The sequence below is a fragment of the Ursus arctos genome, unplaced genomic scaffold, assembly GCF_023065955.2.
Source record: "Ursus arctos isolate Adak ecotype North America unplaced genomic scaffold, UrsArc2.0 scaffold_7, whole genome shotgun sequence".
In the NCBI taxonomy this organism is placed as follows: Eukaryota; Metazoa; Chordata; class Mammalia; order Carnivora; family Ursidae; genus Ursus; species Ursus arctos.
In genome coordinates, this window is record NW_026623089.1 from 37213134 (window position 1) to 37283261 (window position 70128).

The 70128-nt window shown below is 51.9% G+C and overlaps 1 protein-coding gene and 1 long non-coding RNA gene across 3 annotated transcripts; one reads left to right on the forward strand and one right to left on the reverse strand.

The window, feature by feature from the left end:
- Window positions 1-20571: 20571 nt before the first annotated feature.
- Window positions 20572-35691, reverse strand: CXCL12 (C-X-C motif chemokine ligand 12). 2 transcript variants are annotated; one of them, XM_026481591.4, is made up of 4 exons: window positions 35513-35691; window positions 31296-31413; window positions 29116-29202; window positions 20572-23789 (listed from the first exon to the last, which is right to left on the reverse strand). In XM_026481591.4, exons 1-4 carry the CDS (start codon window positions 35571-35573, stop codon window positions 23774-23776), a joined length of 282 nt encoding a protein of 93 aa, XP_026337376.1. In that variant the 5' UTR covers window positions 35574-35691; the 3' UTR covers window positions 20572-23773. The 2 variants fall into 2 exon arrangements, with proteins under 2 accessions (XP_026337376.1, XP_026337375.1); XM_026481590.4 differs by having other exon boundaries at window positions 20572-26486; window positions 35513-35658.
- Window positions 32255-56168, forward strand: LOC123000192 (uncharacterized). The gene is made up of 3 exons (XR_006408016.3): window positions 32255-34676; window positions 54149-54249; window positions 55826-56168. It is a non-coding gene; the product is annotated as an uncharacterized LOC123000192 (long non-coding RNA).
- The last annotated feature ends 13960 nt before the right edge of the window (window positions 56169-70128 follow it).

Below are 70128 nucleotides of genomic sequence, written 5' to 3' on the forward strand. Positions count from 1 at the left end.
ATACTTGCCAACTGCAGACACTCTGATCAAGACTGTGAGTGCACAAAGGAATGGGAAGAATTTCAAATGCCTTGGGTGACAGAACCACAATCCCCAAATTAACTTGGCCAACCCAGAAAAACAGGAGAAATTTAGCAAAATGAAAATGCAGAGAGGATACCTTGGCATTGAACACGGCTCCCAGGCCCTCCTGCAAAGACCAGAGAGAACTTGAAAGCCATAGGCATCTAGCAACCGTGCCTCTGAGGGATGCATGGAAGGTTCTGGGATCCTGGGGTAGGTATGTCCACTGCAGTCCTCCCAGTGCATGTGAATTCTCCTCTGCACTGCTCAGGGACAAGCACTTTCCTGCCCACAGGGACTGTAGGTCCCAGTAGCAGTGGACAGGGTGGCCATGAGCCCGTGGGCAGTCAAGAGTCCCTCCGTGTAGGGTGCCAACCCGGCGTGCATCCAGGCGTAGGAGCTGTCCAGACCGAGCTTCCCAGCCAGACCTACCATCTCTCCTGTCTTAGTTACTAGCGCACCTTCAGGGCATAACTTCTTTTTTTTTTTTCATTTAACTTTCTGCACTTTCTTTCCTTCAAGGTAGGACTCAGTAGCACCAAACTAACACAGATTCCTCTGAATTTCCTACACATTGTTAAGGGGGCTCTTTTGGGGAAGAATCCTAAGGGATTTTTTTGGAGGGGATGGGGCACTCTCAATGGTTAAAAAAAATACACATCCTACACTTTTTAAAAATCGATCAGTTGTTCTTAGAGTCAGATGCATACCACATACCTTCTGGGTTGCAAAAGTGGCTTTTTTAACACAGGGTCACCTGGAAGCTGACCGAACAGGACTTGCTTTCAAATTTCAATAAACTGGGGAAGGAGGGAACTTGGATTTCAGGGACTTAAAGGAAATGGCAGGCACCTGCCTGTGAACTCTGAATTGTTGTATTGAACGTTGAAACTCACGATTATTTTTAATGAGCTAGGATAATGGATGCAAGGTTTTAAAATACCAAAATTACTTAACTGGGAATAGAGTCGTAGTGCACATTTGAAGGGCAATTATTGATTTCTGCTCTGGGTTTCTTATGGAAGGTCTTGGACGTGCTGATCTCGGGGCAGGGGCTGGTGAGGCCGGGCTCTCCTCCCTCGAGACCCTTCTCCTTTAAGGAAGGTTCACAGTGGGGTCTGAGGATGACTTGCCTTTTAGCGATTGATCTGGATGCCAGGGAGAAGGCAGTGGGGACAGCGGGGGGCGGGGGTCTGAAGAGGGCGGTCTCCTGCGGTTTGATCACAGGAGGGCGGATATTCCTCTCTGCCCCCCCAGGGGCCTGGCCAAGGCACCGTGGTTCAGCCAGACGGGCTCTCCAGAAAGCTGCTGTCCGGGCAAGGGAGAAGTACTGGGTGCCCGGTAAAGGCACACGGAGGTGTTATCAAAAAGAGGTTTCAAGTATTACATGACCCGGGCCCTCAACCATGGGTGGGACTTGAACGCGTAGACAGATCACTCCTCAGAGGGGGAAGAGCAAAGGGGAGCCTGTGCGGCAGGCCCCCGCAAGAGTCGAACCGGAAGGCAAGGGGGGGATCCGCCTGGAGAGGGGGCTGCGCACAGACTGGGAAGGTCCTGGAATTCGGATTGAAGGACCCGTTACTATGTTTTCCGGTTTGGGGAGCAGTTAATAGTGTTTGGGTGAGAGCGCAAACTAACAGCGCAACGATTGGCTGTGGCGGGGGCCCCTGCTCCCGCGCCGGTGATCTGTGCCACCTCTCAGCTCCCTGTAGTCCGCTTAGTGGGCTGCAGCATGGGGTGGGGGGAGCATGGTGGGGCGGGGGGAGAAGAGCACCTGCCTCACGTGGTGACCTGGAACAGCATGTGAGCTGATGTACGTGAGGTGTATGTAAGGGTGTTTTGGAGGGGGTGGGGGCACCCTCAGTGCCTCAGTGGGGCACTCGCACGTGAGCACAGGGCCGGGCACACACAGTAGGACGTGTGTGTACATGTCAAATAATAGAAAACCTTGTTTTGAGAAGGATTTAAAGGCGGGGGGGGGGGGCTGAAAAGAAACACCGAAGAGGGGGACGATAAAGATATTACTGCAGACGTGGTCCGAAGAAGGCGACACTGAGTTAGGGCGGCAGAGAGAGCAGGAGGACGGCAGGCCTGGGGCTCCCGGCTTCACACCGGCGTGATGGCCCGCGGCTGGGTGGTGGTGTCCGTGGTCGATTCATTCTGTCGGTGAGCAACCACTTAGCGCCTCCTGCATGCAAAGAACCAAGTGATGTGTAGGGAGACGGGAATATCGCAGAAACAAAACAGGGCAATTTTCCTCTTGGTTCTTAGCTTTGACGTATTCCTCTCAACCTCTGTATATCGCTTGGTGAACAAAGGCCAGACTTTAGTAAGTTGGAGGTGTCAGGGGGCATCGGCTGGAGGTGGCAATAGAAAATATGAGACTGAATTTTGGAAGTGAAGTGGGGACAGAGTGTAGATTTAAGTGGACCGATTGGAATAGCTGAGCTCTGCAAGGTGGAGGTGGAGGGAGGAGGGAGAGGAGGGCTGAGGACTCAACTTTTGTTCTCTTCCCCAGCTTCACGCGCAGCTCTGTGAAGGGACAGGACAGCACACTGCCCCACGTGCCGGCAGCCGGCGCTCGGGTGCCCCAGTGGGCTGAACAGGCCCTCCTGGGAGGATCTCCTTTGCAAACACCCTCAGTCTCAGGAGCTCTAAGCTGTCCATCCCGCCATGGCCCACACACGTTTCCCCGCTTGGCAGCCGCCAAAGTAATTTTCTTAATTATTTTAATTAAATAATTTTCTTAATTTTTAAACAAAACACACCTGTGTGTTTAAATGCATGTAATCTCCAGCGTATATACTGGTTGACTTAGAAATTTCTGTTATCCATGTTCAAAGTCATTCAGGACTCAGATACCAACTAGAAATGTGTCTCCTCCATCCTCACCCCTCTCCATCCCGCTCAGGCAACAGGGACACTTACCCCAGCTGTTTCTGTCAGATGTATAGATGAAAAGAGCAATGGAGATTCAGCTCAGGACGAAAAAACAAAAAGTAGAACAAGGGGGTCAGCAACCCCCAGCTTTCTCTTCTAGATACTAGCAGCACCAGAAGGAGCCCCATCCCATTATATTTTCTGTCCTTGCCCCTCTGCACTTGAAGGTCGCATCTCCCACAGGGCACAGCTTGGGAAGCAAGCCCTCAATTCCCAGACGCCCCACCCCAGTAAAGATGCACGGGTGGGATCAGGGAAGGAGAGAGGAAAATTCTGCAAAATGGAGTCTCTGTGCTCTTAGGAAGGGGGAAAGGATGCTGGGATATCTGAAAACAGCAATATTCACTGAGGATATCCAAGGAGCTCTTCACAGGCACCCAGAACCCTGGGCAGAGTCAAGGACCAAAGGCCCTCACTGGCCCACGCACAGAGGCCTCCAGGAAGGCCTGAAGCAGCCCGAATTTCTGGGAAGCAGTATGTGGTCCTCCCAGAGAGCCCACGGGGAAAGCTGTGCTCCTGGAGGCAGACACTATAGAGCAGATCTTTTAAATTCACCGAGGGATGATTTGACAAATGCCATGGCCTCATTCACTGGCTCTTTCTAATTCCCTCCTTACAGAAACCCCAGGCTCTGTTGACCTCTGAGTCATTCTTTTTTTTTTTTTTTAAAGGTTTGATTTATTTATTTGACAGACAAAGAGAGAGAGAGCCAGCGAGAGAGGGAACACAAGCAGGGGGAGTGGGAGAGGAAGAAGCAGGCTCCCAGCGGAGCAGGGAGCCCTATGCGGGGCTCGATCCTAGGACCCTGGGATCATGACCTGAGCCCAAGGCAGACGCTTAACGACTGAACCACCCAGGCGCCCCTCGACCTCTGAGTCATTCTGAGAGACCAAGTCAGTCATGAAAATGCAGTGTAGAGATTTGTATTGCTCTCCCCCAAGAGCTGGTGGCTCTGGGTGGGCTGCTAAGACCTGGGACTTCACCGGGGCACTCTGGGAACTCTGGGAACTGGGGAGAGGGGAAGAGAGAGTCACAGAGCTGGGACACAGGCCCTGCAGCCTCTGACCCCAAGTAGAGGAGGGTTTCTGTGGTCTCCTCAGGAAGCCTGGCTGGGTGGCAAGTACCCCACCACCCGGATGCCTCACCTGAGGGGCTCTGCATCACAGCTGAGTGAGTGACAGCTCTCAGCTTACCCGAGGAAGAAGCCGCTGGGCTATTTTCCTGATCCATGGCAAATGTAACCAGCTTTCTTTTAGGGCCTGTGGAAAGGGAAGTTTGCTTTGGCAAACATGATTGTTGGGGCTGGCAAGTCCAAAATTTACAAGATGGGCTGGCCGACTGGAAATTCCCACAGGCGTTGATGTTGCAGTCTTGAGTCCAAAGGCAGCCTGGAGACAGACACTTTCCTCTTCAGAGGACCTCAATCTTCTCTTAAGTTCTTCAACTGATTAGATGAGACCCACCCTCATTCTGGAGGATGACGTATTCAGTCTACTGATTTAAACGTTAATCACTCCCGGAAAATACCTTCATGGCAACATCTAGATTAGTGTTTGACCAAACAACTGGGCACCATAGCCTAGTCAAGTTAACACCTAAATTTAATCATCACAGTTTCCATTTCCTTGTCTATGAAAGGGACTAATTGTATCACCTTCTTACAGTTGTTGGGACAATGGAAAGGGCTACTCGGTAAAGTGCTGAGACAAGTGCTGGCACAGGTTTGTACTGGGTAAGCACGGGCTGGCTTCGCCTGTTCCCATCATCCTCGTGGAGATCCAATACACTGGATTACATCTGTGCACACGCTGATGTGGGCTCATCGGAGTGGTCCCTGAAGTCAGGTAGAGGGAGATACTTCAGTGTACATCTTGGCCTGTTTCCCCAGCACCACCTTTTATGAACCGTACCTCTGCCACGTCAAATTCCCTGTCTCTTCCGAAAGGAGCCCGTGTTTTCCCTCCCATGCTCCTTGCACTGCTCTCCCCCAAGGGCCAAGCCCCCATGGGGCTGTCCCATGGCAAGGACGGTTGTGCAGGTTGGGCACTGTGCTCTTCTCCCACTCCCACAGCTTCATTGCACAACATCTTGCTCATTCTCATGTCTGTTTTCTACCCATTCCCCAAGGTCCTCAAAGTCAAGGACATGTCCTTATTGCGAGGTTGCTTTGCATGGTGGTTATGGGCAAAGGCTGGGGCATCAGCAGATGCTGGTGGGCTCTGCCACCTAATGACTAAACGGCCTTTGGACTTGATTCAACCTCAGTGAGTCTCAGGTGCTCCATCTGTAAAATGGGAACAACACCCACCATGCAGGACCGTGGGAAGAATAAAGGAGATAGATGCTAAAGCAAGGGGTGGGTGATCAATGGTGTTATTACTCATCCCAGCAGCACCTGCACCAGCAAGTGCCTCGCGTACGCTCGACAAATTCGTTTTGAAAAACTGGAAGATCCATCTTTGCCCTGTGCTGGGGGCTCGGAACAAGTAGAAAGTCTGTGCAGGGAGCACACAGGTTTTCCTGGGCCTACTGGCCACGTGACCTTACCCACCTGCCTCCTCGGAAGTGCCAGGAAAAGAAGACAACTGTGCCGTCTGATTTCCCTGTGGGCGCGTGCATTCTGCTCACAGCTAACTTGCACTTGTCTTGCTCCTCTTGACTTTGTCAATAACGCTGAGAGGTTGGTACTCTCATTCTTCCCATTTTACAGATGAAAAAACTGGGGTTTAAAATACTGAAGGCCCTTCTGGACACCACGCAGCTAGCCACCAGCAGCGTGGTCTGACCTCTGCTCTTTAACACCACCTTCCCTCGGAGAACAGCGTCGCCAGGACCCATGCGAAAGCCAGCATGACCAGCCCAGTGTGCCAGAAACTCCCAACCTGATCTCTGTGTTCTGAGGGCCCAGGGTAGGCTGCTGTGGGTGTCCAGACGGCCACGTGTTGGTTCCTGGGGGACGAGGAACACGACACCCTCTGCCTGCCCTCCCCCAGCCCCAGGCTCTGGCCGCTTTCCTGAGGAGGACAGCACATGCTAGAAGAGGGAATTTCTGATGAGACCTGTTTCATCAGAAGGAGAGTGTTTCTGACTTGGGTGTTTTGCAAGCAAGGAGTGCTCAAAATTTCTAAACTATGAAATTTTATAGGTTAGTGCCTTCAAAATACCTCTAGCTTTCCAAAGTTCCGTTTTTTCATAGTTGGTTGACTTTAGAGAAATTCTATAATCACTCAATTCTTTCTTTGCTGCTTCTTCCGTGTCTCACCTCTCCTTCCCTTCCCTCTCCTTCTTTCTTTCCACTTCTTACCTTTTTCTCTCTTGTATTCCTGTCTGCCCCCCCAACCCCACCTTCCTTCTCTGTCTCTGTCTCTCTCTCTTCCCCCTCCCCCCTCCTGCATGGTGATGAGTCAGGAAGGAGACAAGTGTGAAATTCGTTTTCCTGTATCAGAGCTGAGACCTCAAACCAGTAGAGAAAACCTTTGGGACAAAGAGACCTACAAGGACTTAGGGCTAATCAAAGGCAGAGGGCTTCCTGTTTATACAGCTCTCCTTCCAGCCTGGCCAGCTGTGGCCTGGGCAAGCCGCCTAGCTCCAAAGCCCAGGATCCCACCAGTTGGTGTCAAGCCCAGCCTCTTCTCCTTGGTCCCAGGCCTGCTGGGATCCCCAGTGACCGTGCCTCCGCCGTGCTCCCCACACCTGAGTGTCTGCGTCTGAGCATGCGCTGCTCTCAGACCCCAGTCTCCTTCATCGTGGCACCAGGGCCTGCGCTCGACAGGAGGATGAGTGGGCATTTCCGCCTCCACGAGCCCTGTCGTGCAGTGGGTCCACAGGGCAGCATGGCGGCCTGTCTTTCTCCTAGCTCCTCTGTCCCGGAGCTGGGACCCCATGTCTCTACACTGGGGAATCATTCAGCCATCCAGGCCTCGTATATTCATGAATACCTACTATGTGCTCGCACTGGTGTTCTAGAGCCCCGGTGACACCAATGGAAACCGATAAGGCTCTGTCCTTATACACTGACATCCACAGACAGACAATGAACAAAAAAGCAAATTATCAAGGAAAGACCTTTGCACCCTAATTGACTAAATGCTGTGGGACGAGGGGCTGATGTAGACAGGATGGTCTGCCTGGTGTGATCAGGGGAGGCCTCTCTAAGGGGGTTTCTGTAAGTTGAGGGTGAAGAGGGGGGCAGCTGTGGGAAGATGGAGGGGACAGTGTTCTAGGCGAAGGAAACAGTCAGTGCAAATGTCCTGAGGCAGGAGTGAGCTGGGCTTGGCCAAGGGACACAGAAGCTGCTGGGGAGGCTGGATGGCAGGAAATGGGGAGCGGGTGGTTTGGGTGAACACTGCAAGGTAACCAGAGGCAGAGCTCCTTCCGCTTGTGGGCTCTGGGGAGGCATTTGGATTTTATTTAAAGACACACACACACATTGGAGAATTTCATGTGGGGAGACGGGTTTAGAATTTATGTTTTGAAGATCAAACTAGCTGGCAGGAGCTGTTGAACACCCGACAGAGGTGGGTGGACGATGTGGTCCCGTAGGGAACCCCCTGTTCACTATGCATCAGGTAGCTACAGCCAGGGCGATATGATGGAGAACTCGGAACTGAGCCCTGAGCTACACAGATGTTGCAAATGTGATCTTGATTTTCCTGTGGACTTGGACCGCACATGAGCAGAAGGGAGGGGACAGGTGCAAGAGCGAGGCAGAGTCTGTGGCACTCCCGCTGTCCCTCGAGTGTCATCCTGAAAGCGTCCGGGGCACCGTTCGCTCCTGGCCCGTCTGGGATGGACGACGCGTGTGTTCAGTCTTTCAGGCTGGGACACACATAGCTTCAGCCCCACTTTCCTACCTTCACATCTGCTGGTACCCTTACCGTGGGCACCCGCCTCACTGCGCTGGCTCACGAAGGCTTTGGTAGAGCCCCCAGTGGTGGGCGGAGGGTGGACAGCAAGGACAAGGTACTGTTACAGGGGCATTGTCCTTGGAGGGGCCCGATGGGGGGACTCAGCCTGAATCTCGTTTAGGAAAAGACTCATCCTGAATAGCAAACAGTTAGAAGGGTCCCAACGCCACCCTGAGCCAGTCACAGAGCCTTTAGGTGACCTACAGCAAGACGCTTGTCCCAAAGGGACTACCCAGGCTGGCACCGGGTGCCCTTGGGACCCAGTAAGGGATCTTTCTTCCTCAGACATCACGTGGTAATGTCTCTGCATTCGGAGCGAATTTCGACTGCAGACGCACAGACTGCGGATTTTCTGTGAACAGTGACAAGGACCCGGGTAGGAGGCCTTCGCCACCCCGAGGCTACCCCTCCCTTCGCTGCCCAGGGCCTGGGGCAGGCTGGGCCACCCAGGAGAGGATGGACAGAATAAAGCCTGAAGCTCGCGAGTAGACCCGGGACACATATGGCCCCCTTGCCGCACTCGCCCTGTGAAAAAGGAACTAGAAGTGGGTATTCCAGAGCGCCCTCGCTGGGCTCATCACTCTCTCTATAGAGCAGCGTTCATAATTACGATGAAAAGTGTCTCCATGTTTTGAGCTCTTCCTGGGTGCTTATTATGCTAAACATTTTAAATACATTATCTCATTTATTTCTCCCCACAGGCAATACTCTGCCAATGACAAGGCTGGGGCACAGAGAGTTTAGGCAACTTGTCTGAAGTCACACAGGCTAAGCCTGACGGGAGCCTTGGGCCGCCCAGGTCTGACTGTGGAAGTAACGCAGACTCAAGTTAGAACATCTCACTCTAGAGTGGAAGTTGGGTCGTGCTCAGCAAATCCTTTTGGTGTCGTCCTCACTACTGAGATAGAATCCACCCCTGGGTATTTTTATGCACAGATGCAGGGGCTGGGTCAGCCATGTGTCCCCGTTGGGGTTGAAACTTGGGCCCAGAGTGAGCCAGCTCAGAGAGCAGCCCCCTGACCACGCAGCGCCCTGAATGCTGCCTTCCCTTGTTCTTGATCTTTGCTGTTGACTTTTACTAAGAAGTAACGTGGGCTTGTTATACGAAACGCAGACCTCATGGGAAAATAGAATCTGAAAATGGGAAAGCGAGTGTAGCGATCAGGGTCCCAGCAGAAACCAGACGGCACACTCACGTCTGGGTCATTTCAGAAGAGCTCAATAAGGAGACTCCTTACAAAGGTACAGGCAAGACACAGGGTCGCCACGCCCCGACGGGGGAGAGGGAGCAGTCACTAGATGCAAGTTTGGGGGGACCCCGGACAGAGCTGCAGGCTTCCAACTGCGCAAACCAGGATGGACCTGGTCCGAAAGTTCTGGGGAATAAACAGCCTGACCCCCACCTCTCCCGCTCTTCACCTCCTGCTGGTGATGCCAATAGCAGAGCCGGCCGAGCGAGGGACCCTGGGGCAGATGTCAGGCCTGAGATAGGGGGATTGGGTCTGGAGGGTGACAGCAGCTACTCCACACATTCCCCCAAAATCCCATCCCATAAAGCAATGTCTCTGCACATGAGGCCCCAGGACACGCACTAAACCCCGATTGTCCCTTCAGACTGAAGCCCCTGCTGCTGGCTGCCCTCAGGCCTGTGGGGAATGGAGTCGAATGAAGTGTGCTGCACCACTCAGGGAGTCCCATGAATTGAATGAGCGCAATGGAGACAGGAAGGAGGGGTGAGAGGAGAGCAACACGGAGGCTGGGGCCACAGCCTGGAAGTGGCAGATGGGCGGGTTGCTCCGGATGCTCCCCACCCCTCCCAGCTCGTTCCCCGTTCCCCGGTATTGCTGGGTGCGGCCAGGTGAGGCGACAGGTGAGGGCAGGTGCGAGCAGGTGTGGAGGCTGAGGGCTATGGGAAGCTCTGAGAGGGTCTGAGTTCGAGTTGGCTTTTTAACAAGCCCTCTGGCTTTGCTGATGGGCTGGGTGGAGGCGAGGGTGGGTGGGTGGGGCTGCTGCTGAGGAATCACAGGTGACTCTGGGTTTTTGGGGGACACCATGTGGCTTACCGAGGTTGAAGAACTGAGAGGGGAATTACTTGACCAGGGTAAGGCCGGTATGAGAATGAGGACTTCAGTTTTGTCTCTGCAAAGTTTGGGATGCCTTTGATGTGTGAGCAAGTGATTGAATCTAGGAGTTTGCAGCTTAGCTGGAAGATAAGGTTGTGGGATTCTCAGCATCTTGACATCAGCATTTGGACCTCAGCACTGCTCAGGCCTGAGGATTTTAGTGGCTGGGGCTCGGGTAGATTCACCTTCTTCCTCAGTGGGTGGAATCATTCCCTAACTATTATCTATCTATCTATCTATCTATCTATCTATCTATCTATCTATCATCTATCTATCTATCTATCTATCTATTATCTATCTATCTATCTATCTATCATCTCATTTTCAGGTCCCAAGGCAGGTGGAATGGGAAGCCTGGGAGGGGAGAACACACCAAATGGGTCCAGGATGCTTAATTTCTGGGCATTTGGGGTGAGTGCTCACTGCCTAGCCCCAGGAAGGGCAGTCAGGACCAGGACCCCTCATCAGAGCCTCTCAGTCCAGCCTTGAGAAAAGTGCAGGGTCAGCCCTGCCCAGCCCCACAAAGCCTTTTATTCCACGAGGTGAGAGAGAAGATGCTTCAAGGGGCCAGTGGATCCCAAATCGAGGGAGCTTTCCTTTAGCAGTAGAGCCCCTACCTCAGATTCTGGCCACAAAGACTTTTGGTGGTCACTGGAGCTCAGGGATCTGGAGGGGCTTTTTTAGGGTCTCACAGCTAGTGACAGGAATGGGATCAAATTTCACATGCCCTCTGGTGCCCAAGTTCGCATGACCCTTCCTCCCCTTCCCACCCATCCTGTTTGATTTCGTGGAGGGCTAGTTAGACGTGCAGTGAGAGCATCACAGGGACTTCCCTCCTTAGGGATAAAAACAGAGTTCAAGGAAAAACAGATGAACACAGGGGAAGGGAAGGAAAAATAAAATAAGAAAACAGAGAGGGAGGCAAACCATGAGATTCTTAAATATAGAGAACAAACTGAGGGCTGCTAGAGGGGAGCAAGGGGAAGGGGATGGGATAACTGGGTGATGGGCATAAAGGAGGGCACTTGCTGGGTGAGCACTGGGGGTTTATGTAAATGATGAAGCCAATACTACACTGTATGTTAACTAACTTGTATTTGAATGAAACAACCAGAGTGCAAGGAGATGAGGCACTGGGGTGTGAGCAGGCTCAGCTCTGGAAACATTGGAGCATGCAGACGGGGGCTGGCATGGGCCGGGAGCCAGGGCCGGGCACTGCACCCCATCCAAAGAGGTACAGGGAGATTCTTGAATCGGAAATCAAGATGATAGCTCCCCTGGTCTTCACACCACCTGGATGATCCAGCCTTGACTCCCAGGTGTGCTGAGTCAACGAATCGAAGATACAGTACAAAAAACTCAGCTCCATTTAAGGGACAATTTCACAATAATCAAATCTGGAAGAAATGTCCTAGACTCCCCTAGAAGACAGGGAGCTCCCTGTGCCAGAGGGGAAGGGGTGAATACGGAGGGAGAGACCAAGAGGAACGATTAACATCCAGAGGATATGTGTGTCTTTCAATCTTGAAATCTCACCGTTCTCTAGCCCTACCGCTCCCGGAAGAGTACACGGTCACTGCCCTCACATCACCCGGTACTTTGAACTTTTTAGGCTGAATGCCCCAAGCTCCGGAGCACAGGCTCCCTCTCGCCCTGTGGTCTTGGACCTGCAGCATCTTATCATTGGAGACCTGTTAGAGATGCGCCTGCTTAGGCCCCACCCAGCCTGCAGAATCTGGAGCTCTGGGGGTACAGAAGTTCTCAGGCAATTCTTTTAATCCCTTAAACTTGAGAACCACGGGTCCAGCGCAGTGGTTTCCCAGCATGAGATTATCCAAGGAACAAAAAAGGATGCCGCTGCGTGCCTCCCACTCCCAAGACTGATTTCTCTGGTCACAGCCTGGGAATCAGGGTCCTACCCTGCAGCTCAGGCTGAGAGCCCCTGGCCCAGGCCTCCCCCCCCCGGGGGGGGGGGGGGCTCTGAGCCTCCCCACTTGCTTCTCACGCTTGCTTTTCTCTATTTCTTTTACTAAATCCCCTTCTTGGATTTGCCTTCTTCTCTTTTCTTTCATGTACTCACTGAAAACATGCTAAGGCAATAATCTCCTTTCCAAACATTTATGGGGAAGAAAGTGCCAAACAAGATAGAAGCTTGTGAGCCAGTCCTTTGGGGGTTTGCACAAGCATGCTGAAAATAGTATATTCCAGTTTTCCTAATGCTTCAGTCTATAATCCTGGGGAGTCACAGTGTTCTGTCTTAAACTTGCTAAACTAAATTGTTTTCTTTTTAAATAAAATGAATACTATATTTTATGTTTAATATATGAACATACATTGCAAATGCAACCACGTGAAAGTGTTCAGAGAAATATGAGCTTGCCACATTACTCAAATGATAATTCGACCAGTGAAAAATCCTCAGGGAATATGGGCCATAGTAACAAAGAAAACAGGGGCTGCTTTGTAACCAGTTAGCGGGTGACAGCTTTGCTGCCTTGCTGCTTGGGGCAGGGAGTTAGGTTTCCACCAGAGAGAAGGTAGACAAACTTAGACCTGGCTGCGCGCTGGGAGAGGACTTTCTGAGAAGCGAGACTGTGGAGTGGCCCGCTGCCCTCAGAGGGTGTCCTAGTGGGAGGGCTGGGCGCGGTGTGGAGGGAGGTGTCTGCCTCACAGGTATGCAGAGGCCCGTGGGGTGTGAAGGAAAACGGGTGAGGCAGGAATGGTTATCAGGGAGGCTTCTGGGGGAAGAGAGGGTCCAGCTGAAGGATAAGTGGCATGGTGGGGCGGAGGGTCTGGGAAAAGGCCTTGGACAAAGGAAAGGTGCACTTGAGGACCCTGGAGGAGGCAAGAGGGAGCCCACCCATGTGGTCGAAGATGGGGAAGGGAAATAGGGGTGGAGAGGGGTGCCCTGGGAAGTTCTTGGAGGGTTTCAAATAAAGGAGTGGTGAGATGCGTGCAGAACATTTTTATTTAGTGCCTACGAAAAGCTCGCTCTTTACTGGGCACGGTGGGGGTACGCCGAAGCAAGGGGAGGCTGAAGATTTTGCTCCAGAATCTAACATGTTGCTTTCCTGGAGGTGATTTTCACCCTTCTGTGAGGAAGGCAGTCGACTGACTCCAAAATCCTAAGTAGTTGAAGGCCATTATAAAGGCCCTTCTCAGATTTTTTTAAATCACGTGTTTGATATTATTGTATAAATTCTGTTTTCCATTCATTTCTTTTGTTTGTTTTTTTCTTCCAGACTCTCACGAAATCTCTGCCTATCTTTTCTCACCCACGGGCCACGTCCGGAGCGTCAGTTCGACTCTGTTTCCATTTCTGGGTTCTGGGAAATGCCGGGGTCTACGAACCTGACCTTCATTGCACCAAGCATGGGGGACATACCCAGAGAGTCACAAATGAAGGCTGGAGCTGCTCCCAAAGGCCGACAGGAGCCCCCTTGGCTAATCGAGTATTGGGGTTTGGCTAAGTCTCTAAGATGAGATTTCTTAGAAATGTCTTCAGTTCCTGCCACAATTCCAAGCCCAAACCTGCCCAAGATGTCCTTTTCTGTTTTGTTTTGTTTCACGTTGGTGCTGAAGGGTGTGAACATGTGAACAAAAACCTTGGGGAAGACGCATCGTAGTGCTGGGAACCTCACAAATTTGTCCCACTTTGATCTGATTTTGGTAAAACAGCTCCTGGTGTGTGTGTGGTGGGAGAAGGGGAGAAGAGGAAATAGAAATCATTTCCAAGCTGCATTGGACATTTCTTGTACATGGTTGGAAACAACCTCTGGGAGGGGACCGGGCTGAAGAGTGGGTGTGCGGGACCCTAGCAGAGGGTGCTGTCTGTCCTATTTTACTTGGAAACCTTATGTATGTATGTATGTATGTATTTATTTGTGGGTAGGGGGCCATCTGGCTGCTCTGAGAAGGCACCCGTCTTTGCCGTACTGGCACCACTGACGCTGGGGTCCCCTGGCAGGACAGCTGGTGGAATGAATTTGCTGAGGTTGGACCTACTGGGAAGGAAGGATGATGGGGAAGCTGAACTGCCAAGGACACACTTGTTCAAGACTGTGGAGGTCCGTGGTTTGTGAACCATCATCAGCAAAATTAAGAAACAGTGAAATCCAGACATAAGATTTTCAGTTCACAGGTAAAGGAGCAAAAATGATTTTCAAACCATGTTCTGGGCAGCAGACTTAGAATCAGATGTGCCCTGTGGGCCAAAACCACGTAGGGCTGGGCAGCACTAAGGAGCCCCTGGGTCCTGCCCCGAGACGTGGCTGTCTCAACCCTTCTGAAGCCGCAGGTCTGGGAGCTGTAGCACATGGCGATGATATGACCACAGCCATTTCTTCCAATAGGCTGGTCAACAAGTAATTAAAACTTCTTGCATTGAATGAGGCGTGGCCTCAGGATGGAGACTTCGGAGTTGGACATTTCCATGAAATTGGGCGGAGCTGGCGACTCTTGCTGGTGGACCCTGGGCCAAGGGGAATAGGGCCCAAAGCCCTGGATGAGTGGGGCATCTTGTGGGAAGGCTGAGCTCAGAGCTAGGGGGACCCCAGAAGAGGGCAAAGGGAAGGGAGGCAGCAGGCTGAGCCCAGGGCGGGTGGACTGTGGGCCTGTGTGCCCTGAGGCCAAGACCAGACCCCGAAGCACAGGAATTTGGAGTAATTTCTGAACACTGACTTCATGACGACGTGCTGCTCTCGAGCACTTGGACACCCCAGCAGGAGCACAATGGGAGATGGGTCTGGGGAAAAGCTGCAGTGAGGGGACTGAGATCCTTTATCCCAGCTTGGCCTCCAGCAAAAGAATGACCTCAACACAGACAGCTGAAGGGAAGAACGTCGCCAGGAGCACCTGGCACTTCATGAAGTGAAGGAAAACTTCAGTATCAATACAGAGGCACCGAGCGGGAGACTCACTACCGGGCAGTGATTATGGCCATGCTGGTTTGGTTCTGAAATATCACCGGGGTGCCTGGGTCCTCAGTTGGTTGGGCAACTGCCTTCGGCTCAGGTTGTGATCCCGGGGTCCTGGGATGGAGCCCTGAGTCAGGCTCCCTGCTCGGCGGGGGACCTGTTTCTCCCTCTCCCTCTGCCTGCCCCGTGCACTCTCTCTCTTTCTCTCTGTGTCAAATAATAAATAAATAATCTTTGAAATATCTCATTTACTTGTAAAGCCTACAGCTGTTTAGGAAAGAAAAAAGTGCCAGTAGAGGTCTATGGCAGCTGTAAAATACACGTTGATTTTAGAAACATTCACATTTTTTAAAAACTCTTATTAAATCAAAGAAATCTAGTGTCCTTTCCTAACTTCTTTTCTTCTACTCCGGGAGGCAAGCCATGTTCATCGTCAGGTTTTCTGTGCATAAGAGCAACACATTTTATGAGGATAGTCCACAAGAAAAATTGCATTTGACATTATAGGACACACATGTGCACACACACACGTGTGCAAATTGTTCTAGTAGGTGTGACGTATGCCAATGTTTTCCATACTGGTCTCTTCTTTCTTTATTATTTGCTGCTATTTCACTTTTTAAAAAATTGCTGCTTCTGACAGTTTATACTGATTTCATAGCCTGAGCTTGCTGAGCGTTTCCTCCAGACAGACTCTCATTTAAGCTCCGGACATACCCTTGAACCATACAGGGCAGACCCCAACCTGAGCCCAGCAGCCCCCACCTCTGCCTGGGGAGCTTTGCAAACTGCAGGAAGGGGTTGCCAGGTCCACTGGATCCAAAGAGCCCAGGATCAGTCCAGCCTTCGACGTCCCAGCCTTGAGATGTGGGGATCCCACGGCCGCTCTGGACTTCCGTCTCTGTGTCCATCACACGGGAGAGGGCTGTTATCTCGTGGGATTGTGGGGAACACGGAAGAAGGAGGCAACTGAAAAACACCTCTGTAGACTGGAGGCTACAGAGGCTGCTCCTGAAATGTCAGCTGGATGGAAAGCACCTGACCAAGGTGTGTGTTTGTCCTCCCTGGGAGCTCTGTCCTGCATGCTTAAGGAGAAGCCCAGTGAATGCATTAGCCTCCAGTTCCCCTTGGCTGCCTGAGCATAGGGCAGGCCCACACAGAGGGAGAACTGGAAAGAGCTGGTCCCTGGCAGGCCTCATTCCCAGGTGCCAAGGTTTGGACATGGCGCTTGAGGGTTCCCACAGCGGCTGGATGGAGAGCCGCCTCCCCCGGAGCTCAGGAATGCCCCCAAATGATTGTTTCCTCACGGCCTACAAGCCCATGTGACCTGGGCTGATGTTCAGGGAAATGCCTGGAAGAGGCCAGGACAAGGTGAGCCTGTGGCTGCATCTGGGGCCTTCCAGACTGACCAAGACTGGTCACTCCTCCTCCTGAACAACGTCCCCAGCTGGGTTGCAGAGTCGGGCTGCTGTCTGAGGGAGTGGAACACTGCCTTGCTGTCACCAGCCTTTCCTGAGTCCTCGGCTCTTTCCCTGACCTCCTCCCCAGGGGGCTGGCCCTCCACCCACTGACCTAAATCAGGCCTGGGATGAAGCCCTCGCAGGAGAGGTCCCGTCCCTGGACACTGGACCAGTGGTAGCTGCCCTCCTCCTGGGCCCTGGCTGCAAAGCCCAGGCCTGATGGACACCAGGCGAGGGCTGACACCCCTACAGTCTGCACAGGAAATGTGTGCAAGTCCCCACAGGAGAGAGGAGCCCTCAAAAGGAGGTGCCCCTGGGGACAGGGATGATTCTTCAATCTTGGTCACAGGAAATGAACCACTATGGTTTTTCGTGCTCTGGGGACTTCGGGGGGAAGGCTCAGGCACAGGGGACTCTAGACAAGAGGCAAGGTGTGTGTGTGACCACCCATATGTGCACAGTGGAGTGAGGTGAATTTGGTGCTAAATGATGACTTCACGGTGTGCCCTTGAGTGTGGAAATGAACACGTGACCTTGTGAGGTGAGTCATGCTATCTTCATTTCAGAGATGTGGGAAGGAAGATTCCAATGCGTTAACCTCTGTTGATTTATCAGGCAGTCATTCCAAAAATATTTCTTTAGCATCTTCTAGGTACCAGCCACGAAGTGAGCAAAACAGACCAAGCCCCTCTCTTCCCATGTGGGATGAACCTTCTCATGTGAAGCAGGTAGGGTACAGGTAACGGGCAGAAGGGGCTGTGCCTGGGGTGGGGGGCCAAGAGGGATAAGGGGGCCGCACATCGGGGAAGGGCCGTAGGCTGGGGGAGTCTGCAACAGCTCTCCTGACAAGGTGATGGTCAACAGAGACTGAATGAAGGGAGGGAGGGAGCCATGTGGTATCTGGGCAGAGGCTACCCAGCACAAATGTCCCCGGCCAGGGGCAGTCTTGGCCTGTTCAAGGGCGAGGGAGCCACTTGTGGCTGGAGCAGAGAGAGGGGTGAGGTCAGAGAGGTGACAGGTACCAGTGGGTATAAACCTCCATCAGTTAAAAACTGGAGGGTCTGAGTAGGGGCGGCATGGCCAGATGGCTCAGCAGGCCACTCTTGCTGCTTCAAGAGGACACTGCAGTGGGGTTTAGACCAAGATGGCAGCAGTGAGAAGTGATTGGATTCTGGGTATATTTTGAAGGTTAACTAATTGGGTTTCTTAATGGTGTAGCTCAGGGTTGTGAGGGAATAAAATAAATCAAAGATGGCTATATGTTTTGGCCTGAGCAACTGGAAGGAATGGAGTTGTTATTTACAGAAATGGGGATGAGCAGGTTGGGGGAAATATAGAAAACAGAAGTTCCCTTTTGCAAATGACCACTTTCAGAGGAGGAGGGGGTGTCCAAGCCCGGAGCCCAGGAGAGAGATGGGTCTGGGTTCCTCAGCCTTTGCACGGTGTCCAAGGCCAGGGGAGTGAATGAGGTCACCTGGTATGAACACAGAACATCGGAGGACTGACTGAGGGGTATCCTCGTGTTTAGATGTCTGGAGGATGAGGACGACACTGAAAAAAAAAATGAGAAGGTATGAAGTTGAAGAAACAATGAGGAATGGTCTCCTGAGAGCCAGCCAGAGGGCATGTTTCAAGGATGGCGACCAGTGTTTTCAAGTTTGCCGAGACACCAAGGAAGCTGAGAATTGGTAACTGATCACTGCATGTCCCGACGGCTCAGTGACAACATTGACAAAGAGCAGGTCTCACGGAGTGAGTGGTAGGGTCAAAATTCTAGCTCGGAGTGGGTTTCTCAAGGAACAGAAGAGAGACAGGAGGAGAGAAAGTGGACACGGGAAACACAGACCACCCTAGTGAGGACTTGCGTGTGACGAGAAGCAGAGTAGTGCAGACGCCGCACAGGACAAAGGGCTGGGAGAATACCACGTCGGGGTTGGTTTTATTTTCGCTTCATTTCATTTCTGGTGGGAGATATAAGAGCACGTTGGTGTGTGGAGGTAGAGTGAAAGACTGATGGTGCAGGTGAGGGGGGTCAGGAGAGGCGTCCTTGGGCAGGTGAGAAGCTGGGCTCCGGGGCCAGGTGTAGGACGGCAAGGGAACAGGTGCTTCCTGCCCGGCGAGAGCGGTGGCGGTGGACTAGTGGTGGAGCTCAGGAATTCCTTGTCTTATCGTTGCCTTTCCTTCTGTCTTAGAAGCCAGACCATCCGCGGGGTGCGGAGGGGAGGATGAAACGTTAAAGGGAGAGAAGGAAGTATCGAATAGCACTCTGCTTGGTTTCTGTTTGGTTTCCTGCGCCAAGAGGTAGCTGCAACTCATCTGTTCTAAAATGAGTGTTGGCTCCTGAAAACTTAGCAGAGCAACCTGCTTGAAACCGAGAGTAGCTCCAGGCCCAGGTTGGAATGCCGGGGTGGGGGGGGTGGCTTGTGGCGTGGCCGGAGGCTGCCAACCTCACCGCCGGCTCACACGTCAGATGTCTGCTAAACACCCACCAGGACGAGACCTTTTTGAGGCACTGGGAACACGGCTCCCCGAACCCCCACCAGGACTCCATACGGCCCCTCCCCCGGAACTCCGTTTTCCCAGGTTGTCCTCCGGGGAGCTCTCCACAGGCTGGTGGTCACCTCACCACAAGGGATGCAGGCAAGTTGGGTTGGTGCTGGTGCGTGCCTCAAGGATGGACAAGAGCCTAGGCCCTGAACAGAATCTGGGCACCTTTTGTGGGAGGGGCTTAGGGGATGCCTCTGGGTCCTTTGTCAATCCCAATATGGCAGCAAGCACAAGCTTAAATGGTCCTTCCTTGGAGTGCCACTGAAGCCCCATTTACCAAAGGCTCATGTAGTCGCAAATCAGTCCCTCGGACTGCAGGTTCCAGGAACTCAGGGAGCAGGCCGTCCTGCTCCCCACAGCATCCAAACTGCCTACTCCGGGGCCTGGTGCAGCTGTTGTCGGCCGACTGCACGGAGCCAGCAGCCCTGTGAAGCATGGGAGGCCATGGCCTTTTTCTTTTTTTTTTTTTACGCCACATTTTTCTTAAGAGTCAACATCATTCTGAATACTTGGTACTTAACAGAGGGTGTTGGTTCCTGGTGCCACAAGTGGTGGGGTGTGCTGGAACCAGCACGCACAGGTGCTCAGGGAACCTACAAGACCAACCAAGAGGCTTCTCCCTACCTGCTCGCCTTTCAAGATCACCTCTAGCTCCAGGTATCTGAACACTGCTGAGGCCTAAGGAGAGGCAGGTGGACCCCAGGAAACAGCAGGTGGGGAGAGGGAGTGAAACATATCTTCAGCATCCTGGGGATGCTAACCTTCTGGGTTACAGCTGCGGAGGCTGGGACTCAGGGCAAGTGGTGTGTCTCGAGTCATCGAGTGAGCAGAGAGAGGACCAAGATCCGAGCACTGCTTTGCTAATGTGCACACCTGTGCTCACCCCAGGGCACTGTGCTGTCTCTTGCCATGTTCAGAGCACAGGGGTAATGTGGTCATGTGTGGGCCAATGGGCAAGAGGGTCTGGAGGACAGAGCAATCTGGACTCGGACATTTGGGGCTTCTGTACTGGCCCCTCCTTTCCAGTGCGGTTGACTATGGACCAGAAAGAATGCAAGAGAAAGTGTGACAGGCTGACCTCTATGAGGACAGAACCCTATCGGGCTCACCACCTGGTCAAGTATCCAGGGCAGTGCTGGTGGGCAGCTGTTGAGAGATTTAGCAAGTTTCCAGAAGGCCCCAACACAGGACAGAAAATACGCTCACCGTGCTGGGTCCTTGACCGCGCCTTCAGGGACGGGCTGCTGTTGTCTTCCACTACGCCGGGGAAGTACCAAATGGAGGCTTCCTTCCCCACAGCTGACAGGCAACTATGTGGGCCCTTGCACAAAACCACCCCTTCTGGAGTAGAGGACTGGCTTGCCTTTAAGAAGGGATTCCAGCAAAACCAAGGACATTCAGAGAAAAGAGAGTGCTTTTCCCGCTGCTACGGATCAGTTGACTAGGAAAGGCAAGCATGCCCCCAGATTTCTCCCTGAAGATTAGCGTGATTGCAAGGGCCTGTTTTCCACTAACCAGAGCAGCTAGGATTACGCGACCCCTGGGTTGGGTTGGAGGAAGAAAAACCAAGCTTGGAAAATTCCGAGTGGCAACACTGATTTCAAACTTTTGGCTGTTACATTTGAATACATGTCTTTATTAGGAAAATTGTAAGTGCATACACATCTTTTCATTGATATGACTTCAAAGGAGAAATGGTTGCTTCTCAAAAGGAGTTATTTGTTAAAAAAAAAAAAAGAAAAAAAAAGCACACCGCATACAGGAAGCTGCCTTCTCCTGGACCATTTTCACATTATCTGGGAGATGTATTTAAACAACACAAAATACAGTATTCATCACATTTAACACTGAACCCATCACTGCCCAGAGACTGAGAAGCCAGCGAGGTTACTGACACACAAGTAGCCTGGGAGGTTTTTTCAACTTGGCCAAGTCAGTGGTCTGCTCAGGGGACTTGACGGTTTCTAGACAGCATTTCCCAGGGATGGGGGTCCCTCGGAATGGGTCAGGAAGGATGCATACAGGGACCCCACAGTTCTCACCTGGCTGCAGAAAGGTGCGCTGCCTGGGGTGGGGGTGATAAACTTCCTGTGGGGGGAGCCCATGGCCATAACATCAGGCAGTGGTCAGAAAAGGAAGGTCAAATCGGATCCAGTGAAGAAGCTTAGAAGTTCTCTGGACTTCACAAAGCTGGCGGGGGGTGGGGGTGGGGGCGGGGACTGTAACCTTTTGCTATTCAGGCCCCTCTGCTCCAAGCTGAACCTCCTTTCTCTGGAGGACAGGCCCACACGCAGAGGGTCCCCCTCCTGAGCCTCCTCGCTGGGGTCTCAGCACCTGGCCAGCGCTGGACAAAGAACAGTACACACAACACTTGGCGCAGATTCGGATACAAACACGCAGCGCTCCCGCAAGTCCCCGGCCCACCCCGGCCCCACAGCGGCCTGGGTCCTGATGCAAAGGCTGGCAGGGGAGCACTGCCCTGGAAGTTACAAGGAGCCCAAGGGAAGGTCAGGGGCAGCAGCACTGGACAAGAAGGAGCAGCGGGGTGACCCCTAATCAGCGGATGCACTTGACTTGTATTTTTAAAGCAAAAAGGGGCCGGGAAAGCCTTTTCCTTTGCAAATAGACTATTTAAATGCATATTCCCTTTCGCCAGGCAGTCTCTGGTAGAAGCAGATTGTGAGTAGGACAATTGTTAGGCAGATAACTTTCCCCGCAGTTTCTACTCTTATCTATTTTTCCCTCTATTGGGGAGAAAGGAATGATTCTTTATTTGACTATAGTCAAGATTTAGGGCCATGTTTTTCTGGAAGTAACAGATTTAATAATGGTTCTGGTTCACGGATTCCCAGGGAGAAGGGGTCCAAATTTTCCATGAGCGTTTTAAATATCTTGGATTACTTAGAAAATGCCCGTCCCACTGAAAATTTGATCATTTCACGTATAATATAGTTCAGGAGACCTGCAGTGACAGGTTAATTTCAAAAGAGGGTCCTGAGACCAGTTCCGTATTCCTTATAACTAATAAAGGCCCCTGTATTCTATTTTATTCAATATAACATAGCTGATTTGAAGATACAAATTTTTGTTCGGCTGATGGATTAGCTTTCTACCATGAAGATCGTATAAAGTGAATCTTTATGGAAATGCTTAATGTTACTGATAACCCAAAGATTATTACATCTAAAACCACCTACAATTCAAGATTATTTTACTATAATATACTTTCTGCATGTTATTTACAGTGTCCTGTCAGTGGATACATCTTCTAGTTTTGCCCTTCTTTTTTTTTCAGCTTTCTTAATTTAAAATTTTTTCCTGGGCTATTTAACCAAAGGGGCAAAGTATTAGTGAGACAACATGTAAAACAGAGCACAAGCAGCAAAACCCCATCAAGTGTTTACCTGTTCAAAAAGGGATATTTTTAAATTGTTGAATGCAACTCTACATGTCAGGGTTTTAACCTACTTTCCTAAACATCCCCTTTTTTAAGAGGAATGCCCTGCTGGACTTCTGGAAGCCAAGTCCAGAGGCCACTGTACAAGGTAGCAGATGATGGGATTGCCAAGTGGGGAAAAAGATGAGGTTAGAGTTTAACTGGGAAAGAATCTTCACATCCAGGACTCATTATTTTGTGGATCAGGTTTTCAAAAACCAAAAAAGAATGGAGGATTCTTTCCATGTGATTGCCAAAACAATCACGCGCTGGCAAGGGAGACAAAACTCTCCATGCTTCTGAGATATTGACAACTGTGGAAGCATGAAGGGCTGGCGTCCTCACGGGTCAACACTGCTGCAAACCGAATTCCCTTGGGCTCTGTGGATCCAACCTGGGTTTGTGATCAGTAGAGAAACCCAGGGTGTCCACCCAAGAGGCTCACAGCCCCCACCAGAAACCTGGTCAAAAGACAGCTTCCGACTCTGAGCCTTTGCATACGAGGAGCTGACAGTGCACGCATGGAGGACATTGGCTTTGAACAAGAACACAGGATTGGACAACAGACAATATTTCGAACAAGACACAGATGTGCACAGTGTTTTCAGAACCGGGTAACACGAGACATTTTGATTTGCTTCTTGGTGCCCAGTTTAAATTAAAGCTTTGGTCTTGAGAGAGTCTTTTTCCGGGGTGATGGAGACAGTCTTGGATACACATGATGATGATGGATGAGAGAGAGAATGATGAGAAGAACGTGATGGGATGTAGAGAAGAGCTCAGGATGAGGGGCGCATCTCCCCCTACCCTGGCCTCGCACTCCTGCCTGCCTCAGCTCGGGGAAGCTCTGGGATTGTCACCGAAGGGGAAGACTCCAGCTCTCAGTCTGGGGAAGGGTGAGGCTCCTGCCTGGCCCTCTAAACCTAACCCTCCTCCCCCCCCTGCACGGGGAAGCCTTCACTAGGGTTTGCCCAGGCCGACTGGCTCTGATACCTCCAGGTGGCTCTCCATCCTGGGACAGGATGGTCGGGGGTCCCAGCCTGCACAGCTCAGGGAGATCCAACACTTAGGGACCTCTGGCCAGGCGAGCGGCTCCATGGGAAAGATATTATAAGAAAGCAAGTAAAATAACGGCCTTAGTCTAAGCTCCTATCTGTCACCAGTGACATTGGATAATCAAACTAAATGAAGAATAAACACCATATATTTTGCTACATAATCAAATGGTGAAAGTAAGACGAACTGTGCAAAACGAAGCCCTGGGAAATGCACTGGGCCCTGCCTGGGTGCAGGGGAGCCGCTGCCGGCTCTTCCTAGACTGCTTTCAGACCCGGGCTCCTACTGTAAGGCTTCCTCAGGCTTCTGACCCCACCTGCGCCTCTCACAGCTTGAACCTCCTGTTAACAAGAACAGAGGGAGACACCATTAAGGCGGGTTCCCACAGCGGCCAGGCCGCACGCCTGAGACGCCGAGCCCCGTGGCGGCAGGGCCCCCAACTCCTGACTTCCACGTCGTCGTCGGCGTATGCCTCCCTTCCGAGGCCCTGGGAAGGGGGAGGGTGGTGAGAGAGGCAGCGGGGGCTGAAGCGGAGGGATGGACGGAAGGTGGAAAGTGGAGAGGACAGACGGACACAGCCAGCACGGGGCACAGCAGATAAACGAGGGCACACGGACAGATAGGATGGCACAGGGGTCACACGACAGGGCAGGCGGGGCACCCCGCCGGAGCCCAGCACACAGGGAGGGCCACCAGCCCCCTGCCCGAGGGCGGCCCCGCTTCTCACCGAGCCCGGGGGAGGCTGCCTGCTCCCCGGAAGCCTTGGCACCACCAACCACCTCCGTCGACCCCCCGCCCTCCCGACTGGCCCCGGGGTCTCTTGGCCAGGAGGGCAGGGGTGGCCCCGGGCAGCGCCGGGACCCTGCACCGTTCACTTGGCGCGACTGAGGGAGCACTGCCTAGTTTCCACCTACAACGGAAGGGAGGCCGGCTCTTCACTCCTCCACGGCCACCCCGTCTTCAGCGGGGCTGGCACCGCACTGGCTTGTCCCATACAGTGAGGGCCCACAGGACTGGAGCTTGCTTGCTTTTCTTAATGTGGGGCCCACTGTCTCGGTCCCCGCAGCCCCAGCTCCCCCAGCTGGGGTGGGAGGCAGTGCTGCCCTGAGCACTGCAGAAAGCAGTCTGTCACCCCAGGGCTGCCATAGCTTGACCCACCGTTGCTAGATGGCCAGTAGCCCTCCATGGTGTCCAGAATGGACCTGCCACCCCTCTCTAGGCACAGAGATGTGCTGATGCTGCTGTACGAAGAATGGAGAGCATGGGGCCACAGGTCTGACCGGCTCTGGGGTGCTTTTTTAAGAGGAGGACTACCCCAGCCAAGGTCCCCCAGGCCGGGCCTGCTGCTGGCTTCCACAGAGGACTGCAGCCCTGGGCAGACCAGCAAACACCCCAGCGCCTTCGGAGGCGGGGAGGGTGGAGAGGGGTCGGGGCGGGGGGGGCAGGCCTGCTATCCCCGGCTGGCAAGGTGGGCGCAGGCCCAGAGTCAGCCAGATAAAAGGGACAGCGATGGGGACTAACAGGTTTGTGGCTGCAGCGCCCTAGCAGGACACTTCTCTAATGGAGAAAAGGAATGCCCACAATGCTCTACACCGCTGTCCCAGAGGAGGGCACTAAGGCATGAGGGAACACAGTGCTCCAGGTGAGTCTGACAGGCAGGGACCTTGGATTTTCTTCTCCTGATCCCACCTGTTCTGTCCTCCAACCACTTCATTTTTCTGAATCCACATACTGAATTTTGACCAGGGGCTCGGGGTGCAGGGTGAGTGTTTATGAGGGACAGGAGGATGGGGAGAATAGTCCAGATATTCCTTTTTCAAAGTACTGCTGAGATCAGGGCCTTGCTCTCCCACGTGATCCCCCTCCTTCTGGTCCAAATTAGAGAGACTTGGCAAGAAATCTTAGACATAAATCTGTGGGTGGTATGAGGAAAGTTCTAGAACTTTCTAGAACACCATGTTCACTTTAAGCAGATATTTCCCATGAGCGAGGAGGACTGAGGCAGCTATGTCCTGGAACCTAATCGCACAGGGTCACCGAGCCTCTCCCAGTAGAAGGTGGGTGGGGATAGGCCCTTCACACAGTTCCTCCATGTCAGGGACCCGTTTAAAGAATCTATAAAGTGAATTGCCCGGCCCAGAGGCTCCCTGAGAAGTATTTTCCACAGCTGCTTGCTGGGAATGTGGAGCTCCCACCCACTTTTCCCACCTGGTGTGCAGAAACCATCCCTGCTCGGAGGTAAAGTCACTCTCACAGCCTTGGGGGCCTAGGGAGGGGCTGCTGGGCAAGCCCCACCCCAGCCAGCAGAGGGGTGGAGGGCCAGGCAGCAGGCCCTTGGGAAAAAGAGTCGTTAGCACCTGCAAAAGGCATGGCCACAGCTGCCCCACGAAGGCAGTGACGGGTGGCACTGGCAGCGGTCAAGGGGAGGGCAGGAGGCGCGTGTCCCTTGCTGGCTGAGGCTCCCACTGCTGGGCTAGCGATGGCTCTGTGCAGGCCGGGCAGCCACAGCCTGGCCTCAGCAGGAAGGCAGACTGTGACTGTGTGGAGACTTGTGGGCTCCCGAGTGGTCACGGGCCCTTCACAGAGAGGGAGTGGAGGGTAGGGTGGGAGGCTCGGCAGCCCAGGGCAATGCTGGAGAGACCCTGGGCCACTCTAGACAGAGTCCAGAGTCCAGACTGGACAGAGTCCAGTCTCCTCGTCCCAGACCGCAACCCCAGTCTCTGCACAACTACTTTCTTCATAACTTAGCAGACCAGGGAGGGCCTGAAAATGCACATAAATACAGGAGCCAGTGTGGCCACAGGAGCACTGCCCCTCCACGGAGGTCTCAGCCCCTGCGCAGAAGGCAGGGGGTCTGCCCTGGAGGAGGGTTAGAGCAAATTTACAAAGCGCCGGGGGAGACAAGAGCAGCGTGCACTGCGGTCCATCTCGAAGTGGCAGATAACTAGTTTTTCCTTTTCTGGGCAGCCTTTCTCTTCTTCTGTCGCTTCTTTTTTCCTATCTTTTCTTTTTTCCCCATTTTTTCTTCTCTGCGCCCCCTTAGATAAAATTAGTAGAACCATTAATGATGTTGAAATACACAGGGGTCTGTTTCAGTCTGCACAATTTTTAACACTGGCCTGGGTATCTGTTTAACTCTGTTTAAAGTCTTAGGCCTAGAGGCCCCTGGGCAAAGCTCTATCCATCACTACTTCATCAAAATAAATCAGACATTTTCCCCAATTCAAAGAAAAATGTTAGCTGGCCTTCCAGAACATCTGGGAACTGGTTATAGCCACGGCCAATATGCCAGCCTGGCCCTGGGTCCAGCTATCGCCTAAGGCTTCCAACCCAGAACGGCATTCACATCTGAAAGGGTGTGAAGGCACGTCCAGGGCCAGGCTGCTCTTGGCCTTCTAACTCACCTCAATCCCATCTCCTTTTGCTTCCTTCCTTCTCAGTGCAGAGATGAACTCTGCTTTAGCTTAAAAAATACCTGCATTTCAAATCGAATCATGCTTTGCATTCAGGCAGCCATCCAGGAGAGGAGAAAGAAGGCAGGCCTGATCCCACCCTCTCCTTTCTGGATGCCTGGGGACACCCCTTGGGAATGACTGGGATTGTTCTGGAGAGCAAGGGAGAGAGCTGGTTAGCAGAATTTGATTAGAGCAACTGGCTCATGATTGTCACATTAAAATGATTCAAGCTGAATGGTATTTAATGATTTATGGGGTAAGGCCACCTGTTCCTGTGAAAGCTTGCTATTAACCATGGCCTGGAATTATGGGAGTTTTACATGGGAAAATGTGAAAGCTGGATATTATGAGAGTTGAGTCTCTGGAGATTACGTGGGGATGTTAGGAGAACCAAGGAAGAGGAGGAAGGGGAAGAGGAATTAGTGAGTCAAATATTATTCTTCAGAAAACTAGCACTGCTGTTTCCATTGGGTTAAAAAAAAAAGGCACAAGAACTTGGGTTGCAGCTCTAACCTGCTCCTGAGCAAGGCCCACGCTCACAAGTGAAGTCGGCAGGAGGGATCTAAGGCTCCTGACCAGCAGGCCACCTTACCTTCATCAACTCCACAACTGTATCTGAGCCCCAAGTCTAACGGCTGATGGATTTACTTCGGGTAAATAAATTCCCACATACGGTAGGGGGTTGATACCATGAAACAATTAGCATTTTATTGCTAGTGCATATAATGTCACATTTGATACAATTTTAGTACAAGTGAAAAAATACACTGTGGCTAACATTAAAAAGCTGTAATCACATTTAGAGATCATATATATTTCTTTACAAATTGCCAGTAGTTCAAGATAATAGAGAAATGTGACCTACTGACATTCATATGGCTCCACTTCAAATATATGAATTGTTCGACTATAAATATATTCTGAAATACATTTTTCTAAAGAAACATAAAAAAATGTGCACAAAAAATATATAAAAAATGCCTTGGAAAAAGTTACAAATACCACCAGGCCCATCTGTGGATCACATTTATGCGTGGAAATGTCACCTTGCCAACGTTTCTGATTGGAAACTGAAACCCTGCTGTGGTTTCAGGAGGAGGGGTTAGTGGCAAGAGGCTCATTTATTCATTTATTTTGTCCGCTTCTGATTTCAGAGACCTCAGAGTTTGCAGAGCCTCCGTGGCCTGTCTAAGCCTCAGAGGCAATCACAGAAACCGAATTCCTCAAAACAAGTCCTCAGATTGAAAATTGCATTTGATTCTGCAAAGACCGGCCTTTTGAGGGGAGGCGGAGACATATCATCTCCCACCCCCCAGGAGAGGGCCAGCTCCACTCTGGAGAAGGCCGGAGAAGATTCTCACAGAGGGCCTGAGCAGGAGAGGAGGGCAAAGGGAGGAGGAGGCTGCAGGGCAGTGCCCTGCCAATCACCCTTCTCCCCACTGAGCATGTACAGAAATGAGAAGCAGAAGCAAGAGGAAAGCATGCTATTGGAGGCAGGGAGAGGCCTGGGAATGGCCGGGAGAGGGTCTCTGAGCACAGTCCCCAGTGACAGTAGCTTCTACGTGGAGCCCACAGATCCAATCACCGAGCTCGAAAGAGGAGGTGGAGGCGGTGGCCATGGCCTAGCACTGGCCTGTATCTGAGTGGTGGAATCACACTGGCAGGTGTCATTCTAGGAGGGGCACCCCCTGCGGAGGCCGCCCACAGCCTTCCTCCAAGCCAGCAAGTCTGGAGGAAGGACACTTTTCTGAGCTCCATGCTTGGCCATCACCTGACTGTGCCCAGATGCCCCGGGGGCAAGGAAGAAAAGCTCCAAAACAAACCAAATACAGATCTTGAAGTAATCACGGATTTAAAAAAAGATAATGGGGAATGATGAGGATTGTGATGGTCGGGAGAGAGCTGGCAGTGGGAAATGCTGATGGGACAACAGGATTTCTTAGAAAAACCCCAGTTATAAAACAGCCAATGCACAAGGGTCTGGGCACGGGTGAATAGAAGCTGCAGGATCGTACCAGATGCTATAAACGCGGTTGTCTACATGCGGGGCAAACCTCAAGCCCGTTCCCAGGTCCGTGCGCTACCCCCCAGGCACACCTGGCCCTCCCCATCCGGGCCCTCCTCCCCCACGCCTCGCCCTTCCATCTGCCACACGGTGTTAGCTTTCCTCAAGTGGATCTAGCGGAAAGTCCTTTTTGGCTGTTGTGCTTACTTGTTTAAAGCTTTCTCCAGGTACTCCTGAATCCACTTCAACTTCGGGTCAATGCACACTTGTCTGTTGTTGCTCTTCAGCCTCGCCCTGCCAAAACAGAAGAGGCGACAGTGTGCAGCTGAACAGAAGGAGGCGCTGTCGTGGTCTGGGCACTGGCTCATGGGCCACGCCAGGGCCCTCGTGAGCACCAGGGCCCCACATGGCAGGCCCAGGTTCAGGAGGAACTCAAGGTGTGCCGGGGAAACCCAGTCCCACTGCAGAGATCCGGGGAGGGGACAGTGTCTTCACAGGGGAGGACAGGGACAGCGGACGCCAGGGAACATCTGAGTTGGCCTTTGACGGATGCGGAGGCCCTGGGCAAGTGGTGGGGGGGGGGGAGCAAGAGCAAAGGCATCAAAGGGGTAAGTGCCCTGAGGATGTGGAGGAAGGTGGGCTGCCTGAGAAGGAGGTGGCCAGATGTCAGGGCAGAAGAGTGGGACTTTCTCTGCACGATTATGGGGACTTATGCCGGAGAGGGACAAAGGCAGATTTTTATTTGGATGGATCATCTTGAAAGTACATGGGAGACAGACTTAAAAGCAAGCCTGGAAGTAGGAGATTCAAAAAGAGGTACTGCGAAAGTCTGGGGAAGAGAGGTGACAGGGTGTGAGGGAGGGACCGTGCAGGTAATTTGCCAGAAAGTGGTTTCCAGGGAGATTTTACAAGTTCACTGAATGTTCCATGGTTGCATTTGTTTTTCAAAAAATCACACGGCACCTTCCTCCCACTTCTCGGCTCCACTCACACCTCCCCACCCGACACCTCCTGGCGGCAGACTGGACTTATCTCCGGGTCCCCCTCCATAAAGTCCTGGGTACCAGTAACCTCCAGCAGCCTGAGGACTCCCAGCCCAGCCACTCATGGGTGTGTGAGGACAACTCAGGCCGGCACAGTGGCTTGGGGACACCCACGGGAGGCTGCCTGCAAAGTGACTGACATGCACAGAGGGAGGGTGTGATTCTGTGTCTGCCCAGACCCACAAATTACATCTGGCTTCCTTCACTTCAAGGGCATTCCTCGCAAGGGCCCCAGCATAATCTTTGCATAGAACTGCAAAGAGGTCTATGGAGCTAAATTCAATATCTGATAAGATACCTCTCAAAGGAGAGAGAGTATTTTACTGTAAGCAAAGTCCGTGAAAAAAACATCCATGTTCCAGTGGCCTACAACATCCTGTAAGTGACAAACCCATTCAAGGCAGCTCAGGCTAGCAAAAAAAAAAAAAAAAAAAAAGATAAAATCGAACTTCAGACCACTTGGTATTGGGGAGCAAAGGTTTCCCCTTGCCGCTTTCATTCCCACCGCTGTGGCCCCACCCCATTCTCAGCACTGGGACTTTTCAGGAGGTGAGCTCCCTACAAGACACCCTGAGCCTCAGCACCCCTGCGTCTAGACACTGACTGCACTCGCTGGGGGCAAGCTCGGGTGCACTCGAGCACGCGAGGGCCAGGCAGCGAGGGCCAGGCAGCTGCGTGAGGCTCTCCTGCTGAACCTCACCCAGCCTCCTGCCCCCCAGGCGAGGGGTTTTCATGTGTTCTCTAGGTGTAATTTGCATTTGTCTCGTTTCCCACACGAATGACATCAAACATCAGCAGTTGCCATCAACACCAGCAGAAACAAAAACTCTGTGCTGTGCTTGAGACAAAGCAGTTAAGGAGCTGAAAAGTTTGAGTTTTGCCCAACGGTTAGAGACCACTTAACCTGAATTGGGGTCTTGTGAGATGCTGCTGTGTGATAAAGGATGGATTTAGAACACCGAGGCCTGGAAACCGGCAGGACAGACCACAGTGACTGGCAGAGGGCTGGCTAATTTACAGGACTGCAGCAGAAACTCTGTTTCTCTGGTCTGCAGGCAACCCACTGTATTCTGCCGTCTCCTGGGCCCTGGGCGAAAGGAGGAAATTTGGGGAAAAAAGAGGCAAGAACTAGGAGCACAGCAGGGTGCCTAGGGTAAGAGTGGCTTCTGAAACTCCTGCCTGGTGGCATACCCAAAGGCCTCCTGGTAATCACAGCTTCCTCTAATTATGCCAAGGTCAAGGCTGGCCGCCCGGCATGTGTCCACTCTCTAGCTTTTACAAGTTTTGAGTTAGGGGCTACTCAGCCCCTGGTGCAACGCCCCTGAAGATGATGTTCAGACTTACACGATCTGAAGGGCACAGTTCGGAGTGTTGAGGATTTTGAGATGCTTGACGTTGGCTCTGGCAACGTGGCTCTCGAAGAATCGGCAAGGACATCTGTAGCTCAGGCTGACCGGCTTTCCTAGAAGAGGTAGTGAGAATGGGGCAGTTTGTGATGATCCTGCCGGACCCTGGGGATACATGTGTGTCTGGGTCCATGGCTGAGGGGTAAGGCGGTGGAATGACGCTGAGGATCAAGAGCCGTGGGACGAGTCACGGGGGCACCCTTGCTAAGAGCTCTCGGGCAGCACAGTGAGCTCTGGGGGAGGGGGCAGGCCCAGCTTCCATAGGGCAGAGGGCAAATGGAGCTGCAGAGAGCTGGACCCTAGAAGACTGGGGAATTAGAAGAAGAAGCCCCTCGCTCAGGCATCTCAGGATAAAATATATTAATCCCAGGAAAGAACTGTTTCAGTCCAAGGTACTGGGGTTCCCAGTTAATGTCTGCAAAATAAATTCCCCCAGGGCCCACTAAGAAAGCCCTCCTTACTCAGGGAAGGAGGAGGGGGAAGCAGGAGGCTCCAGGGTCTCTCTTGTCCCAGGAGCCACTGTAGTTCCCCAGGAGAATGCTGCCTGCCCCCTCCTGCAATCTTCTCCCCCCACATTCACCTTAAACCCAGGCAACCACAAAAGAATCCTGGCAGGCTTCCTACCTGGGAGGGCAGGCCAAGGGCCCACCTTCTCCCCAGCACTCCCCTGAAGGCAGGGAGATTATCAGGGCCGAGTCAAATGTGGCTTTCGTTGTGCAGGGATGCCACAGCCTCCTGGGTTATATTACCTCTTTGTTTGCCAATTCACCAATTTGCAAAATGCCATAATTGACACTCATTAGTTTAAATAAGCAAAGGGCTCCTGCGGAACCTACCACTCACCCTCTAAGTCTAGAATTGCAAGCCTTGAGGGGCTGGGATCTTCGCGGGTTTTTGTTTTTTGCTTTTTTTTTGGCAGATTTTATCCAAGCCCTACTTAATACCCCAAATTATTTGAATTTGTGGATCCTTTCATCAGGGATTAAATGTATGTCTGAGAATATTCAGTCCAGAGGTTAAAAAAAAAAAGTTTGCCTGTTTACAGAGCTCCCAGAGGCCTCCTGCTGGTCCTGAAGTTCTGCACTTTGGGGCAAGGGAGCTGGGGAAGCTGCAGGAAACCTCGTGAGTAAGGGACTTCTTCATTTTTCTAAAGGCTGCATTCAGTTGAGAGATGGCAGGGCCTGCATACCAAGTCAGGGAAAAAGCAGACCACCCGGCCCCCTAGGGTCAAACGCGATTCCCTAAAAACCGGCAAGGAGAAAGCCTGGCTTCAGGCTGCTCAGACTCAGGGTCCTGGAGAGCACCGGGAGCAGCCTTCACTGTATACCTAAGTGACTCCAGAAAGTCTCTGCTGGCCTGGCCTTCAGCCAAGGCACCCAGTCCCTGCAGGGGAAGCTCCTACCACACTGCCCTTACCGCCCTGTAACCAGATCGCCTGGGAAAGGGACCCCACAGCTGGGGCTTGGGGGCTGGGGGCTGGGTGGTCTGGGTAAAGGAAAAGCCGAAAGTCTCCCCTCTGAGTGGCCCGCCTCCAGGTTCCCTGGAATTCTCCTGGGTCCTCCAGGAGAGGACCAGTAGCCCAGCAGAACTGGGCTTGGGCGGTGACACAGGACGGGTCCCAAGCCTACTTCGGCAGCAAGCTGAAAGGTACACAGTGTGAGTGCTTCGGCGGGTGGGGGCTGCCGCTCTCCTGGGTCGGGGAAGCAGTTCTGGCTCTGCTTACCAAGCAGTGGAGATCAGGCCAGAAATCAGAGCTGATTCTGAGCTCAAAACACAGGCTTTCTCTTCTCTTCTTTTCCCCCCTCTACCCCCTGGGATTATCCATTTCCTTCAAAGGCAATTCTTATTCCCGCTCCCAGGACCCCATTGCCTGACTGTCAAGTGGGGAATTTCAACAGGTTTTTTAAAGTGACAGAGCCCCAAGGGCTCTTACCAAGAGGACACAGTGCTCTGTCCACCTCTGTCGTCTCCTCCAGCTTTCTGTGAGTATTACTAACTTCTCCAACTGGTTCGGATGTGACTCTGTGTAGGCGAGACACCTGATTGGCCTAGATGTTACAGGGTTGGGAGCTGGTGAACTTGGTTCCAAGAGCCCAACCTGGATGTAACCCCTGAATGCCCAGGGCATGCAGGGCCCCAGCTGCTTGGCTGAGGTCAGCCAGTGGAAGGAGGGCAGGAGCCCGAGCCCGAGCCTGGCCCTGAACAAGGGTGTCTCCAAGGGCAGCTTTGGAACTCAGTATGGGTACACAGGCTCCAGAAGGTCAAAAAGTACATTCCAGCCTATGAATGCAAGGAGAAGCAGACCGGCCTCGAGCCAGAATCCTGTCCTGGCCACTTGGCTGCCAAGAGGGCAACTCAGAGAGGCAAGCAACCAACCCTTCCCAGGGTTAGGATGAGTCTGCTAATGACACCCCCATTCCCTCTGTGCTCCTTCCAGGTCAGCTATGCCTAGGACTCAATGACCTGGGTGGTCCCAGCATTCCCACCCTTTCTGCAGCTCCCCTGAGATGGGGGGGGGGGCAGCACCATTTCCCTAGAGAGGTGTACGAGGTATACACTCACCAGACACTCAATTGTTCATGCTCAAACCAGACTGTCCCCCATGACCTGGGGGGTCAGTGGGGAGACTCAACCTCACACGCTTTTTCAGCTAGGCAGTAAAATTCGAATTACCTTCCATCTAGTCCCTCTGCAGCTCTGCCCAGCAACTTGCTACATTTCCCCCCCGACTCGGGGATCGAACTCACAGCCCTGAGATCAAGACCTGAGCTGAGATCAAGAGTCTGATGTTCAACCAGCAGAGCCACCCAGGTGCCCCTTAACTTGCTACACTTTTAAAAAACACTCCCCAGGCAGTCGGCTGTGAGCCGCTGGTAGTCCAGGCCCTGCTGCCTGGCCCAGACACATTCATGTCCCGCCTTACCCAAGCTGGCTTCCAGTCCACTGCCTGCGAGGATGCAGACGAGGGCCGGAGGCTGGAAGCCAGCCTAGGGCTGCCGGGGCTCACTCAGGCCCTGCCTGGACCACGGTGGCTCCAAGAGTGCTCCGAGCGTCCTTCAGCCCTTTGCAAGGGTTGTTGGCAACTTCGCAGCCAAGAAAGGACAGCGTGGCCTGGCTAACATGGCTTGTTTTGTGTGTTTAAAGACAACAGTTTATTTTGGTTTGCAGCAGTGGTGTCTTGTGACAGGACAGCGAGGTTTCTCTTAAGCTTCAAAAGAAAAAAAAAAAGCGCTCTCCCTCTCCCAGTGAAACAGGACACCACCTTTCCCAGTGGCCTAAGGCCTTGGCGATTGAACTTTGCTGCCGCGCTCATTCTGGGGTAAGAGCGATGGCTTGGCCGGCGACAAAGGCGCCAGCCTGCAGGTGTGTTTGGGGGGCAGGGGAGGGGCATGAGCGACCCTGGCGGCCCCTGGGCCTCTCTTCGGTGGCCCCGGGAAGAGGCCAGGAAGCAGGCTGGACGCGCGCCCGGGTTCGCCGCTTCGCTGCGAAGCGTGGAGCTGTGCAGAAGCGCGGCCGGGCGGACAGCGCAAACCCGACAGCTGCTCTGTTTGGCTCGCCCGCTAAGCCTCGGTAGGGTGGGTGCGGAGAGAGGGGCGGCCTCGCCTAGAGGGGACGCGGCGCAGCAGCGCCCGACCGCACCACCACCACCCGCGCGTCGCGACGCGAGACAGGCTTGGCGAAACGCTCTCTCGCACTCGCATCTCCCGCACCCGGCGCAGCGGGGCCTCGGAGTCCCTTCGCCTCGAGAAACCGAGCCGCAAGCTGGAGGGCACGGGCTGGGGGAGGGTGGGAGCGCCACCCCCGGCGCCCGCGGCCCCCGACTCCGCTCTGCTCCCGCGCGCTTCTGGCGCGCTCGCAGCCAGGGATCCTGCCGGACCCGAGTCTGGCGGCCGCCCACCGCCCCGGACCCGAGCCCGGCTGCGGAGCGCGAAGCTTCAGCGCGGGTGGTGGCTGCTACGCTTGCTGCTACGCTTGGGGCTTCGAGCGCCGCACCTTGAGGGAGCGCGCCCCGCGAAGGGGACTGCCTCGACCTCCCCTGTGCAAAGCGGCGCGAACTGGGTTCACTCGGGGCAGCGCGGGCGCGGGCAGAGGAGCCGCGGCCCCGCACGGAGCCCGGCGCCCGGCGCCCACGCCTCCGCCGCCGAGCGCACTCACCGTCGCTGAGGCACAGCGCGACCAGCACGATGGCCAGCACGACGACGACCTTGACATTCATGGCACCGGGGGGCAGCTGGCGGACTCAGAAGGGACGCGGAGCGAACGCGGCGTTGGAGAGTGAAAGTGCGGCGGCGGGAGGCGCGCGCCGGGCACTTTAGAGGCGCGAGCGGGGCGGGGCGGGGCGGGGCGGGGCGCGCGGCGAGGGGCGGGCCCGGAGCGGCTGCCGGGCCGCAGTGGGGGGCTCGGGCGCGCGTCCCCCTCCCACACGGCAGCCCCTCCTGTCACCTCTCCGCCCCCTCCGTGCCCGGGGCGCTCCGGGGCTGCGGTGCGCTCGGGCCTCTGACCTTCTCCGGTTACGCGGGGCCCTGCTCGGTCAGGCTCAACCTGCCGCGAGGGAACCCAGCCGCGCGGGAACCCAGCCGCAGGGTGAGCCTGGGCTAAAGGCTAGTTATTGTGCCCACTTAGCAGGTGGACACATGGAGTCCCAGAGACGGGAACTGAAATAGGACCAATGATAAACAAGCCGATGTGTGCCGGCGAGGCCCGAGGTAGCTAAAAGCGTCCCGTTTTTGGATCTAGACCCTGGAGGTGGCCACCGGCCCCGGGCTCGTTGCCTTGTGGCCCGGCAAACTCGGCCTAAGGGAAGGAGACCAGTCTTTGCAGAACGAGCGAATCCCAATCCAAGCCAACGCTATCACTTAGTAGCCAAGCCTCAGTTTTCTCTCCTGTAAAACTGCGACTTTAAAATAGAATGCTGTGTCGCCGACAGGAAACAAAATCAGTCCGCTCTGCGACGCGGTGTATTTAACCTGAGTTCTAAGTAAGCGTGAATGTACTTGGCTCGCTGTGCCTCTGTTCTCTCAACTGTGAAATGGGCTGACCACAGTTCCCACCCCGCCGAGTGTTACTGGCAGAGATGATTGAGACTCCTCTCTCCGCCGTGGAGTGCTCACCATTGAGTCTGGCACATATTCAGTACTCAATAAATGGAAGCTAGAATAATTGTTTAAACAGCATTTTCTCCTTCTCCCGATGAATGCCTTGTGCGACCCAAAGTGTTGAGAGAACTCCCTCTCTTCCCTCCTCCCTTCTCAGGACAGTACTCCCTGGCATCGACCTTTCTGGTCCAGAAAACGAGTCGTCCCTGGGCGGTGTCTGAACTCATGGCAGGCTGTGCCCCAACCTGAACACCCCGAGATGGCCTAGCAGGGAGGGGTGCAAGCAGAAGGCCCAGGAGGCGCAGGGGTGAAAGGAGCACGTTTTGGGGCCTCACTAGTGACCACAGGATGCTCCAGCCACCTCCTCTTGCCCTTACTGGAGTAGCCATAGCGGAGTGAATTCTATCCCTGGCACCATCCAAGGAGCGCGCGGTGGGGACATTTCTCTGTACCTGGAAAGTCCAGTAGTCCGGACCTTAGGGGGAATGGGCGGGGCCCGCGGGGCCTGGCTCAGCAGCTGCAGCCAGGGGCCACAGGAGGGGGCGGTCAGGAGAAGGCTGCAAGAGCTCTGGCACGCAGGTCGTGAGGATGGGTGTCTTTTGTGTCTTTTTTTCCAAAACTACTTTCACGCCCAATTAGATGCACTGTGAACTTAACATTTCTTCATTCATTCACTCCAGACAGAGCTCACTTCTGGGTACTGGGCGTAAAGCCGGGAAACGCACGGGCTTGGTCCTTGCCATTAAAGAAGTAACAATGCAGTGGGGAATACAGTCCTCAGGCATTCCTCAGCCCCCACCTCTTTTCGGGAGAGCGGGGTGGGTAATCGCTCAACTAATGAGCCTTGGCCGGCCTCAAACGAGGAAGAGCTCGCCGACTGAGCTCGGGCGCCCTCTGGTGGCAAAGTCTCCATCCCACCCCTGCTTTCCCCCACCCCTCCGCCCCCCAGTCTGGGTGGACCAAGGCTCATGCCCTCCCCTGATCCCTGCGCAGCAGGGTAAAGCTGCGGTGCTGCTCCGTGGTAAAGTAAGAAGCCAGGAGTTGGCATGACTTGGAGCCTGGAACCCGGACCCTGGCGAGAGCCACCTAAACCCTTCCCTGCAAATCCTGCTGAAGCAAATGCCAGTTTCTCACTCGCTTCTTCTCCGACTCAAATCGGGTTTTGTCCTGCAGCTGAGGGAGTCCCTGGAGGGGTCCCCGTGGGCTGGGGCAAAGGAGAACCGAGGCCTCCTGCCTGGCTGGGCCCTGCCACCCCAGGACATCAGTGTGGGACGCATCAGAGCCCCCTGCTTCCTCCATTCATTTATTAAAATACTTATTGAGCACCTACTATGTGCTAGACACTAAGTATTTGAAGTACTTTAGTAAAGGAAGAAAAGAAAGAAAGAAAGAAAGAAAGAAAGAAAGAAAGAAAGAAAGAAAGAAAGAAAGAAAGAAAGAAAAGAACCCCAAACCTCCTGTCCTGGAGTTTAGATGGGGGGAGTGGAAAGGAGAGGAAAATGGCAGAAAACATAAGTCAATAAACACATAATCTATAGAAGATTCTTAGGTGCTATGGGAAAATGGAGCAGAGGGAAGGGGAATGCGTTAGGATTTTAAATAGGGACGCCAGGAATCTGCATTTTTGGCAAAATCTCCACAGTCTCTCAGTCGGCAAGCTATCTGAATGTAAAATCGTGCTGGCCAATGCTCTAGGGGGCGGTGGGCTACTAGACTGTGCCTTGTAGCCTGAGCTCTGTGTTCAGCCATGGGGTTGCTTCCCAAGTTCCGGACAGCAGAGCCCACCACCCTTTCTCCTCTGTCCTCTGCTTGTGCCACGGTCTCTACTTACAAGGCTCCATCTTTCTTTCTCTGCCAGGAAGCTCGGTTCCCCATCAAGGCCCATAGCAAGGTCCCCCTCCCTGTGAGATCTTCCAGGGCTCTCTCGGCTCAGCACTCCGAGTGACTGCTCTTCAGAAACACACAGTCATGTGCCAAGTTCAAGGTGGGAGGCAGGCCGGGGTCTGGCTGTTGAGGTGCATTTCCAAGGCTTTATGATCTCTAAACCCCGAGTGCCCAGTTCAGGTGCCTGCCCCTGGTCCTCTGCCCCTCAGCCTGGGTTGTTCATTCCTTCAGAGTTCGATCATTGGCGTTTCAGGGAAGGACTGCAGTACAAGGCTGAAGGTTTCCTCTGAATCATTGTTTTCCAGTGTGTAACCGGTAAGATGACTTTAGGTGGTATTGTGAAATAAGAAATCTGTAAGAAATACAGATTTATATATTTGCTTTTAAAAGTAATAAGAAAAAAAAGTATAACTTGCACATTAAAGCAGACATTTCAGATATGGCTCAGGATTGATTTCATTTTTTTTAAATATATGCTTTAAAAAGCAAGCGGATTTAAACTAATAGCTTGCAATAGCATAGGCAGTTGGACATAGAGCAAAAATCCGCACAGTGATTCAAAAAGATCTGAAGTTTGAAAATGCTGCCTAAATATGGAACCTTTTTTTGGTATTATTTGATACTATAAACAAACCCCCTTATAAACAAACCATTTGGCCCCAAAGCAGTAAAACAAAACCACACAAGAGAGGCATGGCATCTTTCTCACCCTTGTCATCCAGGAGAGGCTGGAGAATGCTCACCCGGAAGTGCTCAGGTCCTAGGCAGGGCGTGGGGACATTTGCGATCCCACCCCCCACCTTGCCCTGGGCACCCATGGCTCTCCCATTCCAGCCATGAGTCTTCTTTCTCCCCGCTTTTGGTGCAGGTGTGGAGGGGCACCGCTGGGAGACGGCTGTCTGCCCTCACCCTTCCCACGTAGCTCTGCTTTCCCGCCTTTGACACCTCACCTTGGAATTCACATGTAGGTATCCTACTCTGGGAACCAGGAGAAAGACAAACGCTCAGAGCTGGATGCTGTCACCTGTGGGACACGTACACTACCTCTCAAGGCTGGTGTTGGGATTTACTGAGTGTGAAGCCGCTTGGCTGAGAGAAGGCCCTCAGGCTGATAGGACTTCAGCTTACTTTCTCTGAATTTGTTACATTTTGTTCTCAGAAAGACAGAACTTACAGAATAAGTACCCTCATATGTCAGCTTTGAAGACAAGAAGCCCAAAGCTCAGAGCGGTTGCAGGCATGAGCAACATGGCAGAGCTGGCCAGGGGCAAAGGCACACTCTCTGGACCAGCGTCTCTGGATTCTGGAACCACATGGGAGTATGCATAGGGATGTAAATTGCTTTCATGGCAGAAATCTAGGGAACCTCTTGGAGGCCTGTACCCAGGACTGGGGCTTAGCATCTGTCAGGCTGGCCGTGTTTTCCTCAGCTGGATCCCGAATTGGCCTCCAGAGCCAGTTCTAAGATCCTCATTTCCTCCTGGAGGGAAGGACCCTAGGGAGGCTGAGTCAGGGCTCCTGGACGCAGGGCTCTGCTGCTGGGTCCTGGCTGACAGTGGGGCACATATGCAGGCAAGGCTTAGCCTAGGTAGATGTCCAAACCCAGCAAGCCAACTCTTCCTTCCGAAGACTCTCCCTCATGGACACTCCTAAAATAGGGGTGGTATTTTCTGGGGTATCCTCCAGGAACACTGGATAAGCAGAGCTAATGTTCTAGGGAAAATCAGACCCGAGGGCTCTGAGGGTTCAGGTCTGTGCTGTCAGCAGCCACGCTAGCTCTCACATCCCCACTCGCTTCTGCCTGCACCCCATCACCAAAACCAGTGCAGTCAGGTCCAGATTGATTCTGCTGTTTCTAACCCCCCCTTACCCTTGCCTGTGGGTAGGCGGGGCTCAGCACCTGGATCTCCATTAGTTTCTAGAATTGGGAGCGTGCACCAGCTTCTACCATAAACCCCTGGGTGATTGGAAGTGTGAGCTCTTTAAGGGTAAATAACATTTACATTTGAGTTACTTAGCGCTGTGTACCTTTACCTTCTCTTATCCTCACAGCTACTTTTGAGGTGGGTTCTGTGTTCACCCCATGCCCCAGATTTGGGAGCTAAGTTCACGCAGCCGCTGTTTGGGAGAGCCAGGGTTTAAATCATCCTAGCCTGGCTTTGGAGTAGGACTGTTCCTGGTGAAGGGTAGAAGAGCAGGTTTGCCACACAAAATGCAGAAAACCCAGTTAAATTTAAATTTCAGAGAAGCAACGAGTCTTTTTTTTTTGTATATATGTTCCAAATATTGCACAGGCCATACTTATACCAAAAAGAATCATTCGTTGTTCATCTGAAATTCAAGTTTAATTAGGTGTCTAGGATTTTTATTTGCTGAGCCTGGTAACCCTACTCCAGAGTCTACACTCTTCACAACACCAAGGAGCCCCTCTTTGTGGGCTTTCTCTCTGGGCCTTCAGGACATGGGGGCACAGGGAGGGAAGGGTATTGGGAAGGCAAGTTCTGGAATCACCCACTTTCTCAGTGAGGGGATTTCTTGAGTTTTATTACTACAGAGTTTTATTATGGTGCGAAATGGTACATTAAAGCAGTATGGGAATGATGATCTTTTTTCCCCCTTTCTCTCTGTGCTTTCTGCCATGAGCATTTTAACACTACACTAGCTCCAACCCTGATCTTCCAGAAACAGTCTGGTCATGCCTGAGGTGAGAAGAGACAAGCTTTCTCCCCGCGATCACCAGCCGTCCTCTTTTTCCCGCCCAGGCAGAAGCCCAGCTCCTGCCACCTTTCCTTCTGTTTTAGGTGGCAGGGAGACTAGGAGCCGTCGTCCCCAGGAGCGCGGGGCTGGGGGAGCCTCACATGATGCTCCGGAGGGCTCTGCGGATGAGGAGAGAGGTTAAGCACTGCTGTGGGTCACGCAGGAGGCTCTGGGCCTGCTGCCTGCACAGCTGGGCCCCTGGTCAGAGAAGCCAGGATTCCAGTCTCGCTGGCCCTCCTTGTTCAGAAGAGGCACTTGTACGTTTCTCTCCGCCTTACCTCCCTGTGGCGGGGAGTCCAGTTTCTGCCGCACAGATGCACTGGATAAGACCGCACACGGAGGCTGCCCAGAGAGCCTTTCAAGGCCAAGTGCCAAGGCAAGCCCCACGGGCTGCCTGGCCCGGGAGATGTAAGTGGGGGACGGACTCAGCCGGGGAGACCGGCCCAGCACCTCTGAGGTCCCCATCCTCCCACCCCACTGCTCAGAAGCAGCCTGGGGAGGTTGAGAGGTGGTTTTGTTTGGAGATAATTTATCAAACAGAGAATTTGTAAATTAGGTGTTTTTTGTTTGTTTGTTTGTTTGTTTGTTTTTAACAATGCAAATCCAGGATGCCTACTGGGAGTTTGGGCTTCATCCATAAAGTATACTTGACTTCCAGCTTCGAGCAATCTTTTTCTTCTCAGGTTCCCAGAATGAAGATGTTTGTAGCCAGGTTGATTGACGCTGATGCCCCTTTTTCTCTGTAGAGTACCCAAGTTTTGCTTCCGAGCCCTAGGCTGTGCCACCAAGAGGGGCTACAGTCTTCCCTCATGAATCTGTAATCCGACATTCCATCCATCCATCTACCCTTCCACCACTTACCCATCTCTCCGTTGTCCCTCTAGCCAACACGCACCCACCGTCTCTTCACCCATCCATTCATCAATCCATCCGTCCGGCTAACTAGCCAGCTAGCCACCCAGCCAGCCAAGCCTCCACCCACCCACCCAACCGGCTCTCCCCTTCAACCCTTCCCCACCAATCCTCTCCAGGTGCTCTAGCCCCAAGATGCCTTTTCTGCCAGAAGCAGATGTGCTTCCTGGGCCACAGGGGAAGAATAATCAAGCATCAAGGGCCCCAAATCCAGAGATCACAGAGCAAGCCCTCACCTTGAAACAGATTGAAACCTTTGCTTTCTCCTTGTTGAAGGAATGACCTCTCTGAATGGCAGGGAGGGCTTCCTGGGGAATGCCCACCCAGGAAGGAGCTGAGAGCAGCCTGCGGACACTCCTCACCGCCCCCAATTGTTAATTTCATAATTTTCTTCCATAAGTTATTAAAAAAAAGAAAAAGAGAGAAAAAATAGCAAAGAAACAAAACTTTATTTCTGTTTACTCCTCTGTATTTAATGACCAGTTGTTAACATGACTAAAACCATCTGAAGATTTTTGCCAAATGGAAAAATCTCCCTACAGGGGCAATAAAACAAATATTCAGGGTAGAGAGAGGCAGTCATAAAAGGCATTACCCGGTTGTAAACAGAGGCGGGCGGCGGTGATGTATTGCCCCTGCCTCCCCAGCTTTCAACAAAGCCGCTGAGATTCCAGGAGCGGCTCTGACCCGAGGCAATATTTACTCCTGCGGCTTCTTCAGCAGGTCAGCGTGGGTATAATTCTGTCTACTCGTTGACTGGAGTTGAGGTTTTGAGCAGGAAGCCCAAACCCTGAGCGCTCATAACTCAGGAGGAGTCAGGCACCCTTGCCCAGAGCGCGCCAAGAAAAGCACATTGTACTGTCTTGGCCGGATGGGGCGAGGGTCTCTGCACACCCAGGCCATTGTCAACAGAGACTGATGGCCTCAGTTTGTACCTGGTCCAACAACGCCACTGGTTGTGCAGTTGTCGGCTGTGTTTTGTCCCAGAGCTTTGGAACACCCTTCCTTTCTGATACACCAGCGGCCAGGGATGGAGTCTTTGCTGGATGACTGTCTCATGCAACCTCGGTAGACAGAGCCCACTAGACCCGGCAAAGATCTTGAAGTTGGAAGGGAAATTAAAGCCTCAGCTTAAGAGGACAGGCGTTCTTTTCCAGGGGCCAAGCACCAAGCCCCCTGTTGAGATGGCCACAGTTAGGCTGTAGGTCCTGTGGGGGGGGTCAAGCACTGCGCCACTGAATGGCAGCCAGATACAGACAGTTCCCTTGACGGGTCTCCCTGCCAGCTCGTTTGAGTCCCCCAGCAGTATTGTAGGGTCTTGTACGTATCCCTGTCTTCAGGCGTAGACGTCCAGGCTCGGAGAGTGAAGGGCCTTCCCAACACCGTGTGAACTGGCAGTGCAGACCAGACGCTGGCAAGGGCTCACGGTACGGCCTGCGCGCTCTCCTTCGTGCCCCTGGTCGTGGTGTGGAAGGTCTCGGCCTTTGGTTGCTTTGGACACAGAAGTGCATGCTCCCTCCTGACCCATTGGCCCCTGCAGGGTGCATTTGCTGGTGTGTGCAATAGGGTCTGTCACGTCACTGTCAGGCTCTCCAGAAAGCCAACAGCAGGCAGTTTAATAAACCCGCAGAACAGCTGACTGCACAGACCAGAATGAGGCCTGGGTCCCTTTGGTCTGTGTGCACCGCCTGCCGGGGCTCTGCAGGCCCTCAGAGGCTCAGGCTGGCTGGGAGCTACCGTGGGGGCCACAGGCCCGGCGCCCTGGAGGGCCACGGCACTGGCTTCCACTGTTCCGTGCTTACCGGCGCCTTCCTGGGGGTTCCGGGCATGACCTTCTGGGCTCTTGAAGAGGGGCTGCCTTGACCGTGCCCTAGCAGACCTGGAATCCTATGACTGAGGTCAGACCCAAATGCCAGGTCCTTAGCACAGAACGATTCAAAGGCCCTGCGGCTGGTTCCTGGAGCTGGAAGAGGGGCCCTAGTCTGTTCTGTCCTTTGGAGGAGCCAGAAGCTGTGTGGTGACCCCCTCTGTCCTGTAGGGGGGCAGGGACCCCCCGCATTGTTTATCATTGTGGTTTTACTCCTTCCTAACTCACAGCTCCTATTGGTTCGGGAAGTAGCCCTCAGATGCATTTCTCTCTCCCTCAGAAGCACCGTGAGCCTGGGGTTCGCCTCCTCGTTCTGCCCAGGATGCATCCAGGACTCAAAGCCTTGAGGGACATTGCTCAGGTGCTGGGCGAGGAGGCAGGGTCCCGGGGGTGGTCATGTCCTCAGCTGCTTGACCTCTCAAGGCTGGTGAAGCAGCCCCTGAGAGGGCTGGGAGTGCTGTCAGGAAGAAGCAGTTCATTCAGGGGTTGGGGGCATCAGCTGGGTCCCCCAGGGATTTGTCCCTCACAAGACATAGAAAACCAGTTCACCGCCAACAGCCGCCGCCTGCCACCTCGCTCCTGCCACAGGCGGCTTTTCAGGCAGATGTCTGTATACACCCAGTCCCCGGGTCAGATCTGATGTCAAGGAGAACAGGTTTTGAGCCCACGCTGCTCACTTCCTCCCCTTGCTGTTCTCAGCTTGGCCTCTTAAATGGAAGCTTATTTTCTGTAAGCTTCAACCCATAGGGTTTGGGCAATCATGGTTTCAGTGAGAACCAGCCTGTCTACAGGCCTAGGAAGTGATGGGGGATAGAAGTGAGAAGATAAATTGGCCTCTACCCAGGGACCTACTCTCCATTAGCATTGGGGAAGGGGGAAGAGGAGGCAGAGGGGCAAAAGGAAGCTGCAGGGCATGGAGCCCACTGAGGTCCGGGGAGGGGGTGTGTTTTCTCGGAGCCTCATCGTGGTGGGAGGAAGAGGTGTGTGTCCCCGTCAGTCAGCCTCACTGGACCGAGCCTCTAATTCCAAGACCCCTGGGGAGAGCAGTCAGGGTGGGGCCTGTGGGGGGTGGGGGGGGCTGCACCTGCTCTGCCCTCCCTCCCTGAACAAGTACGGGCACCTCCCTCCCGGGCCATAGAAGGAGACCTTCTTCCCCCGCCCCCGCCCCCGTCAGCCAGCCCACGCGTGTTCCTGTTCTTGTCCCAGGGTACCTCTGGGGCCAGGAGGTAGCCCAGGCTGTGAACAGCTGGATTGATTCTGGGAATGACAGGGGACCAAGAAAAAAAGAAAGGCACTTGTTTATTCAGGCTTAAATGCAACGTGTGCGCAAACTTTGACCTCCATCTCTTCAGGTTGACAGATGGTAGATGTGTTTAGTTTGCAGATAAGAAAAAAGAAGGAACTGGAGTGGATGGCAGTCCACCAGTGAGGCCTTGCGGTGCCCGCTTTCCGCTCTGGGCTCAGAAGGACATGGTGCACACCCAGCAAGGAAGGGCCCCAGCAGGTGACAACACCCAGTGTGCTCCCGGAAAGAGCCTTACCCCCCCCCCCATATTGGTCCCCTCCACCTCTCCAGCCCAGCCTGGGACCACAAGCACCACGGCAGGACCAAGTGAACTGCTTCACAGATGTGAAGTTCAGCTCAGATCACGGCCAAGGAGGGGTGAGACGCCCTCGGTGTGGCAGCCAGCCAGTCTCCGCCCAGCGCCCGGCACCTTGGACAGAACCCATTTGGCTGAGAGGGCTGCAGATTTGGGATGCTTTGGAGCAGAGCATGATGGGTGTGAGCCCCATGCTTTCCGCCCCCCCCCCCCAGCAGGTTGACTCAGGAAGGGTGGGGGTAATGGTGGGAAAGCCCAGCCAGCAGCCACAGAAGGCTCTGTGCTTTTACCCAGTAGCCCTCTGCCTCCCTATTTGAGGAAAGGATCTGGAGAGGCATCTCTACCATCCCTGGGCACTGAACAGCCTCCCTGCCCCTCTCTCTACAGCCTGGTATTTGCTTTCCCCGAGTGACCACACAAAGAAAGTTATCTCAGCCATGCCACGTCTCCAGTCCCAGCGGCCACACCTGAGCACTGGAACTGCCCCTTGTGGCACCAGCACCATTCCCGAAGTTTCCTTGCCTCCACTCTGCTGTGCTGTGGTAAGAGCACACTCCCTTCTCAGTGGCCACCTGGGGCTCTTCCTCATTCCCTTTCAGGGGGTGACTAAAGTCCCAGTGGGGGACCTGATCCCTAAGGGTATGACTTTCATGCAGAAATCAGAGTGGACAACCCAGGCTCCCAAGAGCTCTTCCACTTCCGGGAGAAGTCCCTCGAGCCCTAGTGACAGTGGGGGCGGGAGAAGGGAGCCATCATGGCACTCAGGGCCCGCGTGGTGTTACACGTCTCTGTGTCACACAAGGACGCCGCGGCTCAGGGAGTTTGTCACCAGTACATGGAAAAGGTGGGATTTGCACTCACACTTAACCACCAGTCCTGGGCTCTCCCTTCCCTTCAAGCTGCACAAACCCTTCAGGGCAGGTGGAGGAGGCGTCTCAGAGGATGGATGGGGTCTTGAGTTAGGACAAGAGCATGCATGAGTCCCAGGAGGGGAGCCGGGGAGGGTGGAGGCAGAGGACAGAGGCAAATCTCGGGGGCAATTTGAAAAGTTGGATGGAGGAGGGCGAATCCCAGCTAGATGCTGAAGACTGAAAAGATCTAAAAACAGGGCTGAGGTGGGTGCAGGGGAGCGTTAGGGGAGCAAAGGAGAGTGTGTGGCCATTGGGAACCTGATGGGGTCAGCAAAGAGGACGATCTGGGGGAGTAGCAGATGCATGAGGGGAAATCATGGCTGAATGGGGAAGGCAGGTTGTGACCAGGTCCCAGAGTCCTTGAGTGTCTGACCAAGGAGTAGAGAAATCTTCTTCAGGCTTTGGTGTCCCCACCCTCCCAGCCCACGGGCACCAGTGGGTTTGCATCTGCAGGAAACGGTACCTCTCTTCCCTTCACTGGGCCCCGAGTTCCCCATGCCCCTGCTCTGGAGGGTCGTCTTAGGAGCGCCCAGGGGTGTCCAGTTCCACCCACTTGCTCTTTCACGGCTGGTCCCCCAGAGCTGTTTGAGGACGTACTGACACTGGTCCCATGCTGGACCAGCCCTAAAGTGGCCACCAGTGCCATGGGCTGAGCTCCATAGCTAGCAAGCTGCCCACCTCTAGCTGCTGAGGCAGGGCTGGGCTTTTCTCTGTGCAGTATGGAGAGGACCTGTCTTTCTCGCCTGTGCCACACTCTGCCACCAGGATGACTGGCCCTGCGGAGCTCCCCATCTGCCTGCAGCACTCCTTCCGGCTGCCTCAGACTCCCCAGAGGGGCCTGTCCAGGAATCAGAAGGCATCCTGCTCCCTTCCTATCCCCCCACCTGCAGTCAGTGTCCCTATGCTCTTCTCTCCAGGCACTCTCCCGGTCAGCTCACTCTGGTCAGGTGAGCCCAGGCAGAACATGCCCAGGATGACCTGAACCGCCCCCCGCCTCTGTGGCTGGCCGCTTTGGACCACTGCTGGGAGCGCTGCTGAGATCTAGAGCAAAGGGAGCCCCTGAGAACATTCGAGCCCAGGACTGTCGGGATCAGAGACTGAGTCTTATCTGCGTGTGTTGTTAGCATGCACAAGGTTTATTCCGGTTTGCTCCCAGGGCTGACACCTGTGCAAGGGGAGGGAAGGAAGCAGGATTGGCCAGAGGGAGTTAGCCTGTGATGCAGGCTGAAAAAGGTCCCAGACAATCTCATGGGAACCCCGTCCCTGAGGGAGCAAGGCGCCCATGTTTCTATCTCCTGCGGTTTGGCCCTGGGAAGAGGCATAGCCTTGGGCGAGGCTGCTTTCTCCAGCAGAGGGCAGCTTCTGATGGGGCGGCTGACAGGTGGCCATCAGCCAGTGGGATTCCCAGTGCTTGGGAGAAAGGCGTCCTTCAGGTCCCAAGGGGAACCTGCCAGACTGTCGCAGCACTTACTATAGTCTACCCCTTCGCCTCGCCAAGCCACGTCTAGGAAGAGTTTTGTGTTAGAAGAGGAATCTGGCCAGTTAAGTCACTGGATGGGGACCAGGAGAGGAATCCATGCACACAGGAGGCTCCTGGGTGTGGGCAGCCAGCTAGGACAAGCTGGTGGTGGTGGTGGTGGGGGGGACAGGACCTCTGTGAAACCTCAGGGTGCCAGTGGAATGTCATGGGACAACTTTCAAGCTAATCGTTTGGCCTGGTTTAAGATGAAATGTAAGTTTAAGAAACTTTTATAATGAAAACAGCAGGGATGTAAAAATCCCACCAGCTTGTTAGAGCAGAATGTCTACAAACCTTTTGCAAGAGTTTTTGTGTTAGTCATTTTTTTACAGTCACAAATGACTAAAACCCGATTGAATTAACTTGGGCCAAGGTGGGGAAATTTATTGGTTCTTATAAATAGACCAAGGAAGGGAAGGACAGACTGGCCTCAGGGAAGACTAGATGTCCCTCTCTCCCTTTCCCTTCCCTTCCACATATTTGAGGTGGGGGAGGAACAGTTGCTCCACAGAAGGGGACTTGGCCCCCTCCCATATTTTGCCCCTGGGTCTGGTCTTGGGGCACCTCCTGAGTTGGGAGAAGGGAGTAGCAGCATGGAGGATGGCTGGGAGGGCTCGCTGGTTCCATGGCCCATGGAGACACTGCAGCCCCGCCCCAGCTGCCCCAGGCGGGCCCAGGCCCCAGTGACCCCGGGGACAGCGGTTCAGCCAGGGGTGCCATAGACCCGGCTGGTGTGGCTGCTGTCCTGATGCTGCTGGAGGGTCCTTGCCTGGCACCCCCTTCCTGCCCCAGCTAGCGCCCCTGCCACCCCCTTCCTGCCCCAGCTGCTGCGATGCAGATGAGACCCAGGCCCAGAGCGGGGAGAACCAGCAAAAGCGGGAGCAGGGAGCTGGCCAGGTTCAAGAATCTGACTTGGGTTTTTCCCGCTGGCTCTTCCCCCTCCCTATTCCTTATGGCTGGGTTTCTTCAAAACCTAGGAGGATACTCAGGATGTCTGGTCAGACACAGTAATGCCCTTCTTCTGGGCCAAATGGCCTGGCAAAGCCCAGGGTGGGTAGAGTGGTGCTGGGGAGCAGCTCACATGTCTGCTTTGTGGATTTTGCCAACTCCGGGTCCCCGAAGGCCTCTTAATCCTGAGCGCACGGAAGACAGTGTGACAGACAGGAGGGCATGGACGACACCAGCCACCAGGTGTCCCGAGGGCCAGGGCTGAGTGTTGCCAGCACTCATCCAGACGTGCCAGCAAGCCTGCGGATTAACCATGCTCTTCTGCTCACCACGGCCCTTTCCCATCGGTGGGAAACCTTCAGTGCCTGAAACAGCGGCAAAAAGAAGTGGGGAGTTGGACGCAGTTTCGTCGGGCACCGTCCCGGGAAGTAGACGCCCCTTATCTACTTTCATTGCCACGTGCCCTCGAGAGCAGGCAATTTTATTGCCACTTGTTAAACCTAAGAAAGAAACGGGCTTAGGAGACATGAGTAACTTGCCAAACCCCTACAGCCAGTGAGTGGCCAGGATTAAAAGCCGGGCTGTCTGATGGAAGCCTGGGACGGCCGCCCCACTTGCCTCTATGAGGCAGCCTCTCCTCCCGTGTTCCAGGGAAAGTCACTGTACCGTGCTGAGCGTTGCACCAGCGTCCCCACAAACAGAGCCAAGCAAAGCCGTTTGCTGCAAGGAACAGGTCTGTGCGAAAGTGCTCTGGAAACTGTCGAGGGCCGTGCACGTTGCACCGTGAGCTCTCATGATTCCCACCACCTCCGCTGGTCCCTGCACAGCTCCGTCAGGGTTACAAGGGCAAGTCTTGTTGACTTGTTTTCTACTTCTTTCCTCTGGCTGGAGAGGATAACGTGAGCCACGGACTCCTCCTCTCGCTAACGCAGAGCCCGTTTCCATCAGCCCGCAGGCGGTTTGTGGAAGGTGCCCTTCGACCCTGCCGTCCCTGGGGTCCAGCGTCTGCTTTCCCCATTTTGATACCCCGATGCCCAATGGACACAGAGCACAGAGGACCCCTCTGTAAGGCCATTCCAGGAAGGGCTTGGGGAATGGACATGGGGATGGACGTGAGGAGAGAGATTGGGTGACAGGTTTGCCGGGGGACATCTTCTGATGTCCAGACAGGAGGACTACCAAGGGGAGGAAGCTGGTCCTCGAAACCTATGGCCTTTTGTTTTATTGTTTTGTTCTGAACCAGCCCTGGTGGGTCCAGCTGCGGAAGGGTCTGAGTTTCTTGTCATAAAGTCCTCAGAAATCTCGCCCCCTCTTCCAACGTGCAAACACCAGGAGCTCAGAGACCTCTCAGGTGCCAGACGATTCTCCATCCGCATATAACCTGGGAAATACGAGTTGATTTACTTCTCTTTCAAGGGAGGCAGAGCCCAGAAGTGCTTCAAGGTAGATATTTCTGTTTGTTTCCTCCCCAAGAAAAAGCATAACTAAAGACGCCCACACATTCCACACCCTCTTTTCAAGGCCCATTAATAAGGGGCCTGGGGCCAAATCATAAACATGGCAAACTCTGTAACCACCAAGGCCAGCAGAGCGAGGGCCGCATTAAGGGGGAATTTCAGCGAAATGCCGCACGGTTCCTAAATTCATACCAGATGAGTTCCAGAAGATTAAAGTTATTACAATAAAGCCCCAGGGAATCAATCATGGTCTGCCATATAACCTTCTTGGTTTCCCTCGTCATTCGCACAAATCACTTTCTCCAGGGCCTTGAGGAGGATGCGGAATCCATGGAGTTAAGTGTGGCAAAAAGCAGAGGGACAGAGGAGGGGCAATATCCCAGCTCCGATGGGTTCCGAGGACCCTGAGCTGTTCCTGGGCTGGATGCACGCAAGCTGGGCTGGACTTTGGGTCCTAAAGCCCCAACAGCAGGGATGGCCTGGTCTGGAAGGGCAGCTGGGTTCTGGCATGTGGGGGGCATGGCAGGGGCAGGCGAGGGAGCACGGGAGGGGGAAGCATGTGCTCCCTAACTCCCCAGCCTTCCTGAGGCGTGCCCTTGGGGGTGGTCACTGTCCAAACCTTGATACGAAACAGATTAAAAAGCTGCAGAGAGATTTGGGTAGTTGTGAACCATGGCACAGTTCTTTTTGTCCTTTGATGCTACTTTGATGTTTTCACTTTTTATACTTTTTTTCCTCCCAAGTGCCTTCCAGCTGTCTAAGATAAATCTCCGGGTGCTCAGGAACCGCGAGCCAGCCCCCTGGCTCTCAGCAACAGGCTCCTGCCTTGCCCGATGACCCTGTTCCTGCGTGGAGGAGGGCTCTGTGTACCTGAGGCCACTGTGGTCCCCACACTCTCCTGTACCTCTGTCCCTTCTTCCCCACCGCACCCCTTACCTACATTTCATTGCAGCATCCCCAAACAATTCCCACCCTCTCAGGCCCGCACCAGCCTAGAGACTCTGCCTGGGCACCTGCGTCTTGCTCCCAGTCCATCCTCTGCAGGCAAGCCCAGCTTGGCCACACGGGGTTGTTTCGTCCCCGAAGGCCCTCGGTCCTGGCCTTCTCCTGAGTCCTCCTTCCTGGCTCATGATATTGAGTGGGGACCTTCCAGTGCCTTCAGAGAACATCCGGTTCTCAGCATCAAACAGAGTAGGACCCAACGGCCAAGCAAGATACTCACAAAATCGGCTGGCGTTAGTGCGCTGCTCCATTTCCCACTGACACAGTCTGACTTAAACTGGCATTTAATTTAGGACTTCTGCATTAATATAGTGAGGATTTTCTGTAGTCTTCTTTTTCTGTGCTGTCCCTTTTAGGTTTTGATGTCAGAATTATGTTAGCTTTCCAAGAAATGATTGAAAGAGGTTTTTTGTTGTTGTTGTTGTTCTGTTTTGTTTGCTTGTTTGTTTGTTTCCCGTATCTGGTCCCAGTTGCAGTGCGGACCATCCAGGAAAGTGTTGGGACCAGGTTCTTGACAGAGTGTAGTTCTTCAACAGTTGTTCTGGTTTGCTCTTTCGGCTTTCTTATCTCCTCTTGAGTCCATTTTGATCATCTGTGTTTTTCTAGACATTTTATTCAGGTGTTCAAAGTCATTAATATGTTTGTATAATTCTGTCCCTTCTTTTTCATACCCAAATTTGGATATTTGTGCTTTGTCCAACTCTATTTCTTTCCCGTTTCCCTTCCTTGCCTCCTTGTTCCTTTTTTCTTTTCTTTTCTTAGTTTATTTTTGTTTTCCTTAACAGGGCTAGTTAATATTCCCTCCCCTCCCCTCCCCTCCCCTCCCCTCCCCTCCCCTCCCCTCCCCTCCCCTCCCCTCCCCTCCCCTCCCCTTCCCTCCCCTTCCCTTCCCTTCCCTTCCCTTCCCTTCCCTTCCCTTCCCTTCCCTTCCCTTCCCTTCCCTTCCCTTCTCTTTTCTTCCAAAGATCCACCTTCTATACCAGGAGCAATTGTATGCTGCTTTTCTGTTTTAACTTCTTACTTTGCTTATGATTCTATGTTCAATATTATTTTTGTGACTTCACTTTTTAAAAATTTATTGAATAGAATTCTTTGTGCACCTGTTTCTATTATCACATTTGTTACTAAAAATATAATGGCTACAGATTTTTCTACGATTACAGCTCTAACGCTACCCTGAAGGTTTTAACACGGAGTGCTGTTTTAGGGGCGCTCCTTGACCTGTCTTAACCTTTAGTTTGATCAAAGTATTGTTTAGGAAAGAGCTTTTCAAATTCCAGAATTGTTCCTTGTAATTAGCAACGACTGGACTTCTGTTAGGTGTTTCTAGTTTGACTCTTGATGTTTTGGCAGGTGGCTTCTGGTATCGTTCATTTTTTTTTAATTGGAGATTTTCTTTGTAAAATACTATAAGAAAAGTGGACCATAGACAAGGATGTAAACTTTCTGTTTACAAGGCATGGAGACATATTCATATATAAATTAAGTACATGTGTTTATGTAAGAATATGTATGTTTTATACAATCAATTAAATTAATTATATTACTTGAATTCTCTGTATTTTATTTACCCTTAATTTCTTTTTCCCCCATCCTTAATTTCTTGACATACAAGATTAAATAAGAGCTACAGTAAAGTCTTCTAATGATTTTGTGTTTTGCCAGATTTACTCTTTTATTTAGTCTGATTTTCTCTTTATTTATTAATGCTATACTATTTTTTTTAAAAATTTTATTTATTTATGTGACAGAGAGACAGCCAGCGAGAGAGGGAACACAGCAGGGGAGTGGGAGAGGAAGAAGCAGGCTCCCAGCGGAGGAGCCCGAAGTGGGGCTCGATCCCGGACGCCGGGATCACGCCCTGAGCCGAAGGCAGACGCTTAAGGACTGCGCTACCCAGGCGCCCCTATTAATGCTATACTATTTAGTAAATAAACGTTCTGGACGGCTCTATCTTTACTGTAAATCAAATGAACAAAAAAGCCTTATAAAATATTTTATATTTTTATGTTGAATACTTATTATGTTCAGTACAGTGTTTTTATATTGAATGCGAGTCAATATTTTTGTGACATAGCCCTCATTTTTGGCCCTGAACGTAACCATGAATGATGTTAACACTCAGATTTCTATTTATGTACACTGAACTGGAATATTTTTGCTCTTCGTTTTACTTTCAACATTCCTAAGTTCTTTTCTTTTAATTGTATATTTTTGTGGAATGCATGTGATTTGGTTTTGAATTATTTTGTTTTGGCCCTGACTGATAGCTTTTCTTTTATGAGTTAGGTTTACAGCTAACTCATAAAAAGACAGCTTTTGTGTTCTATTTTAATGCTTCCTGGGTGTTCTTAATTTTTCTCTATCTTTTGAACCATGGTCTGTATTCTTTCACCTCAAAACCAATGCCAGGAATTAGGAAAGAGATATAGTTGATTTTTGGTTTTACTTTATAACTTAAAATAATAAAGTAGATATATTACCATGTTAGAAGATTCAAAACAATGTGAAGCCAGATTAGAAAACTGCCTTGTGGCTCAAGAACATTCTATGATTTGACTTCAGAATATTGTTTTTCTCCAGAGACTCACCTGTGGTCTTTAGTTATAAATTTAGGTGTCTCCTAACCTCACCCCTCCTGCCTGTGAAATCTGATGGCACAAAATTTTAAAAAAACCCTACTCGGTAACAAGTTTGTCTTACCCCTCTACCCACGCTGATTGACATTTAGGAGAAGCTAAAATGGGGTTTACCCTCTGGTCTCAAAGGAGCACCAGCCATAGGCCCTTCACATTGGTGGGCACCAGGGACATTAAGAGTGTCTTTCCCTCCTCCAGACAGCTCTGTCCTGGGGTGACTTGTTTTGTGATGACCTCTCCCTGGGCTGAGTCCCCGCCGTGGTGTGTCTGAGGATGGTTTGCAGAGATCGTGGAACGAGGTGAGACTTTGTTAGTTCTGTGTGGATGATTATGTCCCCTTTTTTTCTTTGGTTTATTTGAAAAATTACTGGGCAGGGTCTTGGCAACATTGACCTGAAATGCCATCTTTAATTACCTCTGAGTCTGTCTTCTTCTCCGGGATGGGACTCTCGGAAGCAGGAGGAGCGTCTTTGTCATGTTTGGGATTCTAGCACCTAGCCTAGTGCCGGGGAGGCAGGAAGGGCTCAAGGAGTGTTTGTGGAATGCAAACCTCAGCAGTGTGCAGGATGCACTGGTGAATGGAAGCCTCTGGTCTGCAGCACAGACAGCTGATGGCCAGATTCTGAATCCCTGTCACGGTTGCTACCTGCCAGGCCATACGCAGTTTCTTTGTTAGAAATACCCAGCTTGGACCCTGTGACCCTTTATTTAACTTTTATCTTTACTGTAGCTAATAGTACTGTTTTGAGAAAGGAATCTAAAGGACATTAGGTGAAGTGAAATAAGCCAGACACAGAAAGACAAATGCACGATCTCACTTATACGTGGAATCTTTTTAAAAAGTTGAATTCATAGAAGCGAAGAGTAGAATGGTGGCTGCCAGGAGCTGGGGACGTGGGGGCAATGGGAAGCTGTAGGTCAAAGAATACAGAGTTCAAGTTATGTCGGATGAAGATGTCTAGAGATGTAACATGCAGTATGGTGACCGTAGTTAATAATGCCGTCTTGTATACTTGAAATTTATTAAGAAATTTACTAAGACTACAGCTAATAATTCTGTCCTGTATACCTGAAATTTACTAAGAGAGTAGATCTTGGGGGTTCTCAGCACACATGTCCAAAAAATGGTAACTGTGAGGAAGTTGGATGTGTTAATTATCGTTCTATCATTTCATTATGTGTATGTACATTACAACATGTTGCACACCTTAAATAGGTATGATTTTTATTTTAAAATAATAAAGAATTAAAAATACTTCCCTATTAAAAAAAGGCTTTATTTTAAAAAAGGAAAGATTTTCTTCTTTACAACAATCATGAAAAATATTTAGGGTGTATTTTCTTGTGATCTTGATTTTTATTATGATAAAGTCCAGAAATTCCTTGGGAGAAGTAATTAATGATCAATGTTCAGAATGGAAAGTTGAACTTTCACTGAAGAAGAACCATTTTCAAGTTCATAGAGACAGTAAATTAGCCTCTGGAGCAATAATGCTGTCCTCAAGAGCCTCAACCATCTGGAGAAGTGGTTTCCATGTGAAAATTTACAGTTGCATGGTTGTATTTGAGTGCTTCCAGTTAGGTTTCTCATGAGAACGTTCCTTCTTTTGGTGAAGTTTTTAAAAATTTCACTATGGCTTATATGGCTACCAGAATTCCAAATTGTCATTATAGGAGAGTCAAAGTCTTGGCTGTAGGTAAATGGTCCCTCCTTTTGATGGTATTTAATCTCCTGAAAATGGATATCCACTTTTTATAAAATAAATGACTATTCTCAGTTTGAAAGACTACTTTAAGATTCTATTTCAATAATCGTGATAAGTACTGCTGTAGAAATAACTTTCTTTTTTCTTTTTCTTATCTCTCCTTCTGTAGTCATGAATGATCAATGGATTCATGAACTTCAAGGATTTAATGTTGTTGCATCAGTAAGAAGATAATTTTGTACACACCTATTTCCCTAAGTTTATCATTTTACATTATTAAGAAGCAAAAGATGGGTTAAAAAGATAAATGCCACCAGTCTAATATATAATATTAAGAATAATGTGGTTTGGGGCGCCTGGGTGGCACAGCGGTTAAGCGTCTGCCTTCGGCTCAGGGCGTGATCCCGGCGTTCTGGGATCGAGCCCCACGTCAGGCTCTCCCGCTATGAGCCTGCTTCTTCCTCTCCCACTCCCCCTGCTTGTGTTCCCTCTCTCACTGGCTGTCTCTATCTCTGTCGAATAAATAAATAAAATCTTTAAAAAAAAAAAAAAAAGAATAATGTGGTTTATTATTCATAAACCTCCCACATCCTGTAAGTTTTATTTTGGTCAACAAAGTTTTGTCAAGCATGTCTGGCTTTTTTATTACAATCACTTGGTCAGTATTGACTTGAAGGACGAGATACAGAACTAGGAGATAAGGAAATTATTAAGAAAAATTACTCTATGAGTGGAAAGCTTCTCTAGTAACCAGGGAAGTACTGATTTTTGTGTATGTTAAGGAAAAAAGGCAGTTGTGGACATTGAACTGAAGCAACACACTTATATTTAACCAAAGTGGTTTCCCCTCCTTCCAGCTCCCGTTCCTCCCATGACTGCTTAGATGGAGTTGAAAGAAATCCTTACCTCGTCTGTTTTTCTATTTTATCTTTTCTATTGAAATGGGTGTGTGTGCGTGTGCATGTGTGTGTGTGTGTGTGTGTGTGTGTGTGCTTTAAAAATATTTTAATGTTTGCATTAGGGTTAACAATACATGTTTTAAAATAATCCAAGTTCACCTTCAAATATTATTGTGCCACCTCACATGTGGGATAAAAATCTTTATTTCCAATTTTTTCTTGTATCTTTTGTGCTAGTATTGTCACGTACTATTGTCACGTACATCATGTTACGTTTACATAAACCACAAATTTATCATGCATTCTTACTATTATTGCTTTAAATATTCCATTATCTTTTAGAGTAATTAAAAATAAGAGAGAAAAAATTTTATTTTACCTTAATTTATTCCATTTCCACCACTCTTCATTTCTTTGTGCAGATCTATTTTTCCAAACTAGGTCATAGTCCTTTTTCCTGAACAAATTCCTTTAACATTTCTTATGGAGGAAGTCTGCTGGGGTGAGTTACCTCAGTTTTTGTCTAAGAAAGTCTTTATTTTTCCTGCCTTTTTGAAGGATTATTTTCACTGGCTATAGAATTTTGTGTCAACAGTTTTATTTTTCTTCCAGGATTTAGAAAATATCCCTCTGTTGTAATAGTTTCTGATGTGAAGTCTGTTGTAATTCTTATCCACGTTCTTCGGTAGGCAATGTGCCTTTTTTCTCTGACTGCCTTAAAGATTTTCTCTTTGTTTTGGTTTTCAATGATTTAAATACATGTGTGTCTATTTTTTGTTTGATGTGTGTGTGTGTGTGTGTGTGAGCACATGTGTGCTGTTTATCCTGCTTGGTGTTCTGTGAGCTTCTCGGATCTGTGGTTTGATGTCTGTCATTAATTAGGGAAAATTCTTGTTCTTGCATGTTGTTTCCTCAAATATTTCTTCTACTCCATCATCTTTATCTCTTTTCCTGAAATCCCAACTATGTGAGTCTTGCAATATTTGATATTGTCCCACAGCTCTCGGATGTTCTTTTTGTTTTTTTAGTTGGAACTTCCCTTTGATATGTCTTTATTTCGTTTTTAGCTCTAATTTTTAAAAATTGAAGTATAGTTGACACACTGTGTTATATTAGTACAACCGAATGATCCGACAGTTCTCTACCTTACACTATGTTCAGCGCTATTTCCCTTTGCATTTCAGTTTTGCTAACTTCCTACCAACCCGTCTTCAGACTCATTGATTCTTTCTTCATCTGTGTCATACCCATTGATCTAAACCCAAAGCGAGGCATTCTCTGCCTATGTTACTGTGTTTTTCATTTCTATCATTTCTACTGGATTCTCTTAGAATTTTCATCTCTCTGTTGAAATGACCCATCTGTTCTTACATGTTGTGCTTTTCCCATTAGAACCTTTAAAATATTAATCATAGCGATTTTAAATGTCTTGTCTGACAGTTCCAGCTTCCCTGTTGTAGCTGACTCTGGTTGTGATGCTTGCTTTCTCCCTACAGTGTGTTTCTCTTGCATTTTCATATGCCTTCTATTCTTGTCGTTGTTGTTTGTCATTGAAGTCGGATATGTTATGTAAGGTAGTAGATATTGAGATAAATATTATTTTGTGCTTGAATGTGGCCATGCTTTTCCTTCTGCTAAGTCTGTAGTGTGGGGCTTTGTGTTAATATAGTCAAGAGTTGGGTTTTGTTGAAGCTTGTTGTTGCCCTGGTTACCTCAGTATACCAAAGGCTTCAGATTCCCCTGGATGCCTTGTGTTTAGGGTGTGGGCAAATTTTCCCAAGGGTTTTTTTCACCGTCTGCACTCTGCTTGGCTTGGGCTCTAGCTGGGTGGTGCAAGCGAGGTCTTTGCTTTGTGTTGTTCTCCAGAGAGAATCCATTTGCTGTAACTCTCCCAGCGATGGTCCACTGTCACTTTCACTTAATGTTTATCAACATGGTGTTGGGGAAATGGGAAAGCCTCAGTCTTAGGCAGGCACAGTGAAAGTGGTGTTGGGGGCATGGAATTAGTAAGTGCTCCTTTAACTCCTTCAGCTGTGATGCTGGGTCCAGCACATTTTCCTGGCCTTCTCCAGGGAGAGAGATTCACTTTTGCCCTTCCCTTCTCCCAGCTGCAGGGAGTTTCCACTAATGTTCTCAGGCAGCAGTGTTCGTTGCTCTTGGTCCAAAGAATGAGTCTGTTCTTACCTTTCCCACTCCGGCACAGTGATTGTGCCTATCTCAACTCTCCTTAAATGCCTTGTGGGCTTGATGGAGAAAAAGCCTGCAAGAGGCTGCCAACATCCTTATATCACCACTCAATTACCCTGCCCTAGGGTTTCACATTGTCCTGCTAGCCTTCATGTGGCATTTATCAATTTACCGAAAAGTTTTAGTTGCATCTTCTTGCCAGCTGACACGGCACCTGGTGGTGTCCACCCCAGATAAGCAAACACTCAAACACTGTTTCTCCCTGCACGTATCTGTCTCTCCCCAGATGTTGGGCCAGTTGGTTGACTTGTAATCTCCATTCTTTAATGGTCTGAGTTCATGAAATATCATTAGTTTTCAATTTATCAGTTCAAAAAATGCCATTAATTTGCAATTTGTCTAACTTTTTTCTTGTTGTAAGGATGATATTTTTTAGCTCTCTATGTCTCCTGAGCTGAAACTGGAGGCTCTTTCCTCAGATCCAAACATGTAGAAAGCAACACTCTCTCAGATATGTGTGCCAGAACTACTGATTCCCTTTCTCCTGGAGAGGAGACCCATGTGAACTGGCGTGTGAGGCCCTGCTCTTGTTTTGAAAAACACATCTGTGCAGATTTGTCTTTGCCAGAAACCTCAAGTTGTTCAGCTAGTCTCCTGAGTACTATAGTTTTCCCATTTTGGAAGAACCTTTGGAAAATGAGAATGAAGATTGAGTTGTGCTTTAACTAGGGCTTATGTCTTCTGATGCGAGGGGTGCCGGCTGGAAGAATCGTTATGGACAGAATGTGGTCGAGGCAGAAACTGAGCAAGACTTTTGGGACTGTCATGGTAAGCCTTAGAGGGGCTTGTTAGTGCCCTGGTGCTGGAGCTAGGGCTGGCAGCTCCCTGGAGAAGGGCTTGTAATAGTGGTTGGAGAGAGGAAGTAAAAGCTTCCTCTTTTAAGCCATGTCATAAACTCCCTCAGCGAAGTTGTTTGTAGGAAGTGGTAGAACAAATATTTTTAAGGAACAGCATGGGGATGTTAGATGCTGTCCAGCCAAGGAATTTAATATCACCTGAGTGAAGTGAAAATGTCCAGTTGCTAAAGAATTTAAATAAGGCAGCTCAGGAAGAGACCTGAGACTGTTTGCCACCTGCCCTCCCCAAGGATGTGAGGGAAAGTGCCCTTCCCTTAGGATAAAGGGGAAGAGGAAGGGCTGGGGGTCCTAGGAGAGCAATTTGGCTTTCATCTTCTGTATCCTTGTATTAGTTTGCTAAGGCTGCAGTAACAAAGTTCCACAGTCTGGGTGGTTTAAACAACAGGAACTTATTGCCTCATAGTTCTGGAAGCTGGAAGTTTGAAATTGAGATGTCATCCTTCTCAGGGCTGTGAGGGAAGGTTCTGTTCCAAGGCTCTCTCTTTGTCTTCAAGATGACTGTCTTCTCCCTGTGTCCTCACATCATCTTTCCTCTATGCATATTTGTCTCTGTGTCCAAACTTCCCCTTTTTATAAGGACACTAGTCATCTTGGATTGGGGCCTATCCTACTCTTCGTGTTGACTTAACTAAATACATCCGCAAAGACCCTATTTCCAAATAAATTCACAAACGGTGGTATTGGGAATTAAGACATCAACTTATGAATTTTCAAAGATCAGGTTCAACCCATACCACTCCTCATTTTAGAGATTGGGTGTTGAGAGTTGGAAGGTAGGGGAGAACATTTGACAACAGATAGCTGTTGAGGGCCAACCATGTGGCACACCTGGGGCTAGCACCATGATTAAATCTACCTGGATCCTATTCTCTGGAGTCCACATTTTAGTTAGGAGACAGAGACAGTTGACAAGAAAATGAAGGCAGTTCCAGGGAGAGATAGGCATTTTGAGAAACATGGAAGAGGGTGAGGCTGTGGATCTGGAGGTGGCCTGCGTGTGTGTGTTAGTGAAGAGCTCCGGCAACCATGGTGGCCAAGAACTTGGTGGGAAGTGAGATTTAAGCTGAGGCCTGAATCATGATGAGACAGCCACAAAACAACATGGCAGAAAAATGTTGTAGAGAATGGGAACATCTTGTGCAAAGGCCCTAAGGTGGGAACATGCTTGGTATGTTTGAGAAAAAAAAAGAAAGGCAGCCTCATTGTGGTGGAAGAGGGAAGACTGACTGACGTGAGATTGGAGATGTAGCCAGGGCCCAGATCATGCAGAGACACAGGAGCCAAGGGCAACGACATGGCCGTCACGCTAAGTGCACAGGAGGCTAGCGGAAGGATTTGAACTTGGTGGTTACTTGCCATCATTTACTTTGTAGAAGACCTTTCTGATGGTTGGGGGGCATGCACAGACAAAGTGGCCCATAAGGTCCCTTTAGCCCTCCAGTCCCATGGTTGGATCGTTTCTCTACTTCTAGTGCCAGGTAATGGGCCTTTGGCATCTTCTTTTTCCATCTCTGTCAAGACATTACCTATCCTGTAGAGATCCCTCAGCCAAGTCCGAATTCCACTGTTGTCGCACCGGCTCTGGTTTGCCAGCTGGAGCACTTGCTTCATTGCCCAGTCCTGGCATTTTCACATCCTGCCGTGTGGTGGAGGCGCTGGGTGTGGCTCATGCCCTGGGAGGAAGGCATCCTCGGGGCTGGGCTCCGCAGTGCACAGGATCGGGCTTGGATTCCTTCACATGGTAAGGCCTGCGTCAGTGTTTGAGGGGGGAGAGGAAAAAAGTAGAGAAGGATTGGAGGGAGGGAGGGAGGAAGGGACGGAGGGAAGGAGGGACGGATGGAGGGATGTAGGGAAGGGGAGGAGGGAGGGATGGGAGAATGAATATTTGCTAATCAAATACTGTGGTCATATTACACGGTCAAATTGGCCCAGCAACCATCTATGATAGTTGCGTGTGCATGTGTGTGTGTATGTGTGGGGGGTGTTGTCTCCTCTTAGGCAGCTCCCCTACACCTCCAGTGAACCACAGGTGAGATGCAGGGCAGGGCAGGGTGGGGGTGCAGAGTTAGCCTGGTGGCCTGTATCGCAGCGTCACTAGGTTCTAACTGCCTGACCTTGGGCAAACTACTGAGTGCTCATGTCCGCCATGGGCAGAACGCTCGCGGCTCCCCCACTGGACTGGGGCGGCGATACCCAGAGCGCACTAAGGATTAGCTCATTCTGTTACATACAATCAGCACCTTATGTGGTTTCATGAATCTCTTTCATCCGGAGTCCCTTTTCTCTACTTTGCTTTAGAGAGCAGACCTTACCATGGTTTCTCACAATGTCCCAAAGGCCTAAACGCTGGGGGATGAAGCCAAGCCCTCGATGATCTTTCTTCTTCCACTGGAAGTCCTGATTCAGCCACTTCTCTCCGTGTTCCCTTTTCCCGCAGCCGGAGAAGCGCGCTGTGCTGCAGCCTGATGAGGGCAGAGCAGGGAGCCTGGGCTCTGGAGCCCGTCTGTTCAGAGTTAGAATCCTAGTCAGTCACTTGCTGACAAGTTCCTGAAACTCTGAGAGCCCGGGGTTTTTTCACCATGATGCCTCCCTTGCAGGCTTCTGGAATATTAAGTGAGCTAATGATGTGGTTTCGTGGGGATGGGCCACTCCCAACCTTTCCCTCCTTCTTCCACCCCATTTGGACATCGTCCCGCATGCACTGAATGGTGATGGGCACATCTGAGCCCTCGGGACACGAGGGTAGAGAACAGGCAGAGGTCCACCGAGCTATTACTGGCCGCGCATGCAGAGCCATTCCTGGGAGCCGCGAGGGCAAGTATCAGTTTTGGCCTCAGGGGAAGGGCCCGGTACATAAGGAGGGAGCAAGAAATGTTTGCTCTCTTCTCTGTAACTGCCAAGTTTCCTCCCCTGTGGCCCTCCTCGGGTCAGGAGATGTTCTCTTGTCCCTTTCCTTGCCCTTTGATGCTGGCAGAGCCTGGCTCTCCAGGGGTGAGCCCATGAGCTATGGGTCATGAGCACTGGTTGTGACACTGACCCTCCCGTGACGACTTTCCAGGCCCCTGGGACCCATACTGAGGTCACCGGCCAGTCAAACCAGTGGCCTCATGGCTAGATGTGAAGAATCATCTGCGAGCAACTGTGTTTAATCTGGGATCATACTGTTGGTTTGTCGTGGGAGGAATTTTCCATGGGTGTGGAGAAGGCTGGCTTTGCTTAGCTGCAACAAGGGCATCCGGGCAACTTTGCTATGGGGCCCGAGACACCGGCGGCCGTATCATGCCGTAGGCCAGGGCAGAGCCTCCTCTGTAGATGAAAAGAGACAGTCTGGGCAGGTGCAGGGGGGGCAGGAGAGGTGGCTGAGGAAGGCCCATGTCTCTCTGTTCAAGAAAAGGAAAGCAGAGGGGACTTGAGGGGAAAGGCCACCAGCTGGAGGGCCTGAGATGGGGAGAGTCCCAGCCATTCCCGGCCTCCTTGGCTTGTGTCGAAGGGAAACAATAATGGGGCTTGGTTGGAAGCTTCTGGGAGGCTGGCGAAGAGGAAGTCACAGCCCATATATCTGAAGAACCAGAAGGATTAGGCTTCACCAAGACAGCCGAGCAGGAACTCCTGTCTGTGTCTAACGTCCCTGAGCAACGGAGTACCGTAGGGCTGGGGGGCAGAGTGGGGGCTGCAGGGTCAGCCAGGAGTATCCCAGAGAAGCTCACGCCTGCTGGGACAAGCATTCCTCCCATTGAGGAAAAGTACAAATGATCTCAGGTGACGTGAACAGACTGCAGCCTGAGGTTGAGTTCCTCTGAAGCTGAACATTTAATATTTCCAGTTTCTACCCGGTCCACGCTCCCTGTAACTGTGCAGGAGACGTCTCTGTTCTGTCGCTCAGATAGCCTGAGAACTGCCTGAAGGAGACGGGGGTGTTGGTGATGGTGACCACGTTCCATCTTGCCATAGTCTATGACATAGTGATCACAGGGGGATTTAACAGAAATTGCATTCGCTGTTGCGTTCCCCGGTGTGGCCCTGGATCCGGAAGGTGGGTCCAAGGCGCACACTGCTCCACTGCAGTGTCACCGGCTCCCATAACGTTATTCACTGGTGCTTTCTGGAAGCCCGTTCTCTCCAGAAGGCCTTTTTGGATTTATTAAACCCATCACTCCCTGCCAACGCATCCTGTGGTCAGCATGTCAGCATAACTGCCGTTTAATGAGAACTACCATTTGGTGGACACTGTGCTGAGGGGTTTACGGGCAAAAGGGATCCTTTACTATAGGCACTATTATTATCCCCTTTTTAAAGATGTGGAAACTGAGGCTCAGAGAGGTTCAGCAAGTTGCCCGACATCACACAGCTACGAAGTGAATGGCCGAGCCAGGCCTTTCACCCAGGCGCATCTGCTCGGCCGCCAGCCCGGAGAACGATGGAGCCCTAGCTGGGCCCACACGGGGCTGTGCCCCTGGCACCTCAACTTTAAAGGAAGAGATTATTCATCACAGACTCCAAGGGAGGCACTCAAGAGAGCAGAGCTGTACCATGTTACAAACCGAAGACAGCCGCGCCTGGCCCTCTACCCGGCTGGGAAGAGGGATGCAGGGATCTGATTACCTAAGTGCACAATTAAGTGTTCCATTTGTGCTTCCACACGCAGTGAGGACACACACGTGGGGATGCCGGAGTCTTTGAAGCCCCATGTGACAGACATTGCGTCTCTCTTCTGCCGCTCTGGCCCACGGTCTCCACAGCCCTGAGACGCTGCCTGCCACCTACCTCCGTTCACAAGAACATCAGCCCCTTCCTAGAGTCCTATGGCTGGTCACCCAAGCCATTTCCCAGATCCATCCAGTTCCCTCTGCATGTTTACTACGGTTAGGTTGCCAACTCGAAAACATGAAGCAAAACATGACTGTTTTTAGATGCGAAGCTAAATTTGAGCCAATGATTGTGCAGTCACAACACTGGAAGAGAAACTCAGAGCTCAAGGCGACTGTCAGAGACGCAGTTTTCCTGCGCTGTCTTTTATTTATTTTATTTTATTGTAACTTGTTTAATTTGATTTTATCTTAATTTATTTTTTTAGAGGAGGGGTCTGGGCAGAGGGAGAAGGAGAGAGAGAATCCCTAGCAGATTCCAAGCCCAGCATGGAGACCAAGGCAGGGCTCTATCTCCGGACCCCGAGCTCATAACCTGAGGCAAAATCAAGAGTTGGATGCTTAACTGACTGAGCCACCCAGCCACCCCTCCTGGGCTGTCCTACCCGGTGTCTGGACTGTTATGGGCTCAGCAGATGGAAATGCCATCAGCCCCAGTTGCTACCTCCCTCTCTTGGGAGACGCAGCTGTGTTTTGTGTGCCTCAGTCATTGGTCGTCCCGAAGTGGGAGGCCTGTGAACTCCATACTGACTTCCCACAGATGAGATTATCTGATCGGTTGCCCTGCTAGGACCACTGTTGTTTGTAGTATAGCTATCTTTTGAGAATGTATTAATATATTTTATGTATATACATCTTGTCAATGTGGTTAGACTTGGTTTGATATGACAGATAAAGAAAAATAGATGTGTGGTCATTGCCAAGAAATTACCACTGGTTTTCCAGTCTTTGGGACAGCTGATCACGCACGGTCAAGGAGAGGAGACGTCTCCCTTGGCCAACCAGGGTTTAGTTAAAAAATCAGGCATTTTTGGATTTCTTGAACAAAGCTGGAGTCTGAGCTCTGGTGTCCCACCAGCCACCTGCCCCACAGGCAAGCCCAGGCCATAAAGAGCCTCAGGGTCCAGAGCTCAGGACACCATGGGGAGCGTAGCCTCAGCCTCGGCTCTCCGCCACAGCCACTTCTGTGCTTCAGGCATGGCTCTCTTTGCGTTTCCTTTGTTCATCTGAATTTCTCTCAGAATATTCTCCCTCGAGGCCACATGACACAGCTTTTGCCCCTGAAAACAGTCCCGTAAGTGCCCACCTCTGATGTAACTTCCACAGCTCCCTCAAGGCACTCATGTGCCAGTAAGCCCTTCCCTTCTAGACGCCGATCAGCCAAACTCCAGGTGCTCCAGGTCCCTCAGTCTTGTTTGCTGAGAATTCCCTCCACAGCATAGCGGCCAAAGATGCCTGTCCTTCCGCCCCGGGCCTTCCTCCAGATCTATTGGGAGTAGGATTCTGCCCCCCTCACTGCTCCTTGCTGGAACACACACTCACAAAGACATGCATTTATATAAGTCACCTCTGTCTTGCCGCCTTTCAAGGGAAGAGAAAGTCCAAGGAAGAAAGCTGGGGCCCAGCGACTAAAATCAGCGCCCAGCAAACACACACAGGAGCGTGGAGAAGGCAGTGAGAGGTTTACACATTCAAGAGACGGTACTCAGGGGCTCCCTGGTCTGCGAGGAGTGAACCGCGCTCAGCTTTCAGAGTCCAGCCACTTCGGGCCTTCCTGCCCTGGGTCTGAAGAGGTTGCCATGTGGGGGGGCAGAGGGGACTAATCAGACCTGGGAGCTGTGGCAGGGGCATTGCGTAAGTCAGAGCCCCGTCCTTCCTCCCTCTGAGCTGCTGGGGCCAGCTCTCCAGCCCCTGCTCCTGTCCTCTTCACTCATTGCACAAGCCTGACCAGAGCTTGCTTACCAGGAGCTGGGCATAGATCAAGTAGTATGAATTAATGCCGCCCATGAGGCGCTCCCGCAGAAGGGACAGAGCCCACCAGACAGAAAACCACAATGCGGGAGGTACGTGTAACGTGAAGGTGCCCGGGGCCACTGCCTGGAAGCAGGCGTCTCATCTCTGTGCGGGAGGAGAGGCCTCCTTCCAAGGCCTCCACAGGGAGATGCCTGGGGTTTGCCTAACAAAGAGAGTGGGGGCGGGGCATTCGGAGCCCTGGGGCAGCTGGAGCAAAGACCTGGGACAGAAGCAGAGAAGGCACGCTAAGGGTGGCCTTGGGAGATGGGGACTTGCTCCTTACTTGGTGAGAGACCAGGAGGAAGCCCCCCCCCCTCCATTCTCTCTGCAGGTTTCAGGTGGGATATGAGCAGGCGCCAGGGCTCCCAGGCCACCACCCTGCCCGGGGTACATCTCGAGTACATCTCGGGCAGGTGGTCTGCCGGCCCAGACTCTGCTGATAGCCTGCCCCTCATCAGGGCTGCCTTAGCTCTTGATGACAACTTCTTGCTTCCCCCCACTCTGCTTCCTCCTCCTGGCTCCTGATTTTCATTTTATCCTTAGGTGTTTTTTACTGCTGGTTTAGAAATGTCACTGTTCCTTCCTGTCCCCTGCCATGAGCTGGGGTGAGAAGTGGACTTCCCAAATCTCTACATGTCCTATTCCCATCCTTGACCAGCCCAGCTGTCCCCTGCAAATGCCCCATAATGACCAGGACGTCGATGGCCCTCAACACGCATTTGCAAATGAGAGAGAGAGGAAGAATCCTTGCTTTGGGAACTCATGCAGTCTTCAAAATTCTCTTCTCTTGAAAGCTGGGAGGTATGATCAAACACAGTGAAGCTTCTGTAGGGCTCGTGAAGAGTCTGTATGTCGGTTGTGCCCCCAGACAATTTTCTTTTCATATTTTGACAATAAAGACCCCTATGACATCTGACCCTAATGTTTACCCGGGACCCATTATTGCGACCTCACTGCTTATTAAGAAAACAGGGCCGGGCGTCGACTGCGCTCAGCCCCTGGGTGTCCGTGTCAGGAATGGAGTATCCGTCAGGCTTTGGTGCTGACGGATCGGCCAAGGAGGAATCCCTCAGCACGCCCACCACTGCCTTGGTGGCCCTCGGCTGCTCCCCTCCATCAGGGTCAATTTCTTAAAAAATGATTATTACTTTGGCCAAAAGCCCAGTGACAAATATGGCTTTTGTCCAAGAATGGGCCACAGGCCCAAGTCTGTTATTCTTCACCCCAGATGCTGTAACTTGATAAAAGAAGACATTATGGGCACAAAAGAACCTGGTTTCAGATCCGAGCTCTCCTTTCACAGGGCTCCAAAATGACACCCCGAGAGAAGTGGCAGGAGCCCCCTCCACGTGTCCCAGGGGAGGCCCCCCACAGACTGTGTGGGTCCACGCACAGACGGGGTTGGACTGGGATTCCCAGGGAAGCAAACACGGGGACAACCCCACCCAACTCCGCTCCTCCACCATGGGCCCCTCATTGGGAGCACCAGTGGGGAGGGGGTGATGGTGGCTTTGTGCCTGTGGGCCCCAGGGGGTGAGCCACAGCTCGCCTTCTTACCAACCGCAAGCTCTTGGGCAAGGGATCCGAGCTCGTGCAGGAGCAGGGCGCCAGCGGGGCCCACCCTGCAGTGGACACAGGGGTCAACACGCCGCCCAGCACAGTGTCCGGCACCCAGGAAATAACAGACAAATGCAAGCCTCCCTTCCAGACATTGATTTCTAGCCAGCCCTTTGTTTGTGTGCTCCTGTCGTCCATCCTCTTGCGTGTCTGATTCGTGTGTCTTACTAGGCCGTGTGGACCTCCTCTGAGAGCCCCCACCGCAGGCTGGCCCTGCCCTGTCACAAGGAGACCCAGCTGCCTGCCACCCTGGGGGAGGGGGAGCAGGAATGGAAGGCCGTCAGAGTGGCCCTGGCCAGCAGCCCAGTGTCAGAGTTGTCTTGCGGGTGTGGCTGGGCATGACAGGTGTATGATGAGTCTGATGGATGGGACTATCCCGGAGCCCATGGGGAAGCCACCCTGCCCTGGCCTTGGGTGGGCAAAGCAGATTTGGGGTATTGATTGCTCAGGATCTGGGCCTAACTCTCATTTCATTTCCATCCTTCTGAGTAAAGACAAGGGGATCCCAGGGAGAGCTCATAGATGCCGTATTTCTGCGTATGCAGATTTTCACGGTGTCTAAGTGTCCCTGTGGGATGGCACGTATGCCTTTTCCAGGACCTTCCATGATGCTCAGAGAAGGACAGGATTAGCTCCATTATGTTACCTGGTTAAGGGTCTCAGTGGCCACAGAAGTTTGAGCAGACAGAGGAAGGCACATTTTGTCAGAAGTGTCAGCAGCTTTGGGGCACACTGAGGCTAACTGGACTTCAGGGGTCAAAGACGAGGATGCCATCTTGCTGGCTTATAGGATTGGAGCCCAGGAGCTTTTTATCCAGACTCTTATACCTTCGGTCTTCTCCCAAAGGTGACTTCTCTCTCTAGCCTTGATCAGATGTGGGTTTCTGATCTTGGAAGATGCTAGGCTCCTTTCCCCTCACCCTTCTCTTCCTCTTACCACTCATTTGGAAATGGACCAAAACAGACCTCCAAGCCCAGGGAGGGCTGTCTGGAGCTGTGGGCTGAGGAACCCCACAGATCCCACCAGCCCCATTCGTGTCTTCTACTTGGTCACTCACATCTCAGGTTGGGACCAAAGTTTGAAAGTGAGTAACAGGACTGTGAGGGGACACTGGAACCAGTGACACTGAGTGCTTCGGGGACTCAAGCAGGGCAGTGCACATCGTCAGGTGGGAAGTGGGGAGGGCCTGAGCTGACATGGGTTCTGCCTAGTGGGAAAAGGTCACCGCATCTCAGGTCAGCCCTGAGGACTGCCTTTCCCACTCGGGTCACTGCCCAGGGTCCCCACGGCATCAAGGGACTGGAGGTAAGTAACTCCAGGAACCCATGGCCCTGCCAGCTGGGGACTGAGCTAGCCCTACCAGCTTTTGTCCAGAATGGGTCTACTCATTGACTTTGGTTGGCACACTACTTCTTGTAAGCCACAGGGATATCTGGGACTCAGTTCAATGGTCTTCCCTACTCCCGGTGGCCAGAATCCGAATGTCAGTTTGGGCTCTTTCCTCTTCCCCTTTCCCACTTGTTAGCCATGTCCTCAACATGCCCCTTGTCCTGGAGTAGCTCCTTCCTGCCTCGCTGCCCTTGTCCTCTCCCTGATCCCGGCCTCCCCCCAGACTGGCTAACAACCTCTCATCAGGCGCTAGTCCCAGGCTCCTTCCAGGGTGCTGCTGCTGCTTCTACTTCTCGTAACGAGGTGGTGCCGCCTCTTCTAGGAAGCGCTCGCCATTCTCAGTCTGGGTCTGAGACGCTGGCTCTTGCTTACTCAGCACTTTGTCCTTACTTTTTTTTTTTTTTTTTTTTTAAAGGGGGAAGGGGGAAGGGGCAGAGGGAGAGGAAGAGAGAGAATCTTAAGCAGGCTCCACGCCTAGCACAGAACCTGACATGGGGCTCGACGCGGGGCTTAGTCTCACCACCCGGAGATCATGACCTGAGCCAAAATTAAGAATCAGACGCTTAACTGACTGAGCCACCCAGGCACTAAGGGCCTTACTTTTATGTGCAGGAGAAATAAAGAAGCAAAGAGCAGAATCCCTCTCTGATTGTTCCCACAACGATCACTTCTGTCACCTGCATTAGCAGGATTTCCCTTCCTCTGGATCATTCCAGCAGCATATCAACCTGGGGTGAAAGCTTGGTCTTTAAAAACATGTATATGAAGTTTATTTCCTCCCCCAGGGCCTTTGCACTGTCTTC

Coding starts and splice junctions, on each gene's coding strand:
- CXCL12 (XM_026481590.4), bottom strand. CDS start 35,573: ATGAATGTCAAGGTCGTCGTCGTGCTGGCCATCGTGCTGGTCGCGCTG. Junction 29,203..31,295: donor AACTGTGCCCTTCAGATCGT/GTAAGTCTGAAC, acceptor CTGTTTTGGCAG/GGCGAGGCTGAAGAGCAACA. Junction 26,487..29,115: donor CTGGAGAAAGCTTTAAACAA/GTAAGCACAACA, acceptor ATTTTATCTAAG/GGGGCGCAGAGAAGAAAAAA.